Consider the following 72,089-nt stretch of genomic DNA (forward strand, 5'->3'; position numbering starts at 1 on the left):
CTAGCGGTAGAAAAATGACAACAAAGAGGGAATGTAAGTAAAGAAAAACGTACACAAGCACAAGGCTTAACTGAAGGTTTTTTAACGGTACTGGCGACTGCTTCGGGAGCCGGGCGAACATTAAAGTACGGGAAGCTGTTCGTGCCATACCCCCCTGAAGTGTGCAGGACAGGGCAATGCCTTTATACACAACTGGCATCGTATAACACTCATGCAGAGTGACATGTACAAAGGAAATAAAAAATACAAAGGCCATGCATTTTGTAACTACTATTACTACTACTACTACTACTACTACCACTACTACTACTACTACTACTACTACTACTACTGCTGCTGCTGCTGCTGCTGCTGCTGCTGCTGCTACTACTACTACTACTACTACTGCTACTACTAGTACTACTACTACTACTACTACTGATAATAATAATACTAATAATAATAATCACAGGATCACCCAAACCCTCTTTGCTGCATTTTTTTATTTTAATCTGTAAATATAATAATAATAATAACAATAATAATAATTATAATAATATATCATTGAATTTTCTGTCCCTTTGACACTAATGTGATTGACAAGATTGAGGAAAAACATGGCAAATATGCAGACCTCGCTTTCGAAATGTCACGCTTGCATCCCAAGTACCAATTAGTCCGACTCCCCATTGTTCTCGGTGCCTTAGGTTTGGTACCTCCCAATCTGTTGACTGACATTTGGAGAGTACCCGGGTTTGCTACCAGGAATACAGCCCTTCTGACAATCTGGGTAATGCAGAAGGCTGCAGTGTTGGGGAGTCTTCACATTCTGGGAGGGTTTGACTAGGTGGCGCTTCCTGGGAGAAGTCCCATTCGCTGTCTGAGCTGCGTGTAGAGGGGGCAAGGGCCTTGAGCTGATGATGAGCCTAGCCAGCCTGACTGTGCCAGGATCGCCCAAACCCTCTTTGCTGCATTTTTTATGTTAATCTGTTAATAATAATAATAATAATAATAATAATAATAATAATAATAATAATAATAATGCAACTCGATTAGATAAGATATGATATATAGAATGTGAAAAAAAAATTAATACAGATTGAAATAAAAGAAAAATGTAGGAATGTAAGGATGAGGAACAAACGAGAAAGGAGTTGAATGTTCAAACCATGGAAGGATGAATGAAATGATTGTCTCACAAATCCAGGAAGCTTAATTGTTAAGATCCAGATTATGCATTCCACGGAACACCCATGATGTATCTAGACCCGAGTCTCTCCCTGTCCGCTACAGTTATGTGTTAGATGAGAAGATAGATGACAGATAGGCTGGAAGGCGACCAACAGTGACCAGTAGTGACCCTCGACCGTGTCGGGGATTAGACAGGGATTAGTGCCAGGTAGGGGGATGATGAAGCTGTCTTGCCTTAAGGGGGATCTGGATTAAGTAAACCTACAGCACGCAGGCCATCTTGACTATGTAGCCAATTATTTGGACACATTTGAGGACAGAGCATTCCATGCAGTGCTTGTATATCACAGCTTTCAATCCAATGGCCATTGATTGTTTTATAGTGAACATATATGTTTGTCTCGAAACTTGAATGTATCGAATTGTGCCATCTCGATGTTACAAATACAGCAACTGAATCAATGCGGTTATTACCAAGCCCTGTTTCAACTACAGATATCTCGAAGTGTTTATTTTAATTGTAGACAACTGTTGTCCCGAATATACTGACTATAATTGACTATATTTGTTTACACATAACATAGAAACAGTCATCAATTGTTTATGGAATACAAACACGTAAAGGTATTCTGTGTATAATGCCTTTTAATATCATATCATGTCTCAATTCAATTGTGACTTCGTGTTAATCATTATCAAACAAAGCGACAATATGTGCAACCTCTTTATGCAGAGTTGCGACTCACAGACATAGAAATATTCATTAGTCGTGGGTTCGAATCCCAGATTCGTCCCGATTATGATCCTTTGTGGGCACAATACCCGAGCTAGTGGTGTCATTCACATGTATATGGTATTGTAATACGAGGAGACTAACGGGACCGGGTGGTCGGACGGTGTGGTTGATGCATGTCATGGTATCCATATTGCGCAGATTGATTTATATTGCGCATATTTCCACACAACACACGGAGCTTGCTCAAAGCGCTATTACTATCCCGGTCACTGGATTAGAGTGCACTCAACAACTTTTCTCGACTCCCTGGGGAGTATAAAATCCAAGTTGCCTGTTAGGCGATAGAAGGTTAACAACCACTCATCGTACTTGGTACCCATTCACTGCTGGGTGAGGCAGATGCCCATTTTGAACAAAGTCACTTTCCTAAGGAGACACCACATGAGCCTCACTGTGGGTCAGGACGGAAACAGGAGCAATGCTGCCACAACGCGGTCACCCATCCATGGGACGCTCATAATCACTGGATTGTCTGGTCCAGACTTGATTATTTACAGACCGCCGTCATAAAGCGGGAATATTGAATACGGCGTTAAACAACAAACAAAGTGAGGTGAGGTGAAATTGGGTTTAACGTCGCGTCCAAGATTATTGCACTTATACGTATTGCACTTGCGACGTGCATGCACTGTGTGTGTGTGTGTGTGTGTGTGGCTGCTTGTACTACTGATGCCGATTTATAGTGCTAGCTCACTGAGATACCATGCCGCAGTTTAACGTGAATACCCCACTCAGACACAGTATACTGACTCCGAGCTGACCAGTCCTTGTTTTAGCCCCTTAATGCCGAGCGCCAGACAGGGTAACAACAAGTACCATCTTTTAACGTCTTTTGGTATGATGCGGCCGGGGATCGAACCCCGGGCCTTGCGCTCTCCAGGCGGACGCTCTACCGCTAGACAACGGAGGCAGTCAACAAACAATCAAAACATAAATGGTAACATCTGCGAATGTGTCACTTTCCTCCTACATCAAGCTGATACAAATGAACTACTGCTCAAGCGGCGTTAACCCCAACCAGCTCCCATGACCATTGTCTGCTACCCTTGCCAATAATGCTGCTTCATTTGTGAATAGCATTATCGTTGTCCGGCAGTGTTGGAATTGTGTTCAATGGAATCAACTACAATGTCAGCGCATTCCTTCCAAGATGGCAGGTGAGGTTGCCCCTCCCCCGGTAACGGTGCGGCATGGCACAAGCCACGTCATTACATACAGCTGACGCAAGTGAAAAACTGAGCAGCATTTTAAACATGGACGTTTGTGAGAATGAAGTCCCTTTACGACAGTGCCCAACACACTGTCTGCACCGTCAAAGTCCTTTACCCTTACGCTCCTTGCATACTGTCTACCCTGTGCGGAGCTCTGTTTCTTTTGTGGTCGTATTAGTTAAGTCAACAGTACAAGATTACGGGCTCATAGAGACATTGCCTTTTGATCCCTAAAACACGTGGGGTTTGAGGTTCTTGGGTTTGATTCATATATACAACAATGGCAGTGTTCTTCAACGGAGAGACAAGTGTATTAGATTCTTCGTGGTAATCTTCATGTACTGTATGAACCATAAATTCATAATCAGGAAAATTCCACCCCCGCCGGAGATGCCAGCTGAGTATGAAGCTGGTGAATCTCCTGACGTAACAAGTGGAAGCTGGTCTGATTATTGGCTTTTGATTGGAGTCGGAAAAAAAATCAACTTGACTTTGAAATTTGTTTTGGCTCCCTGTATGATAACTTTTCGCATTAACAATAATTCGACGAAAATTGATACACGTGTCGTATTGGTTTCATGTTTATTTGTTTACTTTCACCTGATACGTTTTCACATATAAAAAAACAGTGAAAGTATATGGTAAAACCTATAATCAGATTATATTGCATAAACTGTGAGGACTTGTTATTTCGTTTCTGATAGGTCAGGAAACGTTGCCTCATATACATAGCGCCTATATATAAACAAGGTTGGTGTGTGTGTGTGTGTGTGTGTGTGTGTGTGTGTGTGTGTGTGTGTGTGTGTGTGTGTGTGTGTGTATGTGTGTGTGTGTGTGTGTGTGTGTGTGTGTGGTTATATGTACCCATGTCGACAATCCCGAAGAATTTACGTGAAACCACAGAAACCGTGAAATCCAACCGCCCTGATTGCCTGATTGCCCCGTCTGTAACCTGGGTGTTGAAGACAAGTTTCAGTTTATGTTTATTTGCCAGGTATATAACAAAATAAGAATGGACTATTTACCCGCCTGGTTATTTTCATGTATGTCAACTAATAACATTATAACATTATATGTCTGCTGTCAAACAATATACAAAAATTATAACTTATAACTACAAGTATCTTCATACATACATCATGCTTTTATGTTACGTCAGTTGTTGTTGTCTTGATACTCCATACACTACAATATTTGTCAATATAACTGTATGTGTATGTAATTCACTTGTATATGGGCTAGTGGCCTTTTATACAATAAACCACTGAAATGAATTGAATTGATTAACATGGTTGATTGTATTAGTCGGCAGGAGAGTGTTTTTCGAAAGATCCACACCATAATGTAACTGACGTAACGCTCCAAGCGGCGTTAAAACCAGACTTTATATTCGTCATCTGCTAAACATGCCTTGTAATTCTTATAAAAAGACATCTGATCGTCACTACTTAAGGGTACGGGTGAAGGGGCATTAAAAATGCACTGTAAAGTAAAGAGTTGTGGGTCTAACAGAAAATTTAATGGGAGGTCCCAAAGAAAAATTATAAAAACGTTTCTGTAATTTGAATACAATATTAATTAAGCACACTAACATAATAATGCAAATATATGTACACGATTCATTTGCAAAGCCAACTACTTTGATTAAACAATCTGTTGGTGAACTGAAACGTACACCAACGCATGTAAACATCTCGACTCCAAGCGCCTTGCGGAAAAGCTAATCAATTCTTCGTACACACAAATGAGAGTCCCTTTTACAAGAAATAGTACATTGCCTAGATACAATGGCGGTGTTCCGAGCGAAAATACAGCATGTAAACTCTCGGTGTCGATGTTTGTATTGGCTAGAGTCGGTCAGGAAACACTTAGCATGTTTATCGCCGAGATTCTAGTCCCCCAGCTCTCTTTGAAAAACCTTAGATTTATTTCGATATTTAGTGTGATGAACTTTTTCTGTCTGATGTGGATTAGTGTCAAATAGACATCAATAAATATTAAACCAACATCAATGAGTTTTTTTGTCTGTTCTAAGGGACTACCCATGTCTCTCGAGAAAAAGGGTTTAAAAACAGTGTGTTTTGTGATTTGCGGGATGCACTTGCTTTATTGCTTGAAAGCTGTGTGCACATGTTGGTTTTTGCAGGCATTCTATTTTTGGACTACACTGCAATTGCCTTAGCAAATCTGTCAGAGTATATATGATCCTATACGAATGCAGCACAGAGGTTGTCTGACGTGCGGTTAATGTATTGGACAGATAAGGATGTTCAGATTATCCTTGTCCATTTTACTTTATGGGATAGTCTACGGAGAATTATGCTGGTGACAAATACAAAGAATATTGGTAGATTTCCTTCGATCTCACTTTCTTCTGTGAAGCGGTGGCGCCCTTTTGATGAACGATGAATCAAAATACATTACGACAACCAAAGACCATTTATTATTAAATTTGACGTCTAATAAATACAATAGGTTTTTTTGTCTGTGGAATGTCAGATTGATCTTATTGCAAGATAATAGAAATTAAATATTTAGGACCAAAGCTTTAAATCATCCAGTATTGAGCATTTTGTTTAACAAATTCAATTGCAACTAGCATTTGTTTATACAAGATGTATCTTATACAGTGGAAGAGCATCATCCTGCTGCTGCTGTCATTGTAATATGGGTGTGCCGTGTTCGAAGAAGAATGATATGCTGTCACAACCAAGGCAACCACAATGATAATCACATTCACAAAGAACATCACTTCATCTTCAACGACCCAAACATTCATAACCACTTCTGCTAACATAAAAGATCATTTTCACCTTGCGCACTATCACTCCGGTTAATACAGCTACACATTATTCACCCAAACAATCATGACAACCAATAATTAACGTCGAGCTACTATTGACTGAAGAAAAAGCGCGAGGGGAATACCTGTCACCCGAATTTCTGTATTCCTGTATCAAAACATGTTATTAAACAAACAATGAAGATGAGTATTTGATTTCTCACAGGGATACATTTATACTGACACCCTTACAACCCCACCTATTTAAACCCTACGCCTTCACCTTTATTGGTAATGTGTATTGATTTCATTGCCAAGGTTACCTTTAAACCACTACAACCAACAGAAATAGAATGCCACCAAAGTGAGAGATCTCAGTTCGCCTAAACCTTTGGTCCGCTGAATCCGGTTGTAAGGATTTGGTATTTTTGGATTTCATGTTGGTAGTCCAGTTCGCTTCCAAATTAAGCCTAGATCAGTTTATTGTCCTGGCAGTTTTAGGCTTTGCTGAAAGTCCTTCCAACTCTATCTTAAATCAAGCGCACCTCTGCTATCATCCTTTTTATAGGATTGATGGATAACAGAGGTGCCAGAAATCGCCAGAACGTGATCTTCTGGCTTAGAGAGTTGTCGCTATGCTGGACATGCCACCAGGTGGGGCATAAATACCACAGTAGCTAATGGTGGTACTCTTTGCACAGTGGACCTAAGGATACCTGCTCTGAATAAGGGTTCAATAAAAAGACGGTTGAATTTAAAGGCTTATTTCTTTTCAGCTGACCTTGTGCAAACCTTTTCCTCTTTCCGACTCTATAGCTATATGTCTAAAAATATCGATGGCAAACGATGATAAACAAAATACAAATATAATCCCGGGTTCGTTTAAGTCCATGGCGAATTTAAACACGGAATAAAACAATCTAATCGCTTTTATTAAGCTTTGTTTTTCCTTGTTTTTGAATGTCAACGAAACATAGAGACATTTCAGTGTGTGTGGAAATGTTAGTAAATACTAAATACGAGTGTGCTGTGCAATAAGAGAATGCGGAAGTACTGGTCAACTTCCGATAGCGGTCATTTAGGCTGGTCAAAGACAACATTCAAAAGTCAAACTTTTTACAGCTGTCCGTGTCAATTTCGACTGTATCAGTCCAGTAAACATAAAGAAGTCACTATGTTGATTTGCGTTCGCTCGTTCAAACCGACACAGTGACATTAAACAAGAGGGTAAATTCGGCAAACTGACACCACTACTTGCGTGAGACAGGGATGGATGCTTTCCCCATAGCTGTTTACTATAACAAGCGATAAAATAATTACTTTACCGTTTGCACTGTAAATACCGGTAGTAAATGTCCAGACATCATTTAACGTTAATGTATGATTAGACTTGGTTTGTACAAAGGGCCTCTTAACTTTTTACTTGCTAAAAGTGATGCAGCATATTCGTAACATTCATAAAAATGTATCCACGAAACCAGCTACAGGTTTTACCAAGTTTATAGGTGTAAATATGCCATGAACAATAATTTTATGTGATATATACCAATCAAAAGAAGTTAAAGAAAAGTTATTCTTTCATACTGTTGTAGTTAATCTGTCATACATACCACTCAAAAAAGTTAATTAACACCCGAATCTTCTATATTACTACAGTTCATATGTCCTGCCATGATATCAAATATCGCAAAAAGGTCGATATTTCGTACTAAATATGGATGAAAAAGAGAGACTGAATGCCAACAAAATAACAAAATTTTAATATTCAACATATGAAGCAACACTTTTACTGAAGATCATTTAATATAAGCCCTCGTGTATGGGTTTATGTTGTCAAAGATCTAAACCCACTTATGATTTTTGTATTGGAAAATAAGCTAATTTCTCTGTTCCGAAAGAAAACAAATAACAAATATCTGATCGATTATAAAGACAGTTTGCCAGAGTGAACTTTGCGCCAACATCGAATTCAACTTTAAAATAATCCCCGCTTCGTCAAAAAAGTGCTTACTCTTGATATTGTTCTAAACTTGAAGCATAAACAGAGGAACAACCACAATAATCAATTCAGTAATCTTTAAAACGTGCTGCTAAGATACAGATCCATCTGAGAATGTTGTTGTCGATAAGTTTACAGACTAAAGTTACCCAAATAAATATGATAAATTTAATTGTAGTTTTTTAAATAAAAAATTGATTGTCAAGAACTTAAGCTAAATTGGTCCTGATATCCCGCTCAGTCGTGAAGAGAATGCACCCGGTGGCTCCCGGTGGAACCTGTATAAACAGACTCTGGTCATGCACTTGTTACATGTGTTAGCAAAGTGCAAAGGTATTTGACTTTCTTTTGAACACATAGGACCAGCAATATACCTTCACACGAAACATGCCGATTTTGAAGTTGGTCTCAGCATAGGTGTCGAAGCATTGAGTGATGGTGATGGGTAAACATAAATATGCAAACAAGGAATTGTGCCTATACGCTGATTGAAACTGTTTGCATTAAGCAGGGTAGATGAATCTACAACAAAAATTGGCGCCGAACTCACGGGCAAAAAGGGGACTTAGGGTCAACTACGATTTAATCTCATTTACACGTTAAGATTTCTTTTTAAATTATACAGATCCGATTAAAGTAATACAGTAGGTTTTTGCTTATTAATGTTTTCGGGGAGCAGTTTAGATTCAAAAAAATATTTTAGCGTTCTAATCATCTGGAGATGACATACACACTATTTGTATCTCATTGCTGAAAATAGAGATATAATGCTGTGTGGGAGTTAAAACACAAGTCTTGGCGTGTCTCCACTGTAAGCTGGCTGAGTTTGTATGATATTGTACAGTAATGTTTGGCCTCCATGTATAGCTGTGTCTGTTCAGATTGAAGGCTATCGGGCTCTAGAGTATGATCACCCGGTAGGGCAAGGTATGATCGAACGGAAGGCCTCGTCATGAGTTGATTCGCCGGTAGGGCACGACATGATATGATCACCCAGTAAGGCAAGGTATGATCGACCGGAAGGCCTCGTCATGATATGATTGCCCGGTAGGGCACGACATGATATGATCACCCGGTAAGGCAAGGTATGATCAACCGGAAGGCCTCGTCATGATATGATTCCCCGGTAGGGCACGACATAACATGATAACCCAGTAAGGCAAGGTATGATCAACCGTCGTGATCTAACGTTGTGACCAAACTGAAGGTAACGACGCATTCACCCAGGCAAGATATTCCACGGTATGATCACCCGTCGTGATCTAACGTTGTGAACAAACCAAACTGTATGTTACAACGCGATCCCCGAGGCAAGGTGTGACTGACCGAATAGCCACGTCATGATAGACCGTTTGGGTGTGATATGATCACCCGGTAGGGTACGTCATGATAACCCATCGTGATCAAACGTTGTGACAAAACTGTAGGTAACGACGCGGTTCCCAATTCCAAGATGTGGTCATCTCTGTCACTTACACAATAAGGGAGCCAGGATGGGATATTATATCACAAGCCTTTCAGTGTGTGCCTATATACGTATAGATGTGCCCAATTGTGCGGTGGAGTACCCAAGTGGTTAACGCGTTCGCTCGTCAAGCCAAAGATCCGGGTTTGATTCCCCACATGGGAAATATGTGTGAAGCCCATTACTAGTATCCCCTGTAGTGATATTACAGGAATATTACTGAAAGCGGCATATTCAGCATTCTCACTTACTCATGTTTTTCAAAAGGTCTACTTCCGAATCATCATTTGCCTTTAAATGTCTGAAACGAAATTCAGCTCAGCAATGGAACCATAATGCATGCATAGGAGATATTTTATGGCATTGAGGATGATAAAATCCATATCCATTTAAACACAAGTCTTTCCATGAAAAAGTCATCGCATATTGAGTTGTTGCTTATGATAACGTACTTATGGTGGAAAGTGTTTCTCATCTGTTTTTCTATTTATCTCTGAAACCTCTCTCTATCTGAATCTCTGTCATGGATTAAGGAAACTGGGAATCATGAAATGAACATGGTACCGCGCAATAGATCTCAAATATCCCCCATTATGTAGTCAAGAGAACAAAGGATCGACCTTTGCAGCATACATTAGCACCCTGGGTAGGATCAGGGTTAGAACTGGTCATATGCAATCCATGCTTGTCGTAAGAGGCGACTAACGGGATCTAGTGGTCAGGCTCTCTGACTTGGTTAATGCATGTCACGTCATGTCGCTGAACTATTGCGGAGTGTGGCGTTAAACAACAAACAGACACATTATCAATGGCGTTAGATACGTTATATACCAATCGAAGTTTCACTAATGTACATTATCAGTCTCCCACATGATACCCATATATAGGCGTCTGTTTCTTCTTGTGAAACTGGGCGATATGTAAATTGTTCTACAGAAGTTCGATTAATCAGGGTTATAGTTCAACTTTAGAGTTAATGCTACTAGGTACGTTTTATAACGATTGAATACACTCAGAACATATCATATATGAATGGGGCGGTGGGGTAGGCAAGTGGTTAAAACGTTCGCTCGTCACGCTGAAGACCTGGGTTCGAGTCCCCACATGGGCACAATGGGTGAAGCCCATGTCTGGTGTACCCCGCCGTGATATTGCTGGAATATTGCTAAAAGCGGCGTAAAACCATACTCACTCACTCACCCACTCATATATGAATGCGATGACTCAAATGCTTGCGGAGTCATAGGAAAAGACAAATTCAAAACCGCTGACCCCGGGTGTCCTGGTCTGGTGGTCATGTCAGTAATAGACATGGCACGATACACACGATACGCTGTTCTATACGCTTTATGGGATTCAAGATATTGATATGCAATTACATTATTCTCTTCTCTATTCCCATGTGGATATATTGTATGAAGCCCGAAAAAAACGACTTAATTAGCCCAGTGTCATTAAAACAATGTTTTGCAGGAAATAATAACTACATCAAAAGGATTTGTGAATAGACAACTTAATATCTATATACTTTCAAGCCAGACGCCAAGCCGTTTCCATATTTAACCACGGTAACTATATCTATGGCAGTCTTACTTAATCACCAATCGTTTAGTGTGAACAATTTTGAACAAAATATATGATATCAACACCTCGATTATACGACGAAATGGATCCACTGGGCGTAAAAGGGGAATATATGAATGGATCACTGAAAATTAGAATGTCTTTCTGGTCATTTGTACCATAAAGAATGTCATCAATTGAAAATTCTTGATTAAAGCAAGCATTAGTACATCAGAGGCACATGAGTAGATGATGTGCCTGTGACATCTATCGCCGTTCAGATATGAACAAGAATCTTAATCTGGTATCTAAGCTCACTCATTCCAAGGTCTTATGTGCCTATACCAATTACAGGCCAGTGGTGTCAATCTGAGTTCAAATAAAAACGGAGAGAATCATTTAGATGTTGACAGTTCCTATTCACGTGCACGTGTAATTTTACATTGTGTTGAAAAATCATGCGAATAGAGAAACATAGAAAACCAGATAACACAGCAACATCACTTCATTTTCAAACAACCTATACACTAATCCCAGCATACTTCAAAGGTTACAAAATGAGAAACAAAGAGATTAGTGTTTTGCCACTATGCAAAGAATGACTGTCTACACAGCTAATTCAGCACCTGTTACTCAAGATGCCTGGTTTCCCCAACACAGAACATCTGCAGAGATTGCCAGTCACGAATGGTGGGAGGTATGGTACTTCAACATTAAATTAAAAAGATCACCTGTTTATTTGACAAATACACGAAAGTGTAGTGCAGCGTATCAGGAAAAAGTGGAAGCATTTCATTTTTCAAATAAGGGACTCCATCCCTTAAAGTGTGAGGAAGTAACAGTACGTCTTTGTCCCGTGGCCACGCTGTCTTGTGTTAATATCCAGACGCTCAAACAAGTGACGTTTGACAACAAATATGGCGGATTGCTTTAACCGGAAGTACGTCCTGAAGTCTCGCAAGACGACACGCAGCCGACGTTGAGCAAATTTGGTTTGTGGTTGTCTCTAAATTCTAACCTTCGATTTTAAAGGATTTTACAATAGATGGACAAACGCAACTTTTCCTTTTATCAGAAAGATATACAAGAATTTGTAAATACGATAAGTTGGTTTTCAAACAACAGAAATTGTTAACTTAAGAAAGCCAGGAAAGGAGTTTAAAGCTACTAATCCATAAATTTCGGCTCCTATTGTGAATGTTTCATCTCAAAGCAGGTTCAGCAATTTTGTACACCTAATCTCAATAAAATGATGTTTAGTCAGCTAAACCATTTCCTCAGCGAAATTTCTAACAAGATTATATTACCTGTGCTATTGGACTGAGAGTGACTGACGACCGCGCTGTTCACCTGTTTCCTCAATGTTCAGCTATGGCAACAATCACATGTCAGAGTTTCAATACAAGGTGTAACATTGACAAAGCTGCCACTCGAGAAGGATGTAGTTCTACTTCTTCCTCTGATGTACTCGCGATGGCTCTGGACTTTCTGTCAATAAAAACATAGCGTTTGTGAATGGTTTAAATATTTAAACTGCAAATGACTGATTCAACCATCAAAGGGATGATGGTCACATAGCTCACTTCATTTCTCTGGCAAAGCAGGAAGACAGCGCATCTGTAGCCTGTTGGTCATTGTGTGTCACGGAAGTTTTCAAATCAAACGCATGATTTGATACTATATACGTGAATGGGGTACAACTTGATGGTTTAAAATGAGTAATTGCTCTGATCAAAAAGGGAAGGGGGTGTTCCTGTTCTTAAGTAGTATTTTATCTGCGTTATTAATATTTCAACAATTAAAAGTAATATAAAAATCTTTCGTAACAAGTGAAAACGTCTTTCATAACTATATCTCATTTAATTATATCTAAAATTAAGTGCCCCAAACATTTTTAATTAATGGAGTTATTAGACGTGCATGAACCAAAAGGAAATCCGAAGGTTCTATTTTAGGTTGTGTTTCCGATTTACTCTTCGCTCTCCGGCAAAAAATACAAACTCATGTTGACGTGCCAACAAACAAATGATATCAGGTAAAAGTTCATTTCCAGAACAATATGCACTGAGGATGTTTGATCAATAAACATGGCACTTTCCTGACAAATTGGGCATCTCATAATGTTTTCATAATGCAGATCAACACAGTACGTTTCTCTATCTGGGCAATGGACATTGGCGATATTTTCTATGCCGTCTGAGGGAGTGATTTCCTGATGTATTGTAGACATAATTTGAGATTGATTTCCTGATATACTGTGAACAAACTTTGAGAGTGAGTGTATGATATACGGTGAACATACTTTGAGAGTGAGTGTATGATATACGGTGAACATACTTTAAGAGTGATTTCCTGATATACTGTGAACATACTTTGAGAGTAAGTGCATGATATACTGTGAACAAACTTTGAGAGTGAGTGTATGATATACGGTGAACATACTTTAAGAGTGATTTCCTGATATACTGTGAACATACTTTGAGAGTAAGTGCATGATATACTGTGAACAAACTTTGAGAGTGAGTGTATGATATACAGTGAACATACTTTAAGAGGGATTTCCTTATATACTGTGAACATACTTTGAGCGTGATTCCTGATATACTGTGAACATACTTTGAGAGTGATTTCCGGATATACTGTGAACATACTTTGAGAGTGATTTCCGGATATACTGTAAACTTAGTCTTTGTGTCGTAGAACAATGCTCGGTATGGCTTGACATCTCACACAGAGGAAGATGGTTTCATTCTTCTGATAATTCCATAATAATCGCGTCTGGCCGCAGAATTAGGGCAGAACAAAGTATCTTTTGCCGGACTAATTCAGTAACCACCCCAGTGGATGTCACAAAGATGCAAATTCTAGCAGTGCCCCCAAGATTATTCACACATACCCGTGTACCCTTTGTCTGTTTTCCTATACACGTGCCCGACAGGGAGGGGAAAGCATTAAAGCTTAACTGTTCTCTTTAGATATTTATCACCTGGATTACATAAAGTGGGACTTTATCTCTAATGTTTAGAATACACTTGTGGTTTGGACCAACGACAAGGGCAAGGGCAGTTCCGCCCATAATGCGAATACAAAGATGATTGTTTCCCCGATGGAATTTCCAGAATCCAATCCTATTCTTAGTAATGGCACATCCACGTTTAGTTGCACAGACAGGTGTAAAGTCTAAAGTAAGCCGAGGTGTCGAGAACCCACTCCTGGACCAGGCACTAGGTCATGGTCAAGAATTCAGCACGGATATCTTGGAGAAAACAAGAATATCCCTGACATAACCTAGTGTTTTGGTCTTACTCATGTGGAATAGACACAATGCATGTCCCCATATTAATTCCCTGGTCAGAGTTATTGCAATCTGGTCAAGTATATTTCTCTTATTCTGAAGTCGAAGATAGCGTCGTTATTCATTTATACGAGATGATTTCATAAAAAGTGTTCAACTGTGACTGATATTCAAGACTTTTTTTTATGGCTAGATACGATATCTATGTACTTAATGTATTATAAAACGATGTGTTGTTAATTGAAATTAATATGAAATTTACTTCCAAAATATACATTTGCTTCAAGTGTGTTTAACATCATAAGAACGACATTGTCAGGAGTTGAGCACAAGCTGATCTCCCTTTCACCTCACAGATTATTTGATTTATTAATTGGTTATTATTAATTTTCTAATCATCTGTCTGTGTATTATTCTATTAAAATATGGTAAAATCATTTTCAATTTTATTTGTATTTATATGTATTTCTTATGCGCGTGCGTGCGTTTTCAATGTTAAACTCACTTGGTATAGATATCCGTAAAATGAGTCAATACATTGACCTTGTCTGTATGAGCGTGCTTGCAAATGTAAGTAAATTACTATTTTGAAAGCTTGTAAGTAATCTAACCAAACAAAATGAATTACCTGAACTGTCAAGGATGTAAAATGGTTCAACGTATATGTCTATGTCAATGTCCTTACATACACCATGTCCATTACACATCATACATGTTGCAATCTGGCATGATGTCACATCAGCTGTGTGTAAAGCATTTGTTCTATGTTGGTGCAATTGTTGAAATTAACTAAAGAACGATTTAAACCATTCATTTGAAAATGTGAACCACGTTGACAGTATTGAAGCCATTTCAACCTGCAATAGCGGATCTAACGACTCTCTGGCTACCTACGTTTTAGCTTACTTTTAACATATACTCCTCAATAGGGATACTCAGGTATGTCCGATATATTTAAATATACAGTTCACATACATTGTATTATGAGAATCAGTTTTAAGTGAGTGATTGAGTTGATATTTAACGTCACATCGGCAATATTTCAGCCATATCGAGACAAGAAGTTATATATTATTAATACATATATTTAAACTACTAGAATATCACAGATTAGCATTTAAAACTAGTATACAACCATAAAAAGATATCACTATATATTACAATACAATATAAAAAGGGCTATAGATCGCCAGCAGCTGAAGGTAGATAATCATCCTAGGGCCCATGGCGACGTATAATACCTTTGCTACCTGCATGGACCCCAGCAGGCTTTACATCATCCCTTAAGCTGTTGGCGACGATTAGGAAATTAAGCCAAAATTTAAAAGAACACACATTCTACGATTAAAACTATGATAGGAATAACGTACTTCGAATGATATGGACTTCTATACCCTCTCAGGGGGCAGTTTTAAGTATTGTGGAAAGAAAATATCCTTATCAAAGTGGAGAAGTATATAATTATATTTCAGAAAGAGTGCACCGACTTTAATCTTTAATTTGAGTGGAAGTGAAAATGTCAATCATTTGTGCATGAGAGTTGGCGATATATGATTATTTCAGGCAACTTAACAAAAATATAATTTAATCCACGCAAAACGGATCTTAAAGAGTCTTTGATTCAGTGCCGAGCATTATCTGACTAGAAGTAACCATTTTTTTATTTTTTTAAAGAAAGACGGTGATATAATGAAACGCTTTTTGCACCCTTGTGACTCATTTGATTCCTTTTCAAGTAAAAGTTATGAAATTTGAAAAGTTTCTTGAACCTCGTGTTTATTGCTGAAACCCAACGACAATATGTGGTTATCAAAACGCCTTTTAACAACGGTGGTAAAATTACCTGTGTTTGTATTCTGTAGGAAAAACTCGAAACATGCTAGCAAAAACCGTTTGATCATAGAATTGCTCAACACTTTTGTTTCAAAATCACGTTTTTGAATATTCTATTCTTTTCAATTCTAAACAAGTGTCTTAGCACATGTTCCATAACGGAAACATGGAAACGGATTCCACAAAGGAGAATGCTATTTCAAATAGCTTTTGTTTGTAATAGTTGGAGATATGCACTTCACAGATTCCATCAACAACACATGGAAATATGAATTTAAAAGCCTTAAATACGTCCAAGAGATACTTTAAATGAGATAATCGTTTTCTAGTGTTTACTCGTCTTTGAGTTTCTAAACAACGGTTAAAATGGCGAGATTACTATCCTTGCAATTCCACAACCCTTTCGTGTGATCAGGAGATCCTTTGGACTCTTGAAATCCCCAAGGTCAAAATGGGAAATCTCGTCCAATACCATAACGCTAAATTTGGCGTCTCTCATGACTCGTAAATACCATGTTGAACGTGCCGGATTGACAAACCCAATATAATTAGCAATTTTTAGCCGTGACCTCGTTAAAGTCCTTACAATTAGAGTGAGAGTCAGAGTCATAATGATGTCTCAGAAGTCTTCATGTTTTGTTCCGAGACAGAAAACAATGAAATTGTAGTTAACATTTAGTAAAGAACAGAAACCAACACGCAAATTACGAATTCGATCAATTTATATTGTGCAATCTTTCAGCATCATGTTCACGTTTCTGTATTGTTTTGGTTCCTGTCCCTTACGGCACGTTCACATGATATATTCAGTTTTAAATCTAGCTGATTTTACTCATCAAAATATTACTGCTCAAACTATTTGTGTGTTATATATCATCAGGTATATGTGGACGTTAAAATTATAAACGACACTTAAGTATGTCTCAATTAACCTTTTGGTGGTAACGTTGTGTAATTTTGAACTATGTTCTGCATGTTATGTTAAACTATCGTCAAAATTGTCTTTCAACAGATGTAATGATATAACACAGAATATTAATATATTTTAATGGCGTCAATTTACCTAAAACGGTTTTATTAACTTATTTTCCAAATCCCATTTTCACATTCGGCCCCCACTTGATTTGTTTCGTTATTTCACGTGTTATCGTCCCGTGAAGAGTCTGGGTTAGAGAAAGTTTTCACCAACCCATACTTGTCGTAAGAGGCGACTAACGGGATCTGGAGGTCAGGCTCGCTGACTTGGTTGATGCATATCATCGTATCCCATTTGCGTAGATTGATGCTCATGATGTCAATCACTGGATTGTCTGGTTCAGATACGTTTATTTACAGACCGTCGTCCAATAGCTGGAATATTGCTGAGTGCGGCGTTAAACACCAAACAAACAAACAAATTTACGTGTTATAACAGTAGCTATATTTCAAAATTTCCACGATCGATTATAAGACGAGATTTGTTAATTGTTAATACAAATGAGGGATACTATTTGATATGGAGCAACTGCCGCCAGGTTGTGTAATGTGATAGTCACATGAACTAGTAAAACAAGTGCTTATAGTTCAACTTTGGATTCTCACAATGCTGGACAAGATGATATTTTTACACTGCTTTTATTTCATCAAAGTGGAAGTGGAGGACACCAGGAAGGGTCACATATTCTGTCGAAGTATATACGAGCCTAGAGTCCGGATATATATAATTCAGCTATTAATATGAAAAGTCCTGAAACACGATAAAAGGGCAAAATAAACTCGAAATCAGACAAGATGAATTTTCTGCTCAAGTCCCTCTTCAAACACATTGGATGCAATACGGGCTGAACGGCGAAAGAGTTGTGTTAGTTATCTCATGCCTAAATAGCCAGAACAACTTAATTTGATGTTTGTTTCCATTTTGCTAAATATCACAAAAAATCGAATATGCGTTTTCAAAGAGTTTCAGTATATGAATAAATCTACTAAGACATTACGATTAAAAAAAGATAAATATTCTTTATAGGAGGCTACTCACCTGGATGCAACAGAGATGAGTAATCTTGTTCGTTAGTGAGTGAGTGAGTGACTTTATGATTTTACGCCACTTTAAGCAATATTCCTGCAATATCACGGGCGGGGTTGGGGTGGGGTGGGGTTGGGGTGGGGTTGAAGGGGTGTCACCAGAAATGGGCTTCACACATGGTACATACGTCTTCTGCGTGACGAGCTAACGCTTTAACCACAAGGCTACCCGACCCCTTGTTGTTCGTTAATGCTGATGGTAGATGACAATGTTACCGGTACTATGTCCGTCCTCGCTATATCGAAATTGATCGTATACACATGATCAAGACATTAACATATGAATGTCAATTTATGGATAATTACAATCCGACTTTTAGGTCCAGAGGTTGGTAAGGTACAAACAGCTTTCTTGAAACGCCACAAGAACAAAGAAGTTAAAATCGATAAGGTAGTCATGCCTTCGTTGATACTACGGCTTGCCTCTAAAAGACACATTATTATGTAATTATGTAAAATCACAATCAATGATTTTCAACTGAAAGGTATTAATCACTTGATTGTCAGAGATAAATTAACTGCAGTGTTTTGGTCGCCAACAGAATACAACATTCAGCACCATCCTGGGCTCCAGTTGCCTCCATAGAGATCTGGGTTTGATTTAGGGTCATCTGGTGGTTGATAAGCTGGTACTCGCGTCTTCTCCCAGTTCTCAAGGCGTTGTTTCATCATCGCTACAAGCTCAGGGTACTTAGCAGACAGGTCGAAATGTTCAGTTGGGTCGGAAGAGATATTGAACAACATATACGGAGGGAACTGGTACACGTTTTCCTGGGGAGGGTCATCTGATCCCTCACCATAGTGTGGAAGAGGATACCAATCACTGTGAGATCCCGGTGAACCTCGCGTCAGTTTCAGGTCACCATATCTAATTGCTGAGGAGTTGGACTTGTCATAGATGTTGTAGACGAACTCTTTCCTCTTACTCGGGCCACCATTGATGAGCATGTCGTACTGACTTATCCCGTCCATGTTGGGGTCTGTGTTCTCTCCACCAGCCAGCTCCACAAAGGTCGGGTACCAGTCTACAGCATGCATCATTCCAGTATTGAGGTAGCCCGTCTTCTTCAGAAGGGTTTTACTGTAAATGAATCCAGCTCCTTTCGTCCCACCTTCCCATAGTGTAGCCTTAGATCCACGAAGAGGAAGGTTGTTAGCAGCACCGTGAAAAGGCCCGCCATTGTCAGTCGTAAACACCAGCAGCAAGTTGTCAATGAGTCCCGTTTCCTCTAAAGCATTCGTGATGTTAGCAACAGCTTCATCAAGAGCACTGATCATACCGCAGTAGGTCCTTCGTGGTAGGTTCTGGATATGTTTGTACAAATTCTCATACTCAGGGGGAACTTGTAGAGGTTCGTGTACTGCTTGAAACGGCAGATACAAATAAAGTGGCGTGTCCTTATCGTGAGACTTGATGATATCAACTGCTCTTTCTGCAAACACACGCGTTGAATATGTACCTTTCGCTTCCGTATATACGGAAGTGTTGAAGTGTAGATCATATCCGGAAAATTTGTCATATCCTCTTGTGTGACTGAAATAGTTCTCGGCGCCAGTGTAATACCCAACGAAAGTATCAAACCCACGGTAGGTCGGGGTGTATTTCAAGTTACAGAAGCCTAAATGCCACTTCCCAACAGCATGGGTGCTATATCCTAGTTCCTTTAACTTCTGTGGGAGGAAGGTGAACTTGATTGGAACAAATCCAGGAGAAGCTGGCTTGATGACGCCGTCCTGTAGTCCAGTGTGGTAGGGGAAGTACCCCGACATGAAGCAGTTTCTGGATGGCGAGCACAAGGGCTGGACATAGGAGGAGTTTAGGATGACTCCAGCTTTGGCCAACTTGTCCAGGTGTGGCGTCAGAACCTGTGGATTACGGAAACCAACATCGTTCCAGCCCAGATCGTCCGCAACTATGAACACAATGTGTGGCTTAGCTGCTTGACCTCCATTAAGGTAAACGAAAATGAGAGTAAAAGTCGCAACAAGCCGGGCAGCCTCCATGGTTGACACTGGTGTATTGCTGATCTGGTTTTATCGACACCGATGCATTGCGCATCTAGCTTTATCTCCTCGCCTGCACATGTGATGTTACGTGACGTAAGCCGCTAAACGCGTGACAATGCTGAGCGATATTGCTCACATACGACCCGAGTATCAGGACTACTTATCTATGAATGTGTGGTATGAAAAGTCAAGGACTCCGATAGACAGACATCTCGTCTCTGAAATAAAAATATTTTCGCAGAGAAAAGCAGTTGTTAATTTATCCCAATACAATATAATAAAAAGGAGTCTAAAGACTCTCTTGGGTAACTCCAGTAATCTAGACTTGCCAACTATTACAAACCTGCATGAGCTGTATTGGATATATTTGTTTCAGGGTCTGTATGACAGACGTACAAATCAACTATAGTCAACTTACTCATGACCATTGGCAGCTTCCTCATCACCCTAGTCAACATGATTATGTACGGTAGGGGACACAGGTGGCCAGGTCTAGGTGTCGCCATATTTGATTATTGTCTCTAATGACCTTCTGGTGGTATAGTTTCTCACCATGTTCTGCATGTCATTAAAAAATATCGTCAATCCATGACTTTCTGGGGCGGTCGGGTAGCTTAGTGGTTAAAGTGTTCGCTCGTCACGTCGAAGACCCGGGTTCGAATCCCGACATGGGTATAATGTGTGACGCCCATTTCTGGTCTCCCCCGCCGGGATATTGCTGGAATATTGCTAAAAGCGGCTTAAAACCAAACTCACTCACCCACCCTAACACCCACCCACCCACTAACCCACTCACCCACTCACCCACTCACTCACTCACTCACTCACTCACTCATTGACTTTCTGTTTTCAACGGGTTCATCATCCTGCATCATCCTTTGATGAAACCCACGAGCACGCGTATGATGCTGACAAACCAAGAAACATTATCAGGGCCAACCGGGATTCGAACCCATGAACCCTGACGCGTCTGGGAGGCAACTTTGCACAGCCCAAATACGACGACTCAGACGAGTGAACAACCGAATGATATAACTCCTAAGGTTTTATTGTCATTTTGTCCTCATTTCACTTTGACATGTTTGCCACTTTGATGAAACTTGCGAGGATGGTTATTGTATTGTCAGACCAAGGATCATAAATGCGGTAAACACACGACCAACGACCGCGGATCCTGGCATGATTAGGTGGCGTGGCTCTTTGCGGCGAAAGCAATGATATGACATAGAAAGTAAACAATTTTAATGGCGCCACTTTTCCAAATACGGTTCTGTTGCTTAAGCGTCCCTTAGTCAGATTGTTTTAAAATAATAAGATGTTCTAATTCGGACCCACTCAGCGTGTGCGTTATCTGACCGCCTCCGTGGTCTAGTGGTAGAACGTCCGCCCTGAGAGCGGAAGGTCCGGGGTTCGATCCCCGGCCGCGTCATACCAAAAGACGTTAAACGATTGGAACTTATTGTTAAGCGGCTACAAGAGTGACTGCTTGGCTCGGAGTCAGTATACTGTGTCTGAGTGGGGTATTCATGTTAAACTGCGGCGTGGTATCACAGTGAGCTAGCACAATAAATCGGCATCAGTCCGGACTAGTCCAAGCAGCCACACATACACACGCACACACAAACACATTTCACCTCACCTTATGCGTTATCTACATAAGATATCGTGCAACATTGGTGACATTGCATAACTACATTCACACCGATCACACCGCATATAGTTCAACGATCGATTATGAGAAAAGGTGGATTATAAAAAAAAGATTGTTTTTACAAATAGGGGATATTATTTGATATGGAGGCTGTGTTGTGTAATGTGGTAGTGACAACAAACTACCAGTGCATACAGTTCTAATATGGATTGCCTCAATGGCGGACGAGATGATCTTTTGGGTTGAGGTGAGCCCGGAGGAATGCTCGATGTCATATGAAGAGGAAAATGAGTGCAAATACTTTTACACCGCTTTTATTCAGCAATGTGGCGGCGGGGAACTCAATTAGGGTCAACACATATTGTATGGAAGGATATCCGAGCCTGGACTTAGGTAGCGAACCAACGAATTAACCACAAGGCTACCACATAGCCCAGCAGATATCGAAATAGGCCTAGGTCAAAACACGTGTATATCTGCATTATCAGCACATCGAGGTTAAAATTTAGGTTTTCAGTTTGTCTAAACTAGAAATAAAGGACACCAGTAAGACCGTCTCATATGTTTCATATTTAGATCTATGCATAAAGATTCAGAGTGACAAACCGCTCTCTACAAGATTGTATGAAAAAAGGGATGACTTTTACTTTCCAAACGTCAACTTACCCTTTAAGTTGAGCACTATTCCTGCAGCCCAAGCACCTTGTGTCTACATTCAGTAACTTTTGAGGTACATTCGAGCATGCTTTTTTTATCAAGGGGGGCATGGGTGGCGCCGCGATTCGCTGTGCAGAGTTTGGTCCCTTGGGCACGCCAGAAACTTATGATTGTGGGTTCGAATCCCGGTTCGCCCCGATTATGTTTCTAGGTTTGTCAGCACCATACCCGTGCTCGTGGGTTTCACCGAAGTGGTAAACGTCTGAGACCTGCATCACTTCGGGCTTTCCCCCCACATTAAGCTGACACGCCGTGATATAACTGAAATACTGTTAAAAGCGGCGTTAACCCCAACTCACTCACTCACTCACTTTTTACCAAGAGTTCAAAGAGCGTCAAACGACTCTTGTTAAGAGGTTGTCTGGTCAAGGCTACCAAATTCAAGGCCTCAGTAAAGCTTTCAATATGTTTTCTGGTAGACACGTGGAGGATATGATCCCGTGTTGTTTTCAGGTGAACAAGTGACTCGCCTTTGCATGTGTTTGTGACGGTGCCACCGGAAGTGCACACATTTTGGCGAACACCTGGTATCATCACTATTTCATAGTGATTCATAAACACATGCTCATGATGTAGTCGGAATCGTACAATCGACACTGCTGTTGGCAGAAAGTTCTTATTAATGTGGAATGTTTTTGTCCCTTTTAATTGCATACAGATTACACGAAACTGTATTTACTTTACCTGCATAGCTTTCTTATTTTATATATGAATTGCTATACACCAAAGTAATTAGTTTCACTTTCCGAAAATATAAATTAATTCAGTACTTAATATAGAAGTATGAATAAATCTACTTCCTCGACCCGTGAAGATCCAGATTTGAATTGGTCTTGTTTAAAGAGGGGACTGTGGTTATCGTAAGAGGCGACTAAAGGAATCGGGTGGTTAGGCTTGCTGACTTTGTTGATGCAAGTCATCGTATCCCAATTGCGTAGATTGATGCTCATGATATCAATCACTGGATTGTCTGGTCCAGACTCGATGATTTACAGACCGAGATCATATAGCTGGAATATTGCTGAGTGCGGCTTTAAACAACAAACAAACAAATCTACTCCATCCTTGATGCAAAGGTTAACTCACACATACTATGGAAATAAGGATAAATCAACTCTCGTATTTACAATGTGGTTACGCACATGAATGCAACAGACATCGGTAATTATGTTCGTTAATGCTAATGGTTTATAGTTTCTTGAACTGTAACGAAAGTTGTTCGAATATAAACTGCCGGGATAAAAAAGTGTACACCTGAAAATTGGATTTGACAAAAAAATTACAAACGCTATCAAAACGTCACGAGGCTGACAACAGAAGCCGAAACACTGCAAATTTGAGGTCTAAAACACAACTATGACACCCGTATCGAATAACAATTTCTTGTTTGTTTCATTTTAGCCACCATCAAACAGAGGTGTGTACTTTATTTTGACCGACAGTTTACATCACCAAGACATTAACGTATGAATGAATACTTGTGGATGTTTAGTTATTAATTCATATGCTAGTAAGGTACAAACATCTGTCTCCAAACGCCACATTGAAAGAAAAATTAAGTTGAAATCGACATGACAACCATTTATTAACCGGTAATCATAGCAATTAAAGGGATTAAACTGAAAAGTATCAATCACGCAATTTGTCATTGGTTGTCAATGATATTAACTGTTGCATTCCTGGTAGCCAACAGAAAACAACATTCAGCACCATCCTGGGCTCCAGTTGCCTCCATAGAGATCTGGGTTTGATTTAGGGTCATCTGGTGGTTGATAAGCTGGTACTCGCGTCTTCTCCCAGTTCTCAAGGCGTTGTTTCATCATCGCTACAAGCTCAGGGTACTTAGCAGACAGGTCGAAATGTTCAGTTGGGTCGGAAGAGATATTGAACAACATATATGGACGGAACTGGTACACGTTTTCCTGGGGAGGGTCATCTGATCCCTCACCATAGTGTGGAAGAGGATACCAATCACTGTGAGATCCCGGTGAACCTCGCGTCAGTTTCAGGTCTCCATATCTAATTGCTGAGGAGTTGGACTTGTCATAGATGTTGTAGACGAACTCTTTCCTCTTACTCGGGCCACCATTGATGAGCATGTCGTACTGACTTATCCCGTCCATGTTGGGGTCTGTGTTCTCTCCACCAGCCAGCTCCACAAAGGTCGGGTACCAGTCTACAGCATGCATCATTCCAGTGTTGAGGTAGCCCGTCTTCTTCAGAAGGGTTTTACTGTAAATGAATCCAGCTCCTTTCGTTCCACCTTCCCATAGCGTAGCCTTACATCCACGAAGAGGAAGGTTGTTAGCAGCACCGTGAAAAGGCCCGCCATTGTCAGTCGTAAACACCAGCAGCAAGTTGTCAATGAGTCCCGTTTCCTCTAAAGCATCCGTGATGTTAGCAACAGCTTCATCAAGAGCACTGATCATACCGCAGTAGGTCCTTCGTGGTAGGTCCTGGATATGTTTGTACAAATTCTCATACTCAGGGGGAACTTCCAGAGGTGCATGTACTGCTTGAAACGGCAGATACAAATAAAGCGGCGTGTCCTTATCGTGAGACTTGATGATATCAACTGCTCTTTCTGCAAACACGCGCGTTGAATATTTACCCTTCGCTTCTGAATATACGGAAGTATTAAAGCGTAGATCATATCCGGAAAATTTGTCATATTCTCTTGTGTGCTTGTAATATTCCTCAGCGCCAGTGTAATACCCAACAAAAGTATCAAACCCACGGTAGGTCGGGGTGTATTTCAAGTTACAGAAGCCTAAATGCCACTTCCCAACAACATGGGTGCTATATCCTAGTTCCTTTAACTTCTGTGGGAGGAAGGTGAACTTAATGGGAACAAATCCAGGAGAGGTTGGTCTGATGACGCCGTCCTGTAGTCCAGTGTGGTAGGGGAAGTACCCCGACATGAAGCAGTTTCTGGATGGCGAGCACACGGGCTGGACATAGGAGGAGTTGAGGATGACTCCAGTTTTGGCCAACTTGTCCAGGTGTGGCGTCAGAACCTGTGGATTACGGAAACCAACATCGTTCCAGCCCAGATCATCCGCAACTATAAACACAATGTGTGGCTTAGCTGCTTGACCTCCATTAAGGTAAACGAAAATGAGAGTAAAAGTCGCAACAAGGAGTGCAGCCTTCATGGTTGACACTGGTGTATTGCTGATCTGGTCTTTTGAAACTGGTGCATTGCGCATCTAGCTTTATCTCCTCGTCTGCACATGTGATGTTACGTGACGTAAGCCGCTAAACGCGTGACAATGCTGAGCGATAGTGCTCACATCCGAACCGGGACTACTTATCTATGAATGTGTGGTATGAAAAGTCAAGGACTCCGATAGACAGACATCTCGTCTCTGAAATAAAAATATTTTGCAGAGAAAAGCAGTTGTTAATTTATCTCAATACAATATAATAAAAAGGAGTCTAAAGACTCTCTTGGGTAACTCCAGTAATCTAGACTTGCCAACTATTACAAACCTGCATGAGCTGTATTGGATATATTTGTTTCAGGGTCTGTATGACAGACATACAAATCAATTGATTAAGTCGTTGGTAAGATCAGCATGCATACGTTTAATGTCATAATAATAAAATATTCTACGAGACTCAATTCTAGGTATTTGAAACTTAATTGATTTGTCCCCGATATATCTGACCCCCACGGCGTAGACCGTTAAGCATACAATCAATCACTGATCTGTCTCGACTCGACTCTAATATTTACAGGCTGCCGTCAGATACAGTTGTAGCCGGAATATTGGAGGGAGAGGCGTTAACCAACAAACAAACACAATCAACACATATCAATCAGCCCTCATGTCAGTTCAAGCTATCCATGTTACTTCAAACCAAAGTCAACTTACTTATGACCATTAGCAGCTGCCTCATCACCCTAGTCAACATGATTATGTACGGTAGGGGACACAGGTGGCCAGGTCTAGGTGTCGCCATATTTGATTATTGTCTCTATTGACCTTCTGGTGGTATAGTTTTTCACCATGTTCTGCATGTCATGTACACATATCGCCAATCATTGACTTTCTGGGGCGGTCGGGTAGCTTAGTGGTTAAAGTGTTCGCTCGTCACGTCGAAGACCCGGGTTCGAATCCCGACATGGGTATAATGTGTGAAGCCCATTTCTGGTCTCCCCCGCCGGGATATTGCTGGAATATTGCTAAAAGCGGCGTAAAACCAAACTCACTCACTCACTCATTGACTTTCTGTTTTCAACGGGTTCATCATCCTGCATCATCCTTTGATGAAACCCGCGAGCACGCGTATGATGCTGACAAACCAAGAAACATTATCAGGGCCAACCGGGATTTGAATCCATGAACCCTGACGCGTCTATGGGATGCAACTTTGCACAGCCCAAATACGACGACTCAGACGAGTGAACAACCGAATGATATAACTCCTAAGGTTTCATTGTCATTTTGTCCTCATTTCACTTTGACATGTTTGCCACTTTGATGAAACTCGCGAGGGTGGTTATTGTATTGTCAGACCAAGGATCATAAATGCGGTAAACACACGACCAACGACCGCGGATCCTGGCATGATTAGGTGACGTGGCTCTTTGCGGCGAAAGCAATGATATGACATAGAAAGTAAACAATTTTAATGGCGCCACTTTTCCAAATACGGTTCTATTGCTTAAGCGCCCCTTAGTCAGATTGTTTTAAAATAGTTAGCTGTTCTTATTCGGACCCACTCAGCGTGTGCGTTATCTGACCGCCTCCGTGGTCTAGTGGTAGAGCGTCCGCCCTGAGAGCGGAAGGTCCGGGGTTCGATCCCCTGCCGCGTCATACCAAAAGACGTTAAACGATTGGAACTTGTTGTTAAGCGGCTACAAGAGTGACTGCTTGGCTCGGAGTCAGTAAACTGTGTCTGAGTGGGGTGTTCATGTTAAACTGCGGCATGGCATCTCGGTGAGCTAGCACGATAAATCGGCATCAGTGCGGACTAGTCCAAGCAGCCACACATACACACACACGCACACACACATTTCACCTCACCTTATGCGTTATCTACATAAGATATCGTGCAACAGTGTAAGCGTTGCATAACTTCATTCACACCGATCACACCGCATATAGTTCAACGATCGATTATGAGAAAAGATCGAATATAAAAAAGATTGTTTATACAAATAGGGGACACAATTTGATATGGAGGCTGTGTTGTGTAATGTTGTAGTGACTACAAACTACCAGTGCACACAGTTCTAATATGGATTGCCTCAATGCCGGACGAGATGATCTATAGGGTTGAGGTGAGCCCGGAGGAATGCTCGATGTCATATGAAGAAGAAAATGAGTGCACATACTTTTACACCGCTTTTATTCAGCGATGTGGCGGCGGGGAACTCAAGAAGGGTCAACACATATTGTATGGAAGGATATCCGAGCCTGGACTTAGGTAGCGAACCAACGAATTAACCACAAGGCTACCACATAACCCAGCAGATATCGAAATAGGGCTAGGTCAAAACTAGTGTATATCTGCATTATCAGCACATCGAGGTTAAAATTTAGGTTTTCAGATTGTCTAGAATAGAAATTAAGGACACCAGTAAGACCGTCTCATATGTTTCATATTTAGATCTATGCATAAAGATTCAGAGTGACAAAACGCTCTCCACAAAACTGTATGAAAAAAGGGATGACTTTTACTTTCCAAACGTTCACTTCGGGCTTTACTCCCACATTAAGCTGACACACCGTGATATAACTGGAATACTGTTAAAAGCGGCGTTAAAACCAGCTCACTCACTCACTCACTTTTTACCAAGAGTTCAAAGAGTGCAAAGAGCGCCACGCTCTTGTTAAGATGGTGTCTGGTCCAGGCTACCAATCAAGGCCTCAGTAAAGATTTCAAAAATTATGTTTTCTGGTAGACACGTGGAGGATATATTCTCGCGTTGTTTTCAGGTGAACAAGTGACTCGCCTTTGCATGTGTTTGTGACGGTGCCACCGGGAGAGTACACATTTTCGCGAACACCTGGAATCATCACTTTTTCACAGTGATTTATAAACACATGCTCATGATGTAGTCGGAATCGTACAATCGACACTGCTGTTGGCAGAAAGTTCTTATTAATGTGGAATGTTTTTTGTCCCTTTTATTTGCATACAGATAACACGAAACTGTATTTACTTTACTTGCATAGCTTTCTTATTTTATATATGAATTGCTATACAACAAAGTAATTAGTTTAACATACTTAATTTTATGAATAAATCTTACTTCCTCAACCCGTGAAGATCAAGTATTGAATTTGTCTTGTCTTAAGACCGGACTGTGGTTATCGTAGATTGATGCTCATGATATCAATCACTGGATTGTCTGGTCCAGTCTCGATTATTTGCAGACCGTGATCAGCTGATCAGACCGTAAAGCTGAGTGCAGCGTTAAACAACAAACAAGCAAATCTACTCCATCCTTGATGCAAACGTTAACTCACACATACTGTGGAAATAGATAAATCTCTATCGTCTTTAGGAGCCGAAACACTGCAAACTTGAGGTCTAAAACACAACCATGACACCCGTATCAACTATATCACCATCGAATAACCATTTCTTGTTTGTTTCATTTTAGCCACCATCAAACAGAGGTGTGTACTTTATTTTGACCAACATTTTACATCATCAAGACATTAACGTATGATTGAATGCTTGTGGATGTTTAGTTATTAATTCATATGCTAGTAAGGTACAAACATCTGTCTCCAAGCGCCACATTGAAAGAAAAATGAAGTTGAAATCGATAAGGCAGCCATGACAACCAGTTATTAATGGCTAATCATAGCAATCAATGGGATTAAACTGAAAAGTATCGATCACGCATTTTGTCATTGATTGTCAATGATATTAACTGTTGCGTTCCTGGTAGCCAACAGAATACAACAATCAGCACCATCCTGGGCTCCAGTTGCCTCCATAGAGATCTGGGTTTGATTTAGGGTCATCTGGTGGTTGATAAGCTGGTACTCGCGTCTTCTCCCAGTTCTCAAGGCGTTGTTTCATCATCGCTACAAGCTCGGGGTACTTAGCAGACAGGTCGAAATGTTCAGTTGGGTCGGAAGTGATATTGTACAACATATATGGAGGAGATGTCTTTATGAATATGTATTGCAAGATGCATAATTTTATTTCAGAATAAATTTATTTAGATGTAACTCTATATGAAGCACAGTTACTCTTTTCCGTTAATACAGATAACATGATAAAGGACACCAATGTACTGTATTGTGATCGTACCACTTTACTTGAAAAGATTTATTATTGTTTAGTTGAATTGCGATACAACAAATCAAGTAGTTTAACAATACGGATCCATAAAGATTATTCAACAATTGATATAAAAGTATGAATAAATCTACTCCAGCCCTAATGCAAAGAATAACTTCGACATTACAATGAAAATAAAGATATAAGCTCTCGTCTTTATAGGTGGCTACTCACATGACTGCAACAGACATGAGTAATTATGTTCGTTAATGCTGATCGTAGATATTTACCGATACTATATCCGTCCTCGCTACATCGAAAATTGATCCAATATAAACTGCCGGGATAAATCAAACAAAAGTGTACTCCTGAAAATTGGATTTGAATAAAATTTACAAACGTTATCAAAACGTTACTTATGTGACAACAGTCCCCGAAACACTGAAGACTTGAGGTCCAAAACACAACCGTATGAAATATACCCCCATCGAATAACCATTTCCTATCTGTTTCATTTTTAGACACCATCAAACATGGGCGCGTTTCTTTTGTCCAGCATCAAGACATTAAGGTTTAAATGAAGACTTGTGGATTTCAACTTATTTATTTTTTCAATGCGACGTTTAGATACCGGTGATAGTAAGTTTCAAACGTCTGTCTCGAAACGCCACATTGAAAAAATAGAGAAGTTGAAATCGATAAGGCAGCCATAATTTCATTGACAATGCTTGTCACTTCATCAACCGTACATTAACGGGTAACAGAACAATCAATGGGATTCAACTGAAAAGTACTAATCACGCACTTTGTCAATGGGGAGGTTGGGTAGTCTTGTGGGTAAAGCGTTCGCTCGTCACGCCGAAGACCCGGGTTCGTTTCCGCACATGTCTACAATGTGTACAGCCCATTTTTTGGAGTCCTCCGCCGTGATATTGCAGGAATATTGCTCAAAGTGGCGAAAAACTATACTCACTATTTTGTCTCTGATTGTCAATGAAATTAACCGTAGCGTTTCTGGTAGCCAACAAAATACAACATTCAGCACCACCCTGGGCTCCAGTTGCCTCCATAGAGAGCTGGGTTTGATTTAGGATCCATTGGTGGTTGATAAGCTGGTACTCGCGTCTTCTCCCAGTTCTCAAGGCGTTCTTTCATCATCGCTACAAGCTCGGGGTACTTAGCAGACAGGTCGAAATGTTCAGTTGGGTCGGAAGTGATATTGTACAACATATATGGAGGAAACTTGTCCTTCTTTTCCTGGAAAAGGACATCTGAACGCTCACCAGACTGTGGAAGAGGATTCCAATCATTGTGAGATCCCGGTGAACCTCGCATCAGTTTCAGGTCTCCATATCTAATTGCTGCAGATTTGGACTTGTCATAGATATTGTAGACGAACTCTTTCCTCTTACTCGGGCCACCATTGATGAGCATGTCGTACTGACTGACTCCGTCCATGTTGGGGTCTGTGTTCTCTCCACCAGCCAGCTCCACAAAGGTCGGGTACCAGTCTACAGCATGCATCATTCCAGTGTTGAGGTAGCCCGTCTTCTTCAGAAGGGTTTTACTGTAGATGAATCCAGCTCCTTTCGTCCCACCTTCCCATAATGTCGCTTTAGCTCCACGAAGAGGAAGGTTGTTAGAAGCATGCCAATAAGGCCCACCATTGTCAGTCGTAAACACCAGCAGCAAGTTGTCAATGAGTCCCGTTTCCTCTAAAGCATTCGTGATGTTAGCAACAGCTTCATCAAGAGCACTGATCATACCGCAGTAGGTTCTTCGTTCTTCATTCTGGATATGCTTGTACAAATTCTCATACTCAGGGGGAACTTGTAGAGGTTCATGTACTGCTTGAAACGGCAGATACAAATAAAGTGGCGTGTCCTTATCGTGAGACTTGATGATATCAACTGCCCTTTCTGCAAACACGCGCGTTGAATATTTACCCTTTGGTTCCGTATATGCAGAAGTGTTAAAGCGTAGATCATATCCAGAATAATTGTCAAATGTTTTTGTGTGCTTGTAATAGTCCTCACCACCCATGTAATACCCAACATAGGTATCAAACCCACGGTAGACAGGGGTGTATTTCAAGTTGCAGAAGCCTAAATGCCACTTCCCAACAGCATGGGTGCTATATCCTAGTCCCTTTAACTTCTGTGGGAGGAAGGTGAACTTGATTGGAACAAATCCAGGAGAAGTTGGACTGATGACGCCGTCCTGTAGTCCAGTGTGGTAGGGGAAGTACCCCGACATGAAGCAGTTTCTGGATGGCGAGCACACGGGCTGGACATAGGAGGAGTTGAGGATGACTCCAGTTTTGGCCAACTTGTCCAGGTGTGGCGTCTGAACCTGTGGATTACGGAAACCAACATCGTTCCAGCCCAGATCGTCCGCAACTATAAACACAATGTGTGGCTTAGCTGCTTGACTTCCATTAAGGTAAACGAAAATAAGAGCAAAAGTCGCAACAAGCCGTGCAGCCCCCATGTTGCAGACTCGTGTAATGCTGATCTGGTCTATAGAGACTGGTGCATTGCGCATCTAGCTTTATCGCCTCGTCTGCACATGTGATATTACGTGACGTAAGCCGCTAAACGCGTGACAATGCTAAGCGATATTGCTCACATCAGAACCGGGTATCAGGACTACTTATCTATGAATGTGTGGCATGTACAGTCAAGGACTCCGATAGACAGACGTCTCATCTCTGAAATAAAAATATTTTGCAGAGAAAAGCAGTTGTTAATTCATCTCAATACAATATAATAAAAAGGAATCTAAAGACTCTCTTCGGAAACTCCAGTAATCTAGACTTGCCAACTATTACAAACCTGCATGAGCTGTATTGGATATATTTGTTTCAGGGTCTGTATGACAGACATACAAATCAATTGATTAAGTCTTTGGTAAGATTAGCATGCATACGTTTAATGTTATAATAATAAAATATTCAACGAGACTCAATTCTAGGTATTTGAAACTTAATTGATTTGTCCCCGATTCGTCTGACCCCCACGGCTTAGATCGTTATGCATACAATCAATCACTGATCTGTCTCCATTCGACTCTAATATTTACAGGCTGCCGTCAGATACAGTTGTAGCCTGAATATTGGAGAGAGAGGCGTTAACCAACAAACAAACACAATCAACACATATCAATCAGCTCTCATGTCAGTTCAAGCTATCCATGTTACTTCAAACCATAGTCAACTTACTTATGACCATTGGCAGCTTCCTCATCACCCTAGTCAACATGATTATGTACGGTAGGGGACACAGGTGGCCAGGTCTAGGTGTCGCCATATTTGATTATTGTCTCTATTGACCTCCTGGTGGTATAGTTTCTCAATATGTTCTGCGTGTCATGTACAAATATCGTCAATCATTGACTTTCTGGGGCGGTCGGGTAGCCTAGTGGTTAAAGTGTTCGCTCGTGACGTCGAAGACCCGGGTTCGAATCCCGACATTAGTATAATGTGTGAAGCCCATTTCTGGTCTCCCCCGACGGGATATTGCTGGAATATTGCTAAAAGCGGCGTAAAACCAAACTCACTCACTCACTCACTCATTGACTTTCTGTTTTCAACGGGTTCATCATCCTGCATCATCCTTTGATGAAACCCGCGAGCACGCGTATGATGCTGACAAACCAAGAAACATTATCAGGGCCAACCGGGATTCGAATCCATGAACCCTGACGCGTCTATGGGAGGCAACTTTGCACAGCCCAAATACGACGACTCAGACGAGTGAACAACCGAATGATATAACTCCTAAGGTTTTATTGTCATTTTGTCCTCATTTCACTTTGACATGTTTGCCACTTTGATGAAACTTGCGAGGATGGTTATTGTATTGTCAGACAAAGGATCATAAATGCGGCAAACACACGACCAACGACCGCGGATCCTGGCATGATTAGGTGGCGTGGCTCTTTGCGGCGAAAGCAATGATATGACATAGAAAGTAAACAAATTTTAATGGCGCCACTTTTCCAAATGCGGTTCTATTGCTTAAGCGCCCCTTAGTCAGATTGTTTTAAAATAGTTAGATGTTCTTATTCGGACCCACTCAGCGTGTGCGTTATCTGACCGCCTCCGTGGTCTAGTGGTAGAGCGTCCGCCCTGAGAGCGGAAGGTCCGGGGTTCGATCCCCTGCCGCGTTATACCAAAAGACGTTAAACGATTGGAACTTATTGTTAAGCGGCTACAAGAGTGACTGCTTGGCTCGGAGTCAGTATACTGTGTCTGAGTGGGGTATTCATGTTAAACTGCGGCGTGGTATCACAGTGAGCTAGCACAATAAATCGGCATCAGTCCGGACTAGTCCAAGCAGCCACACATACACACGCACGCACACACACATTTCAGCTCACCTTACGCGTTATCTACATAAGATATCGTGCAACAGTGGTGGCATTGCATAACTACATTCACCGATCACACCGCATATAGTTCAACGATCGATTATGAGAAAAGACCGAATATCAAAAATGATTGTTTATACAAATAGGGGACACTATTTAATATGGAGGCTGTGTTGTGTAATGTGGTAGTGACTACAAACTACCAGTGCATACAGTTCTAATATGGATTGCCTCAATGGCGGACGAGATGATCTACGGGGTTGAGGTGAGCCCGGAGGAATGCTCGATGTCATATGAAGAGGAAAATGAGTGCAAATACTTTTACACCGCTTTTATTCAGCGATGTGGCGGCGGGGAACTCAAGAAGGGTCAACACATATTGTATGGAAGGATATCCGAGCCTGGACTTAGGTACCGAACCAACGAATTAACCACAAGGCTACCACATAGCCCAGCAGATATCGAAATAGGCCTAGGTCAAAACACGTGTATATCTGCTTTATTAGCACATCGAGGTTAAAATTTAGGTTTTCAGTTTGTCTAAACTAGAAATAAAGGGCACCAGTAAGACCGTCTCATATATTTCATATTTAGATCTATGCATAAAGATTTAGACAAAATGCTCTCCACAAGACTGTAGGAAAAAAGGGATGACTTTTACTTTCCAAACGTCAACTTACCCTTTAAGTTGAGCACTATTACCAGTCGTCTAAGGCGCCGCGATTCGCTGTGCAGAGTTGCGTCCCTTGGGCACGCCAGAAACCTATGATTGTGGGTTCGAATCCCGGTTCGCCCCGATTATGTTTCTAGGTTTGTCAGCACCATACCCGTGCTCGTGGGCTTCACCGAAGTGCTAAACGTCTGTGATCTACATCACTTCGGGCTTTACTCCCACATTAAGCTGACACACCGTGATATAACTGGAATACTGTTAAAAGCGGCGTTAAAACCAACTCACTCACTCACTCACTTTTTACCAAGAGTTCAAAGAGTGCAAAGAGCGTCAAACTCTTCTTAAGAGGTTGTCTGGTCAAGGCTACCAATCAAGGCCTCAGTAAAGATTTCAAAAATTATGTTTTCGTGTAGACACGTGGAGGATATATTCTCGCGTTGTTTTCAGGTGAACAAATGACTCGCCTTTGCATGTGTTTGTGACGGTGCCACCGGGAGTGTACACATTTTCGCGAACACCTGGTATCATTACTTTTTCACAGTGATTTAAGAACACATGCTCATGATGTAGTCGGAATCGTACAATCGACACTGCTGTTGGCAGAAAGTTCTTATTAATGTGGAATGTATTTTGTCCCTTTTATTTGCATACAGATAACACGAAACTGTATTTACTTTACTTGCATAGCTTTCTTATTTTATATATGAATTGCTATACAACAAAGTAATTAGTTTAACATACTTAATATATATGAATAAATCTTACTTCCTCAACCCGTGAAGATCCAGGTTAGAATTGGTCTTGTCTTAAGAGGGGACTGTGGTTATCGTAGATTGATGCTCATGATATCAATCACTGGGTTGTCTGGTTCAGTCTCGATTATTTGCAGACCGTGATCAGTTGATCAGACCGTAAAGCTGAGTGCAGCGTTAAACAACAAACAAGCAAATCTACTCAATCCTTGATGCAAACGTTAACTCACACATACTGTGGAAATAGATAAATCTCTCTCGTCTTTACAGGTGGTTACTCACATGAATGCAATAGACATCGGTAATTATGTTCGTTAATGCTAATGGTTTATGTTTTATGGAACTATAACGGAAATTGTTCGAATATAAACTGCCGGGATAAAAAGTGTACACCTAAAAATTGGAATTGACCAAAAAAATACAAACGCTATCAAAACGTCACTAGGCTGACAACAGAAGCCGAAACACTGCAAACTTGAGGTCTAAAACACAACCATGACACCCGTATCAACTATATCACCATCGAATAACCATTTCTTGTTTGTTTCATTTTAGCCACCATCAAACAGAGGTGTGTACTTTATTTTGACCAACATTTTACATCATCAAGACATGAACGTATGATTGAATACTTGTGGATGTTTAGTTATTAATTCATATGCTAGTAAGGTACAAACATCTGTCTCCAAACGCCACATTGAAAGAAAAATGAAGTTGAAATCGATAAGGCAGCCATGACAACCATTAATTAATGGCTAATCATAGCAATCAATGGGGTTAAAATGAAAAGTATCAATCACGCATTTTGTCATTGATTGTCAATTATATTAACTGTAACGTTCCTGGTAGCCAACAAAATACATCCTTCAGCACCACCCTGGGCTCCAGTTGCCTCCATAAAGATCTGGATTTGATTTAGGATCCATTGGTGGTTGATAAGCTGGTACTCGCGTCTTCTCCCAGTTCTCAAGGCGTTGTTTCATCATCGCTACAAGCTCAGGGTACTTAGCAGATAGGTCGAAATGTTCAGTTGGGTCGGAAGTGATATTGTACAACATATATGGAGGGAACTTGTCCTTCTTTTCCTGGAGGAGGACATCTGAACCCTCACCTGACTGTGGAAGAGGATTCCAGTCATTGTGAGATCCCGGTGAACCTCGCATCAGTTTCAGGTCACCATATCTAATTGCTGCAGATTTGGACTTGTAATTGATGTTGTAGACGAACTCTTTCCTCTTACTCGGGCCACCATTGATGAGCATGTCGTACTGACTGACTCCGTCCATGTTGGGGTCTGTGTTCTCTCCACCAGCCAGCTCCACAAAGGTCGGGTACCAGTCTACAGCATGCATCATTCCAGTGTTAAGGTAGCCCGTCTTCTTCAGAAGGGTTTTACTGTAGATGAATCCAGTTCCTTTCGTCCCACCTTCCCATAGTGTATCCTTAGCTCCACGTAGAGGAAGGTTGTTAGAAGCAGTGTAATAAGGCCCGCCATTGTCAGTCGTAAACACCAGCAGCAAGTTGTCAATGAGTCCCGTTTCCTCTAAAGCATTTGTGATGTTAGCAACAGCTTCATCAAGAGCACTGATCATACCGCAGTAGGTCCTTCGTGGTAGGTTCTGGATATGTTTGTACAAATTCTCATACTCAGAGGGAACTTCCAGAGGTGCATGTACTGCTTGAAACGGCAGATACAAATAAAGTGGCGTGTCCTTATCGTGAGACTTGATTATATCAACTGCTCTTTCTGCAAACACGCGCGTTGAATATTTACCCTTTGGTTCCGTATATACAGAAGTGTTAAAGCGTAGATCATATCCAGAATAATTGTCAAATGTTTTTGTGTGCTTGTAATAGTCCTCATCACCCATGTAATACCCAACATAGGTATCAAACCCACGGTAGACAGGGGTATATTTCAAGTTGCAGAAGCCTAAATGCCATTTCCCAACAGCATGGGTGCTATATCCTAGTTCCTTTAACTTCTGTGGGAGGAAGGTGAACTTGATTGGAACAAATCCAGGAGAAGTTGGACTGATGACGCCGTCCTGTAGTCCAGTGTGGTAGGGGAAGTACCCCGACATGAAGCAGTTTCTGGATGGCGAGCACACGGGCTGGACATAGGAGGAGTTGAGGATGACTCCAGCTTTGGCCAACTTGTCCAGGTGTGGCGTCAGAACCTGTGGATTACGGAAACCAACATCGTTCCAGCCCAGATCGTCCGCAACTATAAACACAATGTGTGGCTTAGCTGCTTGACTTCCACTATGGTAAACTAATATGAGAGCAAAAGTCGCAACAAGCCGTGCAGCCTCCATGTTGCAGACTCGTATACTGCTGATCTGGTCTATTGAGACTGGTGCATTGCGCATCTAGCTTTATCGGCACCTCTGCACATGTGATATTACGTGGACATTAGCTGTTATACATGTGACAATACACAGCGATATTGCTCATATCCGACCCGAGGATCGGGGTTACTTATATCTAGGTATGTGTTTGACAAGTCAAGGTCTCTGATTGCATATCTATCTATCTATCTATCTATCTATCTATCTATCTATCTATCTATCTATCTATCTATCTATCTATATGTACATACATACATACATACATACATACATACATACATACATACATACATACATACATACATACAGACAGACAGACAGACAGACAGACAGACAGATAGATAATATATACATATATATCTAAGTCGTTGGCAACATGAGCATATGCCTATATAAGTCGTTCTCAACATGGCATATGGCTATATAATTCGTTGTCAACATCAGCATATGGCTATATAAGTCGTTGTCAACATGGCATATGCCTATATAATTCGTTGTCAATATGACCATATGCCTACATGTCGTTGTCAACATAACCATATGCCTATACAATTCGTTGTCAACATGACATATGCCTATATAATTCGTTGTCAACATGGGCATATGCCTATATAAGCCGTTGTCAACATGAGCATATGCCTATATAAGCCGTTATCAAGAACATGGGAATATGCCTGTATAAATCGTTGTCAACATGGGCAACTTGTCCAGGTGTGGCGTCAGTACCTGTGGATTACGGAAACCAACATCGTTCCAACCTAGATCATCCGCAGGTATGAACACAATGTGTGGCTCAGCTTCTTGACTTCCATAAAGAAAAACGAAAATTATAGCAATAGTCGCAACAAGCCGTGCTGCCTCCGTGGTTGCCACTGGTGCATTCCGCATCTAGATTTATCGCCTCGTCTGCACATATGATGCTACGTGGACATCAGCTGCTTACGCGTGACAAGACTCAGCGATATTGCCCGTATTCGACCCGGGTGTCGGGACAATTTACCTTTGTAAGTCTTATACGAAAACTCAAGGTCTCTGATAGATAAACATCTAGTCTCTGAAATGAAAATATGTTACAGAAAAAAAGCATTTGTTAATTTATCTTTATGTGATATTATAAAAAGGAGCCTAGCTACTTTCTTTGAAAACTACAGTAACAATACTTGCGAAGTATTAGATATACTTCTTTCAGGGTCTGTATGACACTAAGTCACTGGATACATATCAAATGTGTAAGTCGTTAGAACTCGATAGAGGGTCCTGATAAACGGATTGTATCAGTTGAAATATTACTTCTCCAACTATTTATGTGGTATACATCATCAGGTATATGTGGTCGTTACAATAGTATACGATACTTGAGTATATGCTATTAAGCATCTATTTAGCATTGTATAATTTTTAACCATGTTCTGCATGTCATGTAAAAACATCGTCATGAATTGACTTTCCTTCTTCAACCGTTGCAATGATATGACATAGAAAGTCAACAAGTTTTAATGGCGCCACTTTCCTCAAAAAGGTTGTATTGCTAAGGTGCCCTCCAGTCAGATTGTTTCACAGACATTCTGAGATGTTCGCATTCGGACCCACTCAGATTACTCGTTATCTACATAATAACTCGTGCAAAGGTGATTTTATTGCATAATTTAGCTGCAAGTTTCGTTCAAACCGACCACCCCGCATATAGTTCAATGGTTGATTTTGATAAAAGATATGTTTCTATTGTTAATACAAAATAGGGATCCTATTTGATATAGAACAACTGCCGGCATGTTGTGTTGTGTAATGTGGTAGTAACGAGAACTAGTAAAACCTGTGCATACAGTTCCAATATGAATACCGACTGCTGGCCGAGATGCTCTATAGGATTGAGGTGTGCCGGGTGGAATGCTCGATGTAATACGATTTTTTTGTTTGTTTGTTGTTTAACGCCGCACTCAGCAATGTTACAGCTATATGACGGCGGTCTGTAAATAATCGAGTCTGGACTAAACAATCCAGTAATTGACACCATGAGCATCGATCTAAACAATTGGGATACGATGACATGCATCAACAAAATAAGCGAGCCTGACCACCCGATCCTGTTAGTCGCCTTTTAAGACAAGCATAGTCGCCTTTGTCGGCAATCATGGGTTGCTGGAGACCTATTCTACCCCGGATCTTAACGGGTCCGATGTTATAAGAAGGATGAAAATGAGTGCTAATAGTTTTACACCACTTTAAGAAGGGTCTTCACATATTGTATCTAAATATATACCAGCCTGGACTTCGTAATGACGAGCGAAGGAATTAAGTACAAGGCAACCAAACCGCCGGCAGATATCGAAGTAGGCCAAGATAAAAAGACCTACATTATCGGCACATCAAGGTTAAAATTTAGGTTTTATGTTGTCGTCGTATACATATAGATATTGATAAGACGATTAAGGACACTAAAGTGTGTATTGTGGTTGTACCACTTTAATTGTAAAGTGTTATTATTGTTACGCAAGAATTGCTTTACAATAAATCATGTAGTTTAACAATCCGCATCTATACATTATTTCAACAATAAATCTACTCCATCCCGGATGCAAAGATTAACCCCGACATAAATAAGCTCTCGTCTTCATAGGTCGCTACTCACATGAATGCAACAGATATGAGTAAATATGTTCGCTAATGCTGATGGTTGATGGTACTATATCCGTCTTCGCTACATCGAAAATTGATGATATACAAACGTTATCAAAACGTCACTAGGCTGACAGCAGTAGCCGAAACACTGCAGTCTTGAGGTCCATAAACACAGCTATGACACTCGTATCAAATATCTCACCATCGAATAACTATTTCTTGTTTGTTTCAATTTTAGCCACCATCAAACATCGGTTTCCAATTTCCTTTGCCCGCAGATTACATCATCATGACATTAACGTATAAATGAAGAAATTTCAACTGATTTATTCTTTCAATGCGACCTTTAGGTACAAGTGATAGTAAGGTGCAAACCTCTGTCTCAAAACGCAATATAAAAAAAGTTGAAATCGATAAAGCAGCCATGTCTTCATTAATACTACGGGTTGTCATTAAAACAACCGTACACTGACTGGTAATTATAACATAACAAAAAATGGGATCAAAGTATCAATCACGCATTTTGTCATTGATTGTCACTGATATTAACTGTAGCGTTCCTGGTAGCCAACAGAATACAACATTCAGCACCACCCTGGGCTCCAGTTGCCTCCATAGAGATCTGGGTTTGATTTAGGGTCATCTGGTGGTTGATAAGCTGGTACTCGCGTCTTCTCCCAGTTCTCAAGGCGTTGTTTCATCATCGCTACAAGCTCAGGGTACTTAGCCGAGAGGTCGAAATGTTCCGTTGGGTCGGAGGTGATATTGTACAACATATATGGAGGGAACTTGTCCTTCTTTTCCTGGAGAGGGACATCTGAAGTCTCATCAGCATGAGGAAGAGGATTCCAGTCATTGTGAGATCCCGGTGAACCTCGCATCAGTTTCAGGTCACCATATCTAATTGCTGAGGAGTTGGACTTGTCATAGATGTTGTAGACGAACTCTTTCCTCTTACTCGGTCCACCATTGATGAGCATGTCGTACTGACTTATCCCGTCCATGTTGGGGTCTGTGTTCTCTCCACCAGCCAGCTCCACAAAGGTCGGGTACCAGTCTACAGCATGCATCATTCCAGTGTTGAGGTAGCCCGTCTTCTTCAGAAGGGTTTTACTGTAGATGAAACCAGTTCCTTTCGTCCCACCTTCCCATAGTGTCGCTTTAGCTCCACGTAGAGGAAGGTTGTTAGAAGCAGTGTAATAAGGCCCGCCATTGTCAGTCGTAAACACCAGCAGCAAGTTGTCAATGAGTCCCGTTTCCTCTAAAGCATTCGTAATGTTAGCAACAGCTTCATCAAGAGCACTGATCATACCGCAGTAGGTCCTTCGTGGTAGGTTCTGGATATGCTTGTACAAATTCTCATACTCAGGAGGAACTTCCAGAGGTGCATGAACTGCTTGAAACGGTAGATACAAATAAAGCGGCGTGTCTTTATCGTGAGACTTGATTATATCAACTGCTCTTTCTGCAAACACACGCGTTGAATATTTACCTTTCGCTTCTGAATATACGGAAGTGTTAAAGTGTAGATCATATCCGGAAAATTTGCCATATTCTCTTGTGTGCTTGTAATATTCCTCGGCGCCAGTGTAATACCCAACAAAAGTATCAAACCCACGGTAGGTCGGGGTGTATTTCAAGTTGCAGAAGCCTAAATGCCACTTCCCAACAGCATGGGTGCTATATCCTATTTCCTTTAACTTCTGAGGGAGGAAGGTGAACTTAATGGGAACAAATCCAGGAGAAGTTGGCCTGATGACTCCGTCCTGTAGTCCAGTGTGGTAGGGGAAGTACCCCGACATGAAGCAGTTTCTGGAAGGCGAACACACGGGCTGGACATATGAGGAGTTGAGGATGACTCCAGCTTTGGCCAACTTGTCCAGGTGTGGCGTCAGAACCTGTGCATTTCGGAAACCAACATCGTTCCAGCCCAGATCATCCGCAACTATGAACACAATGTGTGGCTTAGCTGCTTGACTTTCATTAAGGTAAACGAAAATGAGAATAAGAGTCGCAACAAGCCGTGCAGCCTCCATGTTTGGTGTATATGCTGATATGGATTTATCGAGACTGATGTATTGCGGGGTCAGCTTTATCGCCTTGTCTGCGCATGTGATGTTAGTTGGACATTAGCCACTATATGTGTGATAATACACTTCGATATCGCTCACAACTGACCCGAGGTTCGGGGTTACATATCTATGCATGTGTGGTATGAAAAGTCAAGGTCTCTTGTAGACTAACTAGTCACTGAAATAAAAATACCTCAGAGGGAAAAGATAGTTGTTAATTTATCTTAATACAATATAATAAAAAGGAGCCTAGAGACCTTCTTTGGAAACTGCAGTAATTAAGACGTGCCAAGTATTACAGACTAGCATTGACTGTATTGGATGTATTTGATGGCGCCTCATTTCGATGTGCATCCCTTAGACGTGACAGTGTTCATGGGTTCCGATCATGCTCTGCCCTGATAGAGTTTCTTGATTTGTTAGCACCATAAAGCTCGTGGGTTTCATCGAATTGGTAAAACTCCAAAACCTGCATCACGTTGTGCTGTCCTACCACATAATGCCATTTCTCCGTGGTTCACTCTGAGGCGCCCTATTTCGATGTGCAAAATTACGCCCTTTGTGACTGGTTTCATGGGTTCGAATCCCGGTGCAACCTGATTATGCTTCACGAGCTTGTCAGCACCGGACCCGTACTCGTGGGTTTCATCAAAGGGGTAAACGTCCCACACTTGCATCACTTTGTACTTTCCACCAACACCATACTAACGACGTTTTGTAACGTGAGCGTGGCTGAAACGTGCTCCTGGACACCTGTAGACACTTGCTAGGTCCTAAGAGCTGTCCGAATGAAACCGGGACTCATTTGCGAACAGCATATATACTGTTCCAGTCTTGTCTTCTGAACCTCAGATGCTGTCTAAACCAGAGACGTGGAAGCAGAGTCGGGTGATTCGCTAGACGTCGGGGCCAAGTTATGCGCTCCCTCAACCGGTTGCGCACGATTCTGCCACTAATTGGTCTCAACCCAGGAATTGTCCGAGATGAGGATCAAAATGTCTGGCAACTTCATTGCGCGCCATTTCTGTTTGCAGAATAGCCACGGCGTATAGACGTTGATTTACAGCAGGTCGTGGCTTTGCTGAGCGTTATTTATGGTTAAACAAAGGTGTTTTATGAACAACTGTCAGCTACACAATCATTGTGTGCTTTTCCCATTAAAACACTCGTGTATGCATATCATGCTCCTTACAAACATCCAAATTGTGCGCCACGCATAAACATGCACGTGTAAATTGTGGATCAAGACCTTCAAGTCGAGAATATGTCTTCATGAATATGTATTACAAGATGTATTATCTAATTTCAGAATATTTTTTTATTGAACTCTATATGAAGCACAGTTACTTTTTTCCGCTAGTATATATGACACGATAAAGGACACGAACGTATGTATTTTGGTGGTACCACTTTAGCAGTAAATATAAATTATCAATGCACCATAGTTACCAGACTACTTTACGAGTGAATATAAAATATCAATGCACGAAAATAATCAGACTAGATTTTCTTTCGAAACAGATTCCACTCGGCATTAAGGGCAAGTTTCTTGTTGTTATATATGAATTGCTATACAACAAATCAAGTAGTTTCACAATCCGGATATATAAATAAATTCAACAATTAATGAAATGTACTCCATCCCTGATTACTCTGAACATATGGATAAATCAGCTCATCGCTTAATGCCGATTGGCCGTTTGAGAAATCCTATGACTTCATTGGTTAATGACGCATTGCCGGAACTACTTTTTCCCCATTCATCATGTTCATTCATCTTTTTCCCACAAACAAGTTTCTGCCATAAAAGATTTGTGATTTAAAATCTTCGACATGAGGCAGTCTAAATATATATTTTTTATTTATCCATTAACACATGTTGTTTACGATAATGCACACAAAACATTAAATCTAATTAAGATTTGTACGTACAGTAATGTGATTGACTGTACCGTGTGCTATCCCTGCACGTAAACAGCAGTGTCAACATTCCTTTCCCCGATAAAAGTGAACGATCTTGTGAAAATTTACGGAAATTCGGTTGGAAGAATAGTGAACATTACACAGCCAGTGAACAATTTAAGCGTATGGCTGAACCACAAGTCCCTCGTTGTATACTAAATGCAAGGCATTTCAGAAATAAATAAAAACAATAACACATGGATATCTTATAATGGGCAATAACGTAGTCGCGGTATAAAACGAATTCTATAACAGCAGGAGAGAGATCGAAAGACAACGACATTGACTGTTGTTACAAAAAGTAAGTGAGTGAGTGAGTGAGTATGGTTTTACGCCGCTTTTAGCAATATTCCAGCAATATCACGGCGGGGGACACCAGAAATGGGCTTCACACATTGTACCCATGTCGGGAATCGAACCCGGGTTTTCAGCGTGACGAGCGAACGCTTTAACCACTAGGCTACCCGACCGTCCCACAAAAAGTAAGACATATGCTCACTTGAAAGAGTCAAATAAACCTTACTTGTTGTAGAATCATTTTACACAGTTTGTTGTTGTTTAGAATGTTCAGACCGATAGGAGTTTTGGTTTTCTTTTCGTAGTCATGGGAGCTAGTGACTTTGAGGTTGATGACGGAACACTATCGACACGTGTTTGAAATTTGTTTCAACAATGCCAAGTCATTTTGAATTCATTCTTGTACTATTATACATGAATCAAAATGTTTATTTATCGCCAAAATTAATTGGTTCGGGACTTACAACTTTAATTTCATTCGGGACAGATAACCATTCAGTCCTCGTCACTCGTAAAGTGTTGTCTATAAACGACTCTTAGTCAGAAGTTGTTTGATCAAGGTTACAACATTCAAGGCCTCACTAAAGTTTGCAAAAAGTGTTTAATGTGGACATGTGGAAGACATTTCCAGATTTGACGCATCAGTAACAAAACTGATTTTTCAGGTTGAACATCTGCCTTGCCTTTGCATGTGTTTGTGGCGGGTGCCATCGGTGGGGCAGGCTACACCTGGTATCATCATTATGTCGTAGCGATTCATAAACACATGCTCATGATATAGTCGGAATCGTACAATCGACTCTGCTTTAGGCAGATCTTTGTTATGAATATGGAAAGAGTTTGGTCGTTTATAATTACATATAGATATAGATAACACGATAAAGGACACGGAATTGTATTTACGTTACTTGTAAAGCTTTCTTCTTTATATAGATTGCTATTCAACAAATCAGGTAGTAGGGCGCCGTGCATTAACATGCACGTGCAAATTGTGAATCACGACTTTAAAGTCGAGGAAATGTCTCTATGAATATGTATTAAAAGATGCATAGTTTTATTTCAGAATATATTTATTTAGATGTACTTCTATATGAAGTACAGTTACTTTTTTCCGTTAGTACAGATAGCATGGAAAAGGACACAAAGTAGTGTGTTGTTGTTGCACCACTTTACTTGAAAAGATATATTAGAGTAAAGTACGGTTATAACGAACCCAAAGGGACTACTAATTTTAGTTCGTTATAACCGTAGTTCGTTATAAGCATATATACAGCATAACTACAGCAAATAGTCGGGACCAAAAAGTAAGTTCGCTATATCCGTCAGTTCGTTATAAGCGTGTTCGTTATAACCGTAGTTTACTGTATTCTTTAGTTGAATTTCGATACAAAAAATCAAGTAGTTTAACAATACGGATCCATAAATATTATTCAACAATTGATATAAAAGTATGAATAAATCTACTCCACCCCTGATGCAAAGAATAACTCCGACATTACTATGAAAATAAAGAAAAATCAGCTCTCGTTTTTATAGGTGGCTACTCACATGACTGCATCCGACATCAGCAATGCTGTTCGTTAATACTGATGGTATATAGTTACCGATACAATATCCGTCCTCGCTATGTCGAAACTTGATCGTATAAAGAAGACCAAGACATTAACGTATGAATGAAGACTTATGGGCGTCAATCTACATATACTTCCAATGCGACTTTTAGGTCCAGGTGCTTGTAAGGTACGAATTGTCAAAATGAAAGAATAAACAAGTTGAAATCGATACGGCAGACATGGCTTCATTGATACTATGGCTTGCCACTAAAAGATAAATAAACAAGTAATTACAACATAACAATCGATGGGATGAGGTTCAAGAGCATCAATCACTTTCTTTTCGCCGATTGTCAATGAAATTAGGTTTTTGTTCGCCAAACAAAATATTCAGCACCACCCTGGGCTCCAGTTGCCTCCATAGAGATCTGGGTTTGATTTAGGGTCAGCTGGTGGTTGATAAGCTGGTACTCGCGTCTTCTCCCAGTTCTCAAGGCGTTGTTTCATCATCGCTACAAGCTCGGGGTGCTTAGCAGAGAGGTCGAAATGTTCAGTTGGGTCGGAAGTGATATTGTACAACATATATGGAGGAAACTTGTCCTTCTTTTCCTGGGGAGGGTCATCTGGTCCCTCGCCAGACTGTGGAAGAGGATTCCAATCATTGTGAGATCCCGGTGAACCTCGCATCAGTTTCAGGTCACCATATCTAATTGCTGAGGAGTTGGACTTGTCATAGATGTTGTAGACGAACTCTTTTCTCTTACTCGGGCCACCATTGATGAGCATGTCGTACTGACTTATCCCGTCCATGTTGGGGTCTGTGTTCTCTCCACCAGCCAGCTCCACAAAGGTCGGGTACCAGTCTACAGCATGCATCATTCCAGTGTTGAGGTAGCCCGTCTTCTTCAGAAGGGTTTTACTGTAGATGAAAGCAGTTCCTTTCGTCCCACCTTCCCATAGTGTCGCTTTAGCTCCACGTAGAGGAAGGTTGTTTGCAGAACGCCAATAAGGCCCGCCATTGTCAGTCGTAAACACCAGCAGCAAGTTGTCAATGAGTCCCGTTTCCTCTAAAGCATTTGTGATGTTAGCAACAGCTTCATCAAGAGCACTGATCATACCGCAATAGGTCCTTCGTTCCATGCTCTTGATATGCTTGTACAAATTCTCATACTCAGGGGGAACTTCCAGAGGTTCGTGTACTGCTTGAAACGGCAGATACAAATAAAGTGGCGTGTCCGTATCGTGAGATTTAATTATATCAACTGCTCTTTCTGCAAACACGCGCGTTGAATATTTACCCTCCGGTTCCGTATATACGGTAGTGTTAAAGCGTAGATCATATCCAAAATATTTATCAAATTTTCTTGTGTGCTTGAAATAGTCTTCACCACCAATGTAAAATCCAACGAAGGTGTCAAACCCACGGTAGGTCGGGGTGTATTTCAAGTTGCAGAAGCCTAAATGCCACTTCCCAACAGCATGGGTGCTATATCCTAGTTCCTTTAACTTCTGAGGGAGGAAGGTGAACTTAATGGGAACAAATGCAGGAGAGGTTGCTCTGATGACGCCGTCCTGTAGTCCAGTGTGGTAGGGGAAGTACCCCGACATGAAGCAGTTTCTGGATGGCGAGCACACGGGCTGCACATAGGAGGAGTTTAGGATGACTCCAGCTTTGGCCAACTTGTCCAGGTGTGGCGTCAGAACCTGTGGATTACGGAAACCAACATCGTTCCAGCCCAGATCATCCGCAACTATGAACACAATGTGTGGCTTAGCTGCTTGACTTCCATTAAGGGAAACGAAAATAAGAGCAAAAGTCGCAACAAGGCGTGCAGCCTTCATGGTTGACACTGGTGTATTGCTGATCTGGTTTTATCGACACCGATGCATTGCGCATCTAGCTTTATCTCCTGGTCTGCACATGTGATGTTACGTGGACATTAGCTGCTAAACGCGTGACAATGCTAAGCGATATTGCTCACATCCGACCCGGGTATCAGGACTACTTATCTATGAATGTGTGGTGTGAAAAGTCAAGGTCTCTGATTATATATAAAATATAGGAGTATATAATATATTGACATGCAAAGTCGTTATAAACATGAGCATATGCCTATATAAGTCGTTGTCAACATGGAATATGCCTTTTTAAAATCGTTGTCAACATGGTCAACTTGTCCAGGTGTTGGGTCAGAACCTGTGGATTACTGAAACCAACGTCGTTCCAGCCCAGATCGTCCGCAACTATGAACACAATGTGTGGCTTAGCTGCTTGACTTCCATTAAGGGAAACCAATATGAGAGCAATAGTCGTCTTCAACGACCCATGCTTGTCGTAGGGGCAATCACGGGATCGAGTGGTTGGTTGATGCAGGTCATCGTGCATGTACGTCGCTATATAAGTACAATTATCTTGGACGCGACGTTAAACCCATTTCACCTCACCTCTTCATCACCCTAGTCAACATTACGTAAATACGGTAGGGGACACAGGTGGCCAAGGTTAGGTGCCGCAAATCGCCGCACAGAGTTGCGTCACCTAGTCATGCTAGGATCCGCGGCTGTTTGAATGGAATTTCACTAGAGTACGATCCTTGGTCTGGCACTCCTTTTCCCATCCACGCGAATTCGATCTTTCTGGCAAACGCTTCACATTGAAATTATGAACTGATAGCAACAAAGTTTATTTACTGGTGGTTTACTCGTCTAAGGGGCCGTTTATTGATGTGCAAGTTTGCATCCCTTTGACGCGTCTGGTTTCATGGCTTCCAATCCCTTATCGCCCTGAGAATGTTTCGTGGTTTGTCAGCACCATATCCGTGCTCGTGGGTTTCACCAAAATGGTAAACGTCTAACACCTGCATCACTTTGTGCTTTCCTACCACCAAAAGCTTCCACGCACTGACGTTACTGCAATTCTGTCCAAAACGGGGGCACGGTTGGCCGAGTCGTCTAAGGCGCCGCGATTCGCTGTGCAGAGTTGCGTCCCTTAGGCACGCCAGAAACCTATGATTGTGGGTTCGAATCCCGGTTCGCCCCGATTATGTTTCTAGGTTTGTCAGCACCATACCCGTGCTCGTGGATTTCACCGAAGTGGTAAACGTCTGAGACCTGCATCACTTCGGGCTTTCCTCCCACATTAAGCTGACACGCCGTGATATAACTGGAATACTGTTAAAAGAGGCGTTAAACCCAACTCACTCACTCACTCACTCACTCTGTCCAAAACGGCGTTCAACAAAACACCCTGACAAAGCAATGTTCACACCAGGGTCAGCATGCTCTCTCTTACACGTAACACCAGTCGAGGGTGATGGTCAAAGACACAGAGTCAAAGCTCTAGAAAGATTCTACAACCCTTCAATATTGGAAAACTTTCTAAAGTAATTTGAGAATGATAAAAGTTCAAAAGTGCACAAACTCGTTAAGTTTTCTGTGAATCCTGGTTTGTACAATGTAGTTATTGATACCAATGAGTGTACCATTACCATACTGGGTACCCATGAAGCTCACACTTATTTAGACCGCCTCCGTGGTCTAGTGGTAGAGCGTCCGCCCGGAGAGCGGAAGGTCCGGGGTTCGATCCCCGGCCGCGTCATACCAAAAGACGTTAAAAGATGGTACTTGTTGTTACCCTGTCTGGCGCTCGGCATTAAGGGGCTAAATTAAGGACTGGTCGGCTCGGAGTCAGTATACTGTGTCTGAGTGGGATATTCATGTTAAACTGCGGCATGGTAACTCAGTGAGCTAGCACTATAAATCGGCATCAGTCCGGACTAGTACAAGCAGCCACACAAACACACACACGTACATGCACGTCGCTATATAAGTGCAATAATCTTGGACGCGACGTTAAACCCCATTTCACCTCACCTCACCTCACACTAATTTACTAATCACTGCAATGAAGGGGTAGACGGTTACAACAGCAGCTTTTTAACGATTTTTTAAAAGAAATTGGTCTAGCGCAACGGCTAAAATATAGAAGTCAAATTTCTCCACAAGAAAGACTGTTCGTTCACGAAAGCTAGGTTAGTAAGTTGTCTGAGATTATGCTTGTCCCAAGATTGTCAAATCTGTTGATATCTCAGATGAATAGGTTGCACGAGCCCACTAAGAGGATCGGGTGTTCAGAATCGATGATTTTACTGATTCCGTTCCATCGTTCTCCGATGGCGTGGAACGCTGTTCATGCTCCCGGTCTCTGCTTGGTCCAGACTCGATTGTTTACAGCAGTGAATGCCCGTGAACATCCGGGTTACAATACGTCTTCAGCAGCCCATGCTTGCAGTAAAAGGTGACAATGCGCGCATAGCCCATGGCCGTATTTGTAATAACCATCTTCTCGTGTAGTATGTAATGTCTGGGCTGGATTAGAACAACGGATTTATATGATATATAACCACATGATCGTATTTGTAAAACACATGTATACATGTTCTCATACAGTATTTTGTGGAATATCTCGGCCCATACTTGCCGTAAAAGGTGACTATGCGCGCATAGCCCATGGCCGTATTTGTAATAACCATCTTCTCGTGTAGTATGTTATGTCTGGGCTGGATTAGAACAACGGATTTACATGATATATAACCACGTGGTCGTATTTGTAATATACATGTTCTAATACTTATTTTATGGAATATTTCGGCCTATACTTGCAGTAAGAGGTGACAAACAAGATCGGGTTGTCAGGCTCGCATACTTGGTTGATGCATGTCATCGATCCCAAATGCGTAGATCGATGCTCATGGTGTCAATCACTGGATGATCTGATCCAGATTCGATTATTTACAGACTGCCATCATAGCTGGAGTATTGCTGAGTCCGGCTTTAAACAACAAACAACAACAACCGTGAAAGAAAATTTGAGGGTGAGAATATTCATTTCGTCAAACCTCTTTGGGTAGACATAGTCATCATCTGAATATATATTTAACGTTTGTCTTCACTCATGAGCAGCAAGATTTCTGTATTTGTGCACAGCAGTAATTCAAAATAGGATATCGTTTATTTTCAACAAAATCAGTAAATGTGCAATATTTTCCACCGCTAATTTACCTTTTACGCGTATTTGTTTCGACAGATAATAGAGACTATTTATTCCCTGGTGTTGATCTTTTAGAAATGTGGATTGATCATGAAACATTACTTTAAAAATACCAATGTGTCAGTATCCCACCCCCTGAACTTTGACCCCTGAACTATCACCCTGCCTAAAACGACGATCTGCTGATTTCACATTCAACGATGTCCAGATTAATAAGGTTCCCTACTAATGTTCAGGTCAGTAACCCCATGTATGATAACCACGAAAGCGAAAACCGCCCGAAGTCAGGTACACGGATTGTTTTGTCTGCAGATCTGTATAACAGCCTTGTGTGATTGACAGGTGTCGATTTCATTGTCACTTTCATTGTGGATTCTACTCAAGTCTATTTAGCGGACACTGAACCCTCTGATTGTTAAAGTGATACTAATAGAATAATATGAAAGAGGATTACCTTCGAATAATAAATTGTATATATAATGCGTCATAATCGAAACAACTTGATTGTTTCGCAATATGCATTATGACAAACATCGGCAAAATCCAATAAGTATATGACGGATAGGCCAACGGCCTATGTTTTGTCTCCAAGATAAATTAAGCAAACTTAAGCTGTACTCTAGCTTCCCGTCACTAAAAATTGAAAGTGCAAAAACAAAATAAGTAATAACAAACAAATAAATGAAACACGTGCTTTGTATTTTGCTATCCCGTCAAGAACCCATGCTTCTAGGAACAGTAACTTAATTTCTTTTTATATATTTTCAAATCTCGGAGGATATGTCATTCTTTTATTTTCCCCCATTGTGTTACATTTGTTTTTCGTGATTTTATGTCAGTAGAATAATATGTCAACGTGATCGAAAATGCTGAAGGAATTAACAAAAGGATTAGAAAAATAAACATTTCACAATCCGGTCCGTACTTTATAACAGACATAAAGCCTAGAATCTAAACATAATCACGAACAGAATTCTAAACCCGTTCATGAATTAAACACAATCCCGAAAACAGGAGTTGCTGACACAAGTGGGAATTGCTCGTATTTCAATATTTGTTGTGAAGGTCTAATAAACCGCATTAAGAACAACCACAAACCAGGCAGCTGTTGTGTGAGGACCGGCAGTGTTGAACCCGTGCCGTGTGGTAACAATCGAAAAAGTGGGGGATTTATTTCACAATTTATTCTTATTATTCCTGGAGGCCCGGTGCGCCATTGCTAAGTGTATCCAACGTCAACATCGCTCCGCAACAGAATACAGGAGCGCACCAAATTCTTTTCCGGTCAGCCGGACGTAATATCTGATTAAACACGGAAGTGAAACGGAAACAACCTCTTGTGGTTTTTTTAATGTATTGGATACATCACCTTGTCGGCTGAGTCATTGTATTCGTTCCTCAGAAATTATTAATGTTTTCGATGGAGTTAAAGTTTTGTTTATCATAATGTTGACTTCCGCTTGGTTGTGTTTGACGTCGTTGAGCTTGTTACAATACAAGTGGTGTGAAGTTGTTCATTACAATACAAGACGTTGTTTGATGTCCAAGCGTGACTGACCATCACCAAATGCTGCTATCACCAGTTAGTTTGAACGATGCCCGCTCTACCCTTTTTGTACTACAAAACCAACAAATTCTGCTGCTAGAACAAGTAGCATTAGTAGTAGTAGTAGTACAGTAGTAGTAGTAGTAGTAGTAGTAGTGAGTGAGTGAGTGAGTGAGTGAGTGAGTGAGTGAGTGAGTGAGTGAGTGAGTGAGTGAGTGGGCTTCACACATTGTACCCATGTCGGGAATCACCCCCGGGTCTTCGGCGTGACGAGCGAACGCTTTAACCACTAGGCTACCCGACGCCCCAGTAGTAGTAGTAGTAGTAGTAGTAGTAGTAGTAGTAGTAGTAGTAGTAGTAGTAGTAGTAGTCCAATATAAATGTGAGTCAATAAAAAACAACACTAAAAGGTTGTTTTCGCATCTTAAGAATATATAACGTCAAAGACAAAGAAAAGCTACTCTCGATTATCTGCCGAAACAGATTCCATTGGGCGTAAAAGACAAAATAGCTGTGAAAATTCTATGAATGGATCACTCAAATGTGTGATGACACCAGGTGACTGAGAAATCCACATGTTCAAGTATAGCATCGCTGTTAGTTGAAAGTGTCGGCAGCTGTCGTAATATTCAGCTGTGATAAAATTCAGATTGACAGAAATCTCACCAGAAGACTGTATGACAAGATGGATGACGTCAACATTCCAGTAGTCAACTTGCCCTTAATGTCCAGCAATATTCCTGCAGATACAGCCCTTGGTGTCTACATTTCACAACTTTTGAGGTACAATCGAATATGCTCTTTCTACGAAGGTTTCAAAGAGTTCATACTTTTCTTGTTCAGAAGTTGATTGATCAAGGTTACAACATTCAAGGCCTCAGTAAATCTTTCAAAAATGATGTCCGATGCAATTCTCTGTTTTGACTTATACCATATGTACCCGTGTTTTGTTTTGTTTTTCATGTAAACAATTCCCCTGCCTTTGCATGTGTTTGTGACGGGTGCCACCGGTGGCAGGATACGCTCAGCTTTTCGTGAACACCTGGTATCATCACTATATGATAGTGATTCATAAACACATGATCATGATACAGTCACCAAACCCGATTTTATAGGGGTAGCTTGTTTTAGCCCCTTAACGTCGATCACCAAGCAGGGTAAACAAATATCATCTTTAATGTCAGGGGATCCCAACCCCAACCCCGACCTTCCGTTCTCCATGCAGACGCTCTACCACTAGACCACGGTGGCGGCCAGGTTTCTTGTGAATATGGAAAGGGTTTTGACGCTTTTACTTATCTATACGTGCAATCATCCTGGTCATTGGCTAAATTGGTAGCTGGGTTTCTTTTGTACTCAGATGCAATAATCTCAGACACATTAAGTACAATATTGTTCATGGTGTTTGCAAAGACAAAAGCCTCTATAAAATAATCTTCCAACACATTATGGGAGACTCGAAGTGATGCATCACTATTAAATGGTCACAGTAACATATCTCAACTATTTAGAGATTTAAATAAACGTGAGTCTTAGATCATGTTATGCCATATATGTCAAATGCAATTCATCAAAAATAGCAAAGCATCTCATTAAAATATATCTAGGAAAAGCACCTGTCTATCACATCTTTTATTTTGTCTGACTCGAGCACCGATATAGTCAGAATCGTACAATGAACTCTGTTTTAAGCAGATATTTCTTATGATTATGGAAATGTTTTTGTCGCTTTTATTAATATAGATATATTTTCCAAAGGATATATGGTTCTTTAGGATATATGGACACGACGAAGGGATGGTGCATATTTTTATCCTGGAGTATAGTTCAAAGATCTCGAGGGTCACGAAATGAACAACGGTGCCAATTAACGGTGTCCATCAATATGACAGCCACGTGGGAATGTCCATTTCACAATGGTCGGGAGATAAGAACAATGTACACGCCCAACAACACGTGGCACGTGGAATTTTCTCTTTACTTCCTGGCAGTATCAGAAGGGTGATAGGTTCCAGGTGTCTGAGAACATGAATAGAATAAATTACAAATTTACGTTCCTGGACGCCGAATTTCCCGTCGGGAACAGGAGGCAGAGTGGTATATGGAGAGTAGTATACAAAATATTCGGCGCAATTTGTGTAAGGGCGTTATTTTATATATATTTTTGGAAAGTAGGATACAATATATTTGGCACAGTTTCGGGTCTTTTTTAGGATGTTGGTAACATATGGTGACCGTTGCTTATCTATAGAAAAAAAACAATTACACAATGACACACATTCCCTGTTAGACTGCTGTTGGCGCATGTCAATCGGCAGATAAAACAACCGTTATCGCCCGCCAGAGGTACGTGCTACACAACAACCCCGATCGCCTGTATTTCTGTTAGTGTATACCATCCGGGCGATACTACCTGGCTATCTCACGGCAGTGTATTGAGAACAGCGGTGTATTTACACTGTAGATTATGAGTGACAGATTGCCCGTCAGATTTGTTATCTTAGTGAAATACCAACCATTTGTAGGAAGAATCTAGTTAGCTGGTATTTATCCGACCGATTAACCGCTTTGTTGGTATAGACTGTATGTTCGTGTTTGATATTCAGTTCAAGACTTTTAACTGGCCTGTCAACCCTCACGAAATATTGGAGTTGAGCCATCAAGGCACAGTATGAAATATATCTACCTATGTACGTTGTACCAAGGTTAATGGTTCATTATATGTAACGTATGTTCATTTATTTATGTATCATACTTAGACAATTGGGTATTTCGGCTAATATTAATATTATGTATTATATGAACGTGTATGTACTTTTAGTGAAACATCGTAACCACTGTGATCTCGCTCTCTCTGCCTCTCTCTCTCTCTCTCTCTCTCTCTCTCTCTCTCTCTCTCTCTCTCTCTCTCTCTCTCTCTCACACACACACACACACACACACACACACAAACAAACACACATACATACACACAGACAGAAGAGAAAGTATTGCAATTTTGATTGATATACTAACCATTAGTAGAACTATACAAGTAAGCAAACCGAAGACTTGTTTGTCAACTTAAAGCTTTATTACTGTCATGTCTATTATATATATTTAAGTGGTATTTAAAAGCTGCAGTATCAGTGAAGACAGTGTTGGCTTATAGATGTGACTAACCACTTGCTTGAGGTTCCACCATCTGTACCAAAACAGTGCATTGGAAGAATAAGATGTTACAATCCATGTCACTTGGTATCCGTGAGATTTATTTTATGCACTGGACACAATCACGTAACCACTGACAGTTATGTCAATTATGTAACTTGTAACATTAAAAGAACATCCAAAATGGAGACAATCAAATAACCTTACGTCAATTATGTAACTTGTAACATTAAAAGAACATCCGAAATGGATCCAGTCAAATAACATTTAACAATTATGTCAATTATGTAACTTGTAACACATTTAAAGAACATCCAAAATGGACCCAGTCAAATAACATTTGACAATTATGTCAATTGTGTAATTTGTAATACATTTAAAAAACATCCATAATGGACCCAGTCAAAAGACCACTGACAACTATGACAATTACGTAACTTGTAACACATTTAAACAACATCCAAAATAGACCCATTCAAATAACCACTGTCAATTATGTAACTTGTAACATTAAAACATCCAAAACGGGCACAATCAAATAACTGTGTAACTGGTAACATGAGAACCATCCAAAACTCACGAATAAGACAACTACATAACAGACTTCATATGTAATATGTATATAGATATATGTTGACAACCCTGACCGAGTTCCTCCATCAAAGAGGACTTTAATGGCGTTATCAACCAAACCAGATTTCCTGGCCGGTTTCCCCGAAAACTTCACATTTCCTCAGCACGCTTATCTGCTGTCGGTGCCCGGGTCCTCAGTCCAGAGTCTACTGTCAGTGCACGAACCAGAGACTGGACTGACGAGTGTCTCTCTGCCGTGACATCAAAGACATCCCATGTTTGTTTATAGGATCCATGTACGATTATTTAGTGCTGATGGGGGTGAATTGACTCAGAGTCGCTACGTCATTATCGAATAAATTGATATGCAACAGATCTTTTGAAAGAATGAATAGTTTATTCACTACATGTGCATTATAAATATTTGATTTTGATTGAAATCAAACACGTACAGCATAAACTGTTATATCGTGAATATCTTAATATAAACACTTTCAATACAATTAATTTATAAAATGAATGCACTGAGGAATATAAATTCGTATCTGGTTCATATGAAAAGAACGGGTTCTAGCTTAAACATATTATATTCAACTGAACTTGAAAGGGATTGGTAAACAGGCCTAACTGGCTGATGTACGTACCGCTCCCTGTTACTTAATTACATCGGTGTAGACATCAAAATTGTAGTGAAAAACTTAGGAACCACAACGCTACACTCAAGGTCGGGAGGTTACTGTTAGCTACAGCGCGCCAGGTGTCATATTGTAGTACAGTAGTACAGTGGGGAGAATATGAACCTCAAAGTGTTAGTTTCGATTTTTACTTTTGGTCCATCGTCACGTTATTTTGATTTCATATCACTTTATGCAAATAGTTGTTCTGCTTAAGACAAATACCAAACCGCCTCCGTGGTCCAGTGGGTAGAAAGTCTGCCCATAGAGCAGGTCGGTGGTTCGATCCCCGGCCGCGTCACACAAAAAGACGTTAAAAGATGGTGCGTTGCTACCCTGCCTGTCGCTGGGCATTAAGGGTATCCATGATAACATCCATGTAGAGATTGTCAACGTATTCTATTGCAGTTTTTGATGGTCCAACTGCAGATTAGCAAACCCGTGAAGATCCAGGTTACAGTTGGCCTTCAGCAACCCATGCTTGTAAAAAGTTAATGATGGACGCAAGACAATGCGCCCTTCCATAATCTCACTGGTGGGCAGATAGTATGTTCTTACTCATCCCACCTTTACTGTAAAATGGAAAAAACTGACCTAAACACTAAAATATTGTTTCCTCCTCCTGTACAGAATATTAGCATAATCACCACATAGGCTTGTTGTTGTTGCTTTAACTGTTCAAGTGGTCGCCTTCTGCCTCAGCAATTTCGGCTTACCTGTCGCTCTTTGGGACCACATTGGCAATAATTAACACGACTTTGAAGCAGTTTACAATTCCTACCAAAAGCAAACGTGATGAAACAAGTCAAATTGAGTCAACACATCTGCATTATAGCCCCATGTTATAATATCATCTGAACTGAACTGAACTTTATTTACAATGAGGCCGCTATCAGAGGTACAAAATTATTTCAACAACATAATACATATACATATAAATATTGAATATATACAAAAACATCTTGGCCGAGCATGCATGCATATTTATACAGATTTACTATGGTAGCAATATATGTGCAATTCAGAAAGAGGGAGAGTTACTTGATAGGTTTAAACAATGACATGATGATTTTACAGAATTTTGACAGTTTTCTCGATGTTCCTAGTTGTGAATTATTGAAAAGTAAAATCATTTTATGCATATTGGGTTTAATGTAGTAGAATCTGTGTAAAAAATGTTATCTTTCGTTTTCTAAAGATGGACAAATAAACAAATAATGGAATTCATCACCTATGTCAGATAATTTGCAAAGGTGGCATTTCCTTTCGGTTGAAGGTATTTTTCTCCATCTCCATCTCAGTTTCAATAGGTAGATTATGATTACAAGTTCTAAACTTAAGTAAGACGCGCCAAGAGTTTTCCTGAAGTACGTCTAAACACACCCTTTGATGATGCGAAAAATATAAACTAACACTCTTAATCCCTTTAATCCGAAAACCACATGGGAAAATATACTTCATTGTAAAAACAAAGCAAATCCCATGAGAAGGTCTGTATCAAATCCGAATGCTTCGTTTGGGGATCAGCCAAATATCGTTAATACGAAACATTCACACCTTATCCCCCTTCTCCGTCTCCCATCCAGACGTCTGTACCCCCCGGCACAGGTATATGTTTAATTAGGGGAGATGTAATGATCCTATCACCTGCTCAACGTGACGAAGGGATTACATCGAGCGTGTTGTAAATACCTTATAGAACCACTCTCAGCATCAGTTAATGCCAAGTCGGGGGACTTAATATACCTGGTGTTACCGTGTTTATTCTGGACAAGAAAATGAAACAATAAAACGAAATTGAGCAGTGAAAAGCCTGGATGTAGGTCTCATAAGTGGCTTTCACATTTCATGCCAAATATTATTATTTATTAATATTATTTTTATTGTTATAAAGTTATAAAATTAATAAGAATATTAAGAATAAGGCTTTCTGTTTGCTGCTCAGGACCAGTCACTTCCCACTCGAAACCGTCAATGTGTGATTTTGCATGAAATGTAAATATGAAATGTAGATTATGTAATGAATTTAGTAAAACTGTCCAACACATTGTCAGCGGATGCCCAGCTTTAGCACAGACACAGTATCTTAAGCGACATGATGGAATGGCTCGATCATTTTATTACCGACTTCGCAATGCTTGTGGTTTTGACACAGATGTCCATCCAAGGTATGACCCGGAAAATGTAGAGGGCGTCATGGAAAATGATATATACAGAATTCTTTAGGAAAGGCCTGTTTACAGCCTCAGATGTATCCAGGCCAAAAAAACTGATCTTGCCCTTTTAGATAAATCCAATGAAATCATTTATATCATTGAATTTTCTGTCCATTTTGACACTAATGTGATTGACAAGATTGAGGAAAAGCCTTTTTCATCCCAAGTACCAATTAGTCCGACTCCCCATTGTTCTTGGTGCCTTAGGTTTGGTACCTCCCAATCTGTTGACTGACATTGGGAGAGTACCCGGGTTTGCTACTAGGAATAAAGCCCTTCTGATAATCTGGGTGGTGCAGAAGGCTGCAGTGTTGGGGAGTCTTCACATTCTCCGAAAACTTCTGGGTGGGTTTGACTAGGCAGCGCTTCCTTGGAGAAGTCCCATTCGCTGTCTGGGCTGCGTGTAGAGGGCGGCTGAGTCGACTATGCTTGTCGTAAGACGCGACTAACGGGATCGGGTGGTCAGGCTCGCTGACTTGGTTGATGCATGTCATCGTATCCCAATTGCGTGGATCGATGCTCATGATGTCAATCACTGGATTGTCTGGTCCAGACTTGATTATTGACAGGCCGCCGTCATATAGCTAGAATAGTGCTGAGTGCAGCGTTAAACAACAAACAAAACAAACAATTCCAAGAAAAGTTACTTCGCGTAACGAGAGAAACCGATGGAGAAAATGGAATGTATTTCGGAACTCCTTTTAGTCTGCCTCAATGGTTTCAGAGTAAGATCTTGAAGATCGGTAAGAAATTACAAAATATGCAGAAAATTTGTCTTTTCTTCCTGTGTCACTCAATGAAAAAGGACAAAAAGCCTCTAGTTATTAATTCCCCTCGTTATGTTAACAATGGACCAAACGGTCAGTGAGTCACCGGTATACCTGTCTCATGAGAAACCATACCAGTAACATCTGTGATCAATCAACCTGGCTGACCCTTTCTTCGTCAAAAAAAACCACAAGGACAAATCAACATGATCAGCGAGTACGATGAACCGTTATAACCGCAATAAATATTGCAATGCCGCCCAAATAGCAAACTTAGTTCGTGTCAAGTTGATAGATATCTACAACACTATCAAAATGAGACTTTTTTGTGTCAGCTTGATAGATATCTACCGTACTGCCCCAAGGGGCATGGACTTACTTCACTCTCGCACTTCGTAAATCATCCTATGTTAACGCCTGTCAAGCAACTCATATTTTTGTCGTTCCCTCAGTATAGATGCATATCGGCCAATGATAGCTATCAACATACCACAGTTGTTGTCTTATCATTAATATAGAAGACGGTTCTCCCAATGCTTTGTCATGGTCGAACCATATAGATCGATGAATCATTTATATGATTCACTAATGTGTTTCTCGTTAAGACAGTACGAGTTGCTAGAGGCTGAGTATTTAATACCTTCTATTAATAATGTTTCATGAAAGACATAATTTGTCATAGAGCTACTAGCATATGAAACATATATATTGAAGCGTATGAAACGACAATTATTACACATACGTTCTAGCAATAGAAAATAGTGCCACGGCGCTGTAGTTCACGTGGATATGCAGTCAACACTTTAAAATGCCAACAAACGGACGCCTAAAAAGCTGCTGTCAGTATGGTTATTCGAACACCTTCTGCTTAAATACTAAAACCAAACATTGAAATATATTAATTTCCAGAAAATATAATGTCATCATAAGGAGTGAGAGAGTTGGGTTTAACGCCGCTTTTAACAGTACCCCAGTTATATCTCGGCGTGTCAGCTTAATGTGGGAGGAAAGCCCGAAGTGATGCAGGTCTCAGACGTTTACCACTTTGGTGAAACCCACGAGCAAGGGTATGGTGCTGACCAACCTAGAAATATGATAGGGGCGAACCGGGATACGAACCCACAATCATAGGTTCCGGGCGCGCCCAAGGGACGCAACTCTGCACAGCGAATCGCGGCTCAGCTTTTAGCTGAGATTTGTGTATGATTATGGAAATGGTCTTGTCTTTAATTCCAAATCGCCATTTGTGAAAGGGGTATGTTTAGATGATAACTGTCAGTTCTAGCGGGCCTATTTTGCATTGAGAACCCTATGTCCAAAAATAAATGCGCATAAGTTGTCCATGTCATGGCGTGTTTCCTGTAGGCTCCAAGCAAAATGATCTGAATAACAGATTCCAAACGTAACAGCAAATAAGATGGACAAAATAACCACTTAGATAAACCGTAACATTTGCTTTGTCAACATTCAACAATTCCTATTCAATGCCACCAGTTTTCAGGACAAATAAAGGCCATGCATCAACGAGCACCTCTCCGTTACTTCACCCGAGATCTACTGAGGATGTATCTGGTAAGTGAATGTCGATGTAAACACCACGTAAGGAAGTCACTGGCTTCAATAACAGGGTGGCAGGCTCTGATAAAGCAATTATCTTCTAACTACCCATCACAATTACCACGTGTCAACTCGCCATTATGAGCAGCTGACATCTCATCGCCTCTAAGATAGTAAAAGTTACATAACATCTCCATGACATACGAAAGTGATATAACGTACGAACGTTGATCTTTGTTACATTCGTTTAAGCCATGATACGTTTCATCTGATCTTGAAATCAGAAGTAATTCAATATTATTTATCTAAGACGCCGTGTTGTGTGGGCATGGAGGGCATCCCTCGATTCAACTCTCTGCGATACTCGAGTGTGCCGTTACGCAACAGGAACTATATACTACAAGACAGAAAGGAAAACTACTTTCACAAAATGAAACCACGATTGAAATCAGAACCTTAACAATCATCACGTAACGATTACGTCTCTCGAGAGTTGTCAACGATCCCAACGCCATGTGACTCCAAGGGAGATAACAACGCGTGGTAATTGATGCTGACCGCTGTGTTAAAATTGTAATTAACGGCAACAAAGCGTGGTGGGCATAAGAGGGGTTGCGCTACCCCCAAGCTGTGTGCCCTGGGGTGAGGCAGCAACTCATTGGATTAGCAGGTGTTATATATACATACATAAAGAGTTACTCGTGAACACAAACGAGAAGATCCCGGTGTGAAAATGTAATGCGAAAACCTGGCGTTAGAAGAAACCTACTGCGAGGCTCATTCTGTGAATGGATTAACGATAGTTTATAGGAGAAACAAAGCTAATAGGAGATTATAAAGTCTAGGAAAATATGTCTAAAACATCTGTTTATTACGCATGTGAATATTGAAAAGAACAAATGACTCTTCATGCAAGAAGGTGTCTTTGTGACGAAAATTTCATAGGTCTGTTGATTGTCGTTCATTATGTGTGGAAGGAAAAATAATTTGCGATATGATCCAATACGGAAAAAATAAGGTTTTATTATTATTTCTTTTTCTGTGTTAATCAAAGAATTAGAAACATTTCTTAATGCCTGTTCTATCAATACTTTCCTCCAACAAGCGCAGGTGCACCCGCGTTCTTATCAAGTGTGTCAATGTGGAATATTTGGAGATCAAACACAAAAATCCGAGGGAAAAGACGAGATTTCTTTTTTTCAGCGATAACAATATTTTATAAAGATTATGTACACATGCTAATGTTCATTTCCACGACATATGGTCTCCGCAATGCACTCAATGTGTGCAGGGACGTCTGTCAACGTTGTGGTGGAGAACGCGTGCCGAGAAGTTGACAACTTCCTCTAAAGAACGCTGTACTCCTCTTGCCTTTACCCTCCTCCGCCGAACCCCCGCCAATGTCAACCGCATAATTGACACTTCGTGCTCATTGCGCCAAATTGCACGTTGCTCAATCTTGTCATTAAATCGCCGAACCTATGTTGCCCAGAATTGCGTTTCATTCAGTATGGGGCTTCCGTGGAAGGGGTCACTTGACCCACGTTGATGTCGGGGTTGTAGACACGCTCTCAGTCCCCTCTGGTCTCTGATGATGTGAACATGAGAGTCTGTGTTTGATACGTTGGATGTCGTTTGAATGCATTATTTGGCTGCTGCATCCTTCAGTTGACTGAAGGCATTATTGCATATTTATTTTGTTGAAAGGTTGTAATTGATACTGTGTGTGTGCGTATCCAAGGTTGAGAATGTTTCTGTTGATGAAGCACATTTGTAACTTCATGAAAGGGGGAAGAATTCGTTACAAATACATTAACACATGATAACTGAAGAACACAACATTTCTCAGCACCTCAGATACACATCGAAATGTGCCTTTCCTCGTGTTCGTATTTGGAAATACATCTCTATGTCATAGAAGGTCAGGACAGTGCAAGACATGAATCGTGCTTCTTGTATAATGAAACCTCGTTAAATCAAACTCCATTCACCTGATACATCGGTTTAGACGTTTTTTCGTCTTTTATTACTTTTTCAGTTTCTAATACTTTCATCCATTTTATTTTCAGCCTCTCCATGGCCCCGGGGTATCTTTTGATTTTTTATACCGACGCTCCGCTTGTCTCGAAGTATGTGTAACTCGACATATCGTCGGTGGTCCAAATAACATGTTTCCCCTTTCTTTGATTAATAAAACATTTATTAAATTATTTTCATCATTGAATAGAGCACCTGAATAGGAGTGTACACCAAATGACCTGCTGACATTCAGTCACTTTCAATTGCAGCTCAGTTAGGTAAATTATATCGTCTAACCATAACCTTGGTCGGCAATGCAAATTGTTCCACTGCTGTTAACCTCTGCAATTATATGTCACTCCTGTTCTCCTTCTCATTATCCTGCCTTTAGTAATGCATCGACGCAACACATTCCGAAGCAGCAGCAGCTATAATCTGTATCCCGTATCATCTCCCATCCCAGTCGGAATATGCTATCTCATCCCCGACAATAACGCTCCCTATTGTCCTCACTCCCATTCTCGTACACCGCTGATCCTTTGAAGGCGCTGTGTGAGATTCATCTCTCGCGTGCTTCCGAGATTCCAGCTGTGAGGCAAAGTAGGTATTTCTTTTCCGAAAATAAAATACTGAGACTGCGTCCGTTCAGGTAGAGTAAATTCTTAAAAACCTTCAGTCATCTCAGAAATGTTCAAGTTATTCAGAAAATGAAACCAGGGCATTTTAAATGGGTGTCAAGTCTCCTAGACAGCCTATCCCCCTCTGGGAAGCCTTGTTACCCGTCAATAGACGGAACTGGGGATCATAAAACAGCTATCACCCAGACCATCGCCATTACACGCTGGTCAACACCTTAAAGTCGGCCAACCATAGGGTTGGCGCTTCTAATATTAGGCTAACGAGGATGTCGTCACCGATAACAATGGTGGTGATGGTGTCAGTGTCACTACCGACGTGAATGGCAGTGACCAACTGACCCATAACCCCAACTAAAACTTGGTCAATCAGCCACGTGTAAGAGAACAATTGTTCTGTCCTTGCGGAAGACGCAAAGGTCTCTCGTCTCAAACCATACCACATTATCTGATGATAACGCAAAGTTGTTGTATTCGTTTTCCTTCTTAAAGTTGACTTTGCAGATTACAAATTCCTACTGTATATTTCCATATCTATACATAACGTTGTACATAGATTGAAACCCCGTCAATCTGGACGATACGTGAAATCATCCGAAATAACAAATTCCGGAGTGACGAATAATGGTTACGGAATAACTTTTGTATCTATAGATTTCCAAAATTACTCTTCCTGTACTTCATTCCAACTCCCCTGTCAGGTAATACTGACATATTCACATCATATATTTATTTCAACTGAAAATTGCGATCGGTAAGCGCTTATTCGAATACCTCTCCTTACATAAAAATCAGGTAACAAAGATGGTCAAGGTGTTGACATAATATTTACACAAAAAATACCTTGGTGGTCAGTTATCAAGCATGATCAGGAGTGTCCAGATTTAATAGTCAGAATGATGGGATTGTACGTAATATAAAATACTACTTAATGTATACAAGATGCATATATACTATATGTGACTGTTTGGTGCATTATTTAAGTTTAAATCTACCAGAACTTGTGATGAAAGTATGGACAGAGAGAAGAATTTCATGATTTGCTTCAGATGATGTGGCTTCACATCCGTAAAGTACTGTAATAACATCATATCCTTGTATGTAATATAATACGTGGCTTCTAACTTGATCATACTTGCAACAAAGACGTAGTGTAGCGGGTCTTCATAGTGGTGATCACAGGAACAGCCTGGACTGTCAGTCATGAATCTGTCAAATGTATGTCCGTTCAGGTCACTACATCCGAGTCTGAGGCGGAGGTGCATAATTTGACAGAATTCTGTTCCAAAATCTGTATTAAAGAAATGTTTTTAATTGGTATTGAATGATAATACATTTCGAAAAATTGAGTATGAGCCAGTAGATTAAATCTCGTTATTAATGACTCCCAAATGCCAGTTCTTAGTGTCTCCGGCGCAACAGTCTCAGGCTCCGCTATATCCTGGTAGATGCGTCCCTTTGTCGTTCCGGTATCCCGTAGGTTCGAACTCAAGCATCGTCCTATAAACACCATACCTGTGTTAAGGGATTTCTCCTTATGATATGCTATGATATGACCTGTGTCAATACGGCGCCTCCTACCATATCGTCTTGACGCGCCGAGATACAACTGAAATACCGTTCACAGCAACCTTAATCATATTGTACTTAACTAACAAGTACATACTTTTCATGAATTTACGTCCTCTTTCAAATAGCTAAAACAAATTTCACTATTCTCAAAGTACGGAGTGCACAGGATTCCCGGATTGTTTGTAATTAAGGTTTTTTTCAGTTTTAGGTCAAATGTCATCGATACAGCCACCGAGGTGAAGGTGTCAATCATAGCGTGACGTAGAGTGATTGCAGTCCATTACAAGCCGTGATTAGATTTCACTGTCGACACAACTCTGACAAGCTCAATCTAAATTGTTAAAATTTGGCGACAATGAAAGGCAAAACTGACCAGCCTTTGACAATCATCAGCTTGTAGACGGATCTGTTTACCAAGGCGCCGTGTCAATCTTAATCCGCTTAATAATCGCCGGAATTGACCTTTAATTCAATCAACATGGAGAAAACGGTAGCGCTAAGCCGTGTTAATTACAAGAATGGAGTCGGGATCTCTATGCATGTCTATCAATATATGTGTTATAAGACAGCGAGCTGACATGGGTTGGGCCGACAAAATTTGACAGTGTCAAAACAAAGACGTGTCGTAGGTTTAACGAGCCTACAGATTTATACACAGAATAAATATGTTCGATGTAAGCATAAATGTTTGGATTGAATTATCGGATTTGTTTAAGAAGTTTGTTTGTTGTGGACATTTCTTCCGGCGTGTTTACAAAGTACCCGTGCAGGGGAAATATAGCCACTCATCTTTTTTCGTCATTATAAACTGCCGGGCACAGGAACGTATCACCCATGTTTAACTGTCGCTAAAAATGAGACAAAGATGAATCGGTTATTCCCTGGTGATGTATTTCATACGGGTGTCATAGTTGTGTTTTGTAAATAAGCTTGCAGTGTTTCGGTGACTGTTTTCAGTCTCGTAACGTTTTCATAACCTTTGTAATTTTCTGGTCAAATCCAATTTTCAAGCGTGTGCTTTCCTTTGACTGGCAGTGCATGTGCACTATTATCATGGTAGGCGCCATATATGACATCGACGAAGTGTGGTAGTGCGAAGGTCACTCCGGTTTTACACCGTTGTTACGAATTTTAGAGCAATATTTCAGCTTGAGACACAAGAAATGAGCTTTTTACACATTTTACCCATATGGGGAAATCGAACCCGGGCCTTAAGTTGCGAGCGCATATTCGAATGTCCAGAAATGACGTCATGATAGAACAATATTTTATCGCGAAGTGAACCACGCTTCGTCCTTCATCGTTCTTTGCGATTTATCGCGTACCTATCTTATATACATAATTAAATAGTTAAATAGTATATATATATATATCGCATGCGTGAACATCAAAGAACAAATTACCAGAAGTAGGTATATGGCAATACAAGTGAATTCCATGCACGTTAACAAAGCACAAATGGTGTCTCTGTTTCAAGCATCTCAATACGTCTGTGTTAACACAGAACCCATGTCACTGATCGCAGGATAACATAATCCATCATCTACATAAGTCTACAATTAAAGTCCAATTAAACAACATAATTAAAAAGAATAAGAACAAATTGTACTTGAGAGCGATGACGCTTACAAGGCTTGATTCCTCAAATCAGGGTTAACGGCCCCCAAAACATGACACTGTAGCCCCCGGGATGAAATCCGGCCCCTCGGGACAGATCTATAGTGTGATTAGGCAACTGAGTGCAATACAGTATAACGCGACAGCGTAACGTGGCTTCAGGCTTGCAGTGAAATCGAGAAGAAGATCCTATTATGAGCTCGGGGACGTTTATCTGTAAGCATACACGCGTTATGGACTGCTCGGAAATTGAAGATATACCGGAATCTGATTATTTTTATTTCATAATTCTTAATAATATATATAGAAATCATCTGTGTTGTATGAGTTATCAATGCTTGTGCGTCACGCCGTTACGTATCATTACTGGTCGTTATCAGCTCTTAGCCGATATCAATGTAATGTGATATTAATATTAACAATATGTTTCAATGTTATGAACGTAATCCGTCATTATTTGTAAAGAAGTACCAGCTTGCTTGAATGGCGATCATTTATTTTAGATCTCATCTGGATTCTTTGCTTAAAAGATTACAGAAAATAGCACCAAATCACGTCAGCATTTACATCACAAGCAATGACAACAATAAGGAATAAGCATAATAATCAACAAAACGGTACGTCTTATAAAAATATACAGAAAGGTGAAACATTAAAATTATAATAATACCATAAAACAAGTATCAAGCCCGGTCTGCATTCTGAAATTGACCCTAACTGATAAACCCTGTAAAACCCTGCACAAAGCAAACAAAATATTTGCTTGGTATTTAGAAGTTAGATTCATAATTTTTGCCAGTGTGTTCACCGAAACGTTGGAAAAAAAGGTGATAATCACTACTGTCTTGATATTACCGACAAAAGCTAAACTACGTTCTCTATCTTAATAAAAAGATTTTTTTTATGTGAAATAAAGATGACAATCATCATTGAATTTCTATGATAATTAAACCTATTGGTGCGCTCTTGACTGATTGATTTTGGGAAAAAGTGTCTTCCATGTAATTAGCACTGTTTCAAGGCGCCAGTGTAGCATCTGTTGATGAGGCGCTATAGTGGATTTCAAAACAGCACGTGGACCTCGTTCGTCATGACAAATGCAATCAACACCCTTGTTGTTTACAAGACAGTGATAAGATACCGCCGGCGTAGAATCACAACTCACTGTCATTAACACGTTATGTGCTAATTACGTTGAATAATGACGGATAATTAACATACATTTCACAGTTGTACAGATCCAACGAAATTGATTATCTTGGAGATTTGTTTTTTCAATAACTCCAATAAAGGCTTTTCACTCACCTGTGTCAAGATTTTTAAATTGGAAAGGAAAACATATGTCTGACAGATGTTGGTTCAGTGTTAACTGAGCCGACTGATTTGTGATACCTATCATTTAATCTAATGGGTTTAATGAAATGATGATATTGACACTGAAAATCATGTAAATGCCAACAGAACTAATAAATTATATAGGAAGTACAAAATAAAATCTGAATTATTTGAGATCGCAACGAAACCGGGAAAGCGGGCAGAGATGAGAGATTCCCGACCTATCTCTTTCTGAATACCAGCAGAATGATGACGTTTGTATGGCTGTAATATGAGGGCAAATGTTTATTTACCACCGATATGTGTGATGTAACACGTATAAATGTTCAAGTTTCATTACTGAAAATATAGCTCACTGCAAATATTGTCATAACACATAAAGACCGTATGCATTTATTTGAGAATGTAAAGAAAACGTACACGAGTTGTTTTCAAAGCATCGTAAACATTCGTCGTGCGATTCAATATGACCTTTAACCTGCTGTTGTATGTGCGCCGGCGAGCCAAGTGTAGGATAGGGGAAGTAACTCTAGTTGTTTTGGTTGACGCGAGTCGCAGGCCGGACTTGTTTTGCGTTAAAACCCGCACAGGGTTGTTAGCGGAGACGCGAATCGCTTGTTGTCAACACTGCTGGCCATAGAAATACCTGGCACGATTTAGCCAACTCTTGCTCATACACAAAGATGGAAATATTTCATGTTTCTGTTATACATCATGCAGTATTATTTTTTTAAATGATGTAATTTTTAAAATATTGATTTAAAAAACCATGTCGTTATTTTGTCAAACGTGTATGCTATGTGAACTTTGTATTTAATCGTGGATTTTATGGATTTCGAAACTGCTTTCCATATGGTAATATGACAAGATATAACGTGTAAGGTCAGTATCTGAAATCTGAACGGAACTGGCCACTACGCTACTGAGTATGGGGGTAGATACCCATTCCCTAAATGTGAGGGCTAATTTCTTGCCATAAACATATTTTCGTGATAAGCAACGACATAAATCCTCTCAAAGAGTATGTAATTCATAAATCCCCGCACCCACGCTTACAGTCATGACAGTTTAGATGCTGGATTTAGAGCATGTCACAACCCGAACATCGTAACATGCCACAGAAATTACAGTTTGTCGCGGAAATCACTGTAATCAAACCACATACATTGTGATCACGTCCGCTTACAACTGTTGCGACTTAATTAAGTCGCCTCGAAGCTCTTCACCTGAAGCTGGGGACCTAGCAAGTGGCATTGTTGTTCACCTGTCAAAACTTACTAAGCCCCGCCCCTCGACAAACCGCGCGTCGTCAACCAATCAGCGCCGAGTACCTCAGAACGAGCTCACTATGAGTGCACAGCGCAGCACATGCTGGTTGTAGAAGCACTCACGCTGTTGACGAGCACGGATGTAATTTGATAGAGCCGTGAAACATATATTCTTGTGAGATACAAGTGATCATTCGTGCATAGGACTTTGGATATAGCTGTGCCCATGTGAGAAATTATAAGAGGAGTGAGCATATCATTGTTGCACAATAGTGATCGCATATACTTATAAGACGTTTGACGAACTGTACAAGTGGTGAAGATGCCTGTCACTGCATTGGATACAAAGGCTATGCTACAAGTCCCGAGCCAGGATGGTTTTGACAAGTACACGGCGTCAATAGAATTGTCGAACGCTTGCAGACAATTCTACAAGTCTCGGGTAGAGACGGCAGAAGCTATGAAGGAGAAATGGGACAAGAGCCCGTCCACGACGACCGATGCCAATGGCAACGGGAGGCAGAAGAACTCCATAGACAAGGCCATGGAGACACTCAGAGCAGAAATGGTAAGGAACTATCATTTTAGTTAACTCTACTAACTGTAAAAATGATGCACAGAGAAGTTCATAATGTAGACTTCATCTAACCTGTCGTAATTTCAAGACATGTAAGCCTAAGTGTAGATTTATACGTGGAATTCTCATTACAATCGAGGTAATACGGGAGAAAAAAAGTAGGTTATCATTTTAATTTAATTAATCAACGTCTTCTTGACAATGGTATCGTTGTCAGAAATGGACTAGTTTATCTCAAGACTTTGGGGTTATTTTGTTTTGAGTGGAATAATAGCAAATGTGCTCCAAAGCCCAAAGCTAAAAACTAATAGCAAAGACAATTAGCCTAGACTCGTGCAGGCTCCGAAACAGTGAATACATGTCGGCATTGTATTGTCTAAGCTTCTGTGCACCGTCGTAACTCATGGCAATCGCCAATCAATGCTTCATCAGATTTGTCCAATAGATAAACGATTAATATAGGTCATGTCGCTACGTAATCAGCCCAACTTGCTAATGAATTTCCATGACAACAGGGTAAGACACTGTCAAATGCCAAATACCTAACAGTTGGAAGCAATTACTAAAACAGCTGCACACGTGCCAAGCTGAACTGGTGTGGGGTATCTAGGCAATACCGTGGCCCTCGGGTTCACGTAACGAGTCGTAGAAGTGGCGGAGGAAATGGCTAATGAAACAGAAAAGCTACCTCTAGGAACTGGCTACTTAGGGAGCTCCCGTTTCCTCTGTCACAGTGTAATGACCTACGTTGATTATCCTGTTCCTCCGTAGAACACATGGGTAATTTGACATAGGATTGGCCCCTTAGGTCAGGTTATTGACACGCTCGATGGCATCCCGCTTTCGCACTTCGAGTGAAATGTATTTGCAATGTATGACTATGATATTCCATATATTATTGGACGATATGGGTTATGTACACATCACCGAGATACACAAACAGAACAGCAAATATAAGACTGAAATTGCAGAAATTCAAATTGCGCCTCTATCTGCAAGATATTTAGACCCGGGCGGCATTAGGTTCAAATAGTGGTAGTTTAGGGGATGAACGTTCAAGGAATGTGTTTACAGTCAGTCGT

At 40.6% G+C, this 72,089-nt stretch overlaps 7 protein-coding genes across 7 annotated transcripts in view; 1 reads left to right on the forward strand and 6 right to left on the reverse strand.

Annotated features, from left to right (window-relative positions):
• Window positions 1-17,712: 17,712 nt before the first annotated feature.
• LOC124142672 (arylsulfatase B-like) lies at window positions 17,713-20,241 on the reverse strand. The gene has a single exon (XM_046511256.2). The coding sequence runs from the start codon at window positions 20,177-20,179 to the stop codon at window positions 18,728-18,730; it is 1,452 nt and encodes a 483-aa protein (XP_046367212.2). The 5' UTR covers window positions 20,180-20,241; the 3' UTR covers window positions 17,713-18,727.
• A 3,870-nt stretch (window positions 20,242-24,111) lies between these two features.
• On the reverse strand, window positions 24,112-25,740 carry LOC124143874 (arylsulfatase B-like). Its single transcript, XM_046513025.2, has one exon. The coding sequence runs from the start codon at window positions 25,703-25,705 to the stop codon at window positions 24,254-24,256; it is 1,452 nt and encodes a 483-aa protein (XP_046368981.2). The 5' UTR covers window positions 25,706-25,740; the 3' UTR covers window positions 24,112-24,253.
• Window positions 25,741-29,154: 3,414 nt separating this feature from the next.
• Window positions 29,155-37,979, reverse strand: LOC124142691 (arylsulfatase J-like). The gene is made up of 2 exons (XM_048400297.1): window positions 36,664-37,979; window positions 29,155-29,680 (listed from the first exon to the last, which is right to left on the reverse strand). The coding sequence occupies exons 1-2, from the start codon at window positions 37,967-37,969 to the stop codon at window positions 29,481-29,483; spliced, it is 1,506 nt and encodes a 501-aa protein (XP_048256254.1). The 5' UTR covers window positions 37,970-37,979; the 3' UTR covers window positions 29,155-29,480.
• Window positions 29,702-32,355, reverse strand: LOC125382118 (arylsulfatase B-like). The gene has a single exon (XM_048400298.1). It carries the CDS (start codon window positions 32,343-32,345, stop codon window positions 30,840-30,842), a length of 1,506 nt encoding a protein of 501 aa, XP_048256255.1. The 5' UTR covers window positions 32,346-32,355; the 3' UTR covers window positions 29,702-30,839.
• A 2,895-nt stretch (window positions 37,980-40,874) lies between the features above and the next one.
• LOC124142705 (arylsulfatase J-like) lies at window positions 40,875-42,641 on the reverse strand. The gene has a single exon (XM_046511297.2). The coding sequence runs from the start codon at window positions 42,601-42,603 to the stop codon at window positions 41,152-41,154; it is 1,452 nt and encodes a 483-aa protein (XP_046367253.2). The 5' UTR covers window positions 42,604-42,641; the 3' UTR covers window positions 40,875-41,151.
• Window positions 42,642-43,939: 1,298 nt separating this feature from the next.
• On the reverse strand, window positions 43,940-48,349 carry LOC124142712 (arylsulfatase B-like). Its single transcript, XM_046511309.2, has one exon. The coding sequence runs from the start codon at window positions 48,291-48,293 to the stop codon at window positions 46,842-46,844; it is 1,452 nt and encodes a 483-aa protein (XP_046367265.2). The 5' UTR covers window positions 48,294-48,349; the 3' UTR covers window positions 43,940-46,841.
• Window positions 48,350-70,528: 22,179 nt separating this feature from the next.
• The window catches only part of LOC124142720 (leucine rich adaptor protein 1-like), a 12,858-nt gene continuing 11,297 nt past the window's right edge, over window positions 70,529-72,089 (forward strand). Inside the window, exon 1 of the mRNA XM_046511323.2 lies at window positions 70,529-70,998. Coding sequence (XP_046367279.1) covers window positions 70,753-70,998 — 246 coding nt within the window. The 5' untranslated portion in view covers window positions 70,529-70,752. The remainder of the gene's footprint in view (window positions 70,999-72,089) is intronic.

This window comes from Haliotis rufescens, unplaced genomic scaffold (assembly GCF_023055435.1).
Source record: "Haliotis rufescens isolate VD_foot unplaced genomic scaffold, xgHalRufe1.0.p SCAF_2, whole genome shotgun sequence".
Taxonomy (NCBI): Eukaryota; Metazoa; Mollusca; class Gastropoda; order Lepetellida; family Haliotidae; genus Haliotis; species Haliotis rufescens.

Bases quoted from the DNA above. Each gene is read 5' to 3' on its own strand.
- LOC124143874 (XM_046513025.2), bottom strand. From the start codon at position 25,705: ATGAAGGCTGCACTCCTTGTTGCGACTTTTACTCTCATTTTCGTTTAC.
- LOC124142672 (XM_046511256.2), bottom strand. From the start codon at position 20,179: ATGGAGGCTGCCCGGCTTGTTGCGACTTTTACTCTCATTTTCGTTTAC.
- LOC125382118 (XM_048400298.1), bottom strand. From the start codon at position 32,345: ATGCGCAATGCACCAGTCTCTATAGACCAGATCAGCATTACACGAGTC.
- LOC124142712 (XM_046511309.2), bottom strand. From the start codon at position 48,293: ATGAAGGCTGCACGCCTTGTTGCGACTTTTGCTCTTATTTTCGTTTCC.
- LOC124142705 (XM_046511297.2), bottom strand. From the start codon at position 42,603: ATGGAGGCTGCACGGCTTGTTGCGACTCTTATTCTCATTTTCGTTTAC.
- LOC124142691 (XM_048400297.1), bottom strand. From the start codon at position 37,969: ATGCGCAATGCACCAGTCTCAATAGACCAGATCAGCAGTATACGAGTC. The intron at 29,681-36,663 runs CTCCATATATGT...TAAAGACATCTC, and splicing joins GGAAAAGAAGGACAAGTTCC to CTCCATATATGTTGTACAAT.